The sequence below is a fragment of the Osmerus mordax genome, chromosome 5, assembly GCF_038355195.1.
Source record: "Osmerus mordax isolate fOsmMor3 chromosome 5, fOsmMor3.pri, whole genome shotgun sequence".
NCBI lineage: Eukaryota > Metazoa > Chordata > Actinopteri > Osmeriformes > Osmeridae > Osmerus > Osmerus mordax.
In genome coordinates this window covers 18501676-18573189 of record NC_090054.1, presented here as the reverse complement: position 1 = coordinate 18573189, position 71514 = coordinate 18501676, and the positions used below count along the sequence as shown (strand labels likewise).

The following is a 71514-nucleotide window of genomic DNA, read 5'->3' as shown; positions in this document are numbered from 1 at the left end:
GCCATCCCTCCCTCCCCACTTCCCGCTCTACCTCTCTCTTTAGCCCTTTTCTTCCATCCTTCCCTCTCCTCCACTCTCTCCTTCCTTTGCTCTCTCCCTCTTGGAAGGGAGGAAGGAAATCAAAGGAAGAAAGTCAAGTGAAAAGAGGTACCTCCTTGCCCTCTCTCCATCCCCTGAAATGAAGACAAAGAAACATGTTAGGAGGAGACATGGAATAAATGTAAAACATGTTCTAGTGGCTCTTTAGTAAATATGGTTCATATCCTCACAAAAATGTGTGAAGACGTGACAAGAAAAACAACTCAAGTATCGTGTCACACGTTTGTTAGCAGATCAGATCTTTTCCCTCAAAGCACCAGCCTTCCCTGATACTTTGCGGCACTAGCTTCACACCGTCCCTGCAGATTTAAAAACCTATTTTCTCTCTCTGCTTTTCTTATTCAAGAGGGAAACAAGGTTGTGTCTGTCTCTCATTAATCTATCTGGCGTGACATTCAGTGACATATTCAGTCCAGGGCTGAGGCCCAGGTACCTGTCATCATCACCATCATCGTTACACCTTAAATGTCATGGGTATCAGTTCCGGAGATGGGCAGCACAGAGTGTGTGTGAGTGTGTCTGTATGTCTGTGTGTGTGTCTGTGTGTATGTCTGTGTGTGTGTGTCTGTGTGTAAGTGTGTGTATGTCTGTGTGTGTGTCTGTGTGTGAGTGTGTGTGTGGGTGTGTCTGTGTGTGAGTTTGTGTGTCTATATGTGTGTGTGTGAGTGTGTGTGTGTGTGTGTGTGTGTGTGTGAGTGTGTGTATGTGTGTGATAGAGCAAGAGAGAGAGAGTACAACAGTTTGTCCCAGTTCTCTATTATTTTCATGCTCTCAAGTGTACTATATAATGATTAATACATAGAATATAGTCAAATGAAACAAAATTAGAATAGAGGAAATAATTTAGTTGTGGAACAGTAGCAGAGTATTTGTGAGGTATCAGTGTATCTTCATAAAATATATGTATAATGTGTTGAATGTAAATATTGCTGCTACCCATGTTTCGTGTCATTGACCTGAAACATCTTGTGGCATATAGCTTACTTTCCAAGGGCTATTTTGGCGGTTCCTGCCAAATACTTGTCAGGTTGTTAGTGTGTGTGTACATTATGTAAATTGATAACTGGTGTGTGTGTGTCTCTATGGACATGTTTACCATCTGTTTTAGAAGGTGTGTTTTGAATACATGTATGTGGGAGGGAGGGAGGGAGGGAGGGAGGGAGGGAGGGAGGGAGGGAGGGAGGGAGGGAGGGAGGGAGGGAGGGAGGGAGGGAGGGAGGGAGGGAGGGAGGGTGTGTGTGAGGGAGGGAGGGAGGGAGGGAGGGAGGGAGGGAGGGAGGGAGGGAGGGAGGGAGGGAGGGAGGGAGGGAGGGAGGGAGGGAGGGAGGGAGGGAGGGAGGGTGTGTTTGAGGGAGGGTGTGTGTGAGGGAGGGAGGGTGTGTTTGAGGGAGGGTGTGTGTGAGGGAGGGAGGGAGGGAGGGTGTGTTTGCGGGAGGGTGTGTGTGTGTGAGGGAGGGAGGGTGTGTTTGAGGGAGGGAGTGTGTGTGTGAGGGAGGGAGGGAGGGAGGGAGGAGGGTGTGTGTGTGTGAGGGAGGGTGTGTGTGAGGGAGCCACCACACAGCTAGCGTGGCATTGACAGTAACGGGCCTGCGGCTTCACTCCCATGCATTATTCATACGAACCAATCATCATAATTACTGTTTAGTAGCCTCTCCTCCAGCTCCTCTCCTCCAGCTCCCCTCCCCTACCCGGCTGTCATGGGGCTCTCCGTGAGAGAGAAGTGACCACCCTCTTGGCTCCTTCCTTCACAAACAACGAGTGAGAAAAAACAAACAAAAAACAGCATTTTCACAATGAACTTGCCTGCTCACTGAAAATAGCAGCCAACAAATGACCCAGAAGGATTTAGATTGGGCGTCGAAGTGCCAAGAGCACTTCAAGGTGTTTATGTGAGTCACATAGATTGCCAGCACCTCCAGGTGAGTGGGCAGTGTGGTAAGAAGACAGGCTCTGTAATTGATCTGGCTAACTGAAGCATGATAATAGCAACTCTAAAATGCCCATTTTGTCAAATGTGATTGCTTTATTTGAGGAGCAGAGCTGTTATTTCAGAGTGCAAAACTTTCATGGCGTGACAAAATTGTGACGGCACATGACACTGTAGCAACAATCTACGCTATTACAGCTTTAGGCTGTTTGTTACTGAACCTTACCTCGTGTTCTATCCCACCAGTATTACAAACTCATTGCAGTCTGCCAGAAAGTGCAATCAGTTTGGGAGCACGTAGAACAGACCCAAACAGTACAGTTCATTGCTCTCCATTCCAGTGTAAATTTTATAAATAATTTGGCTTTGTCAATGTGAAGATAAGATTTGTATTGACAGACTCTCTCATGCCAGAAGAGCAGTGCTGGGCACGTCGTTAGCAATCAATACCTCTCAGCCGCATGTTCAGCAACAGCTGAACGGCCATAACTTTCAGAGTAACCCATGTACATTCAGTGTGTGTGTGTGTGTGTGTGTGTGTGTGTGTGTGTGTGTGTGTGTGTGTGTGTGTGTGTGAGTGAGTGTGTGTGTTTGCTCAGCACTGTGCCCATATCAACAGTGAAAGGGTAGTGAAGCCTTTGATGCCTCTAAATCATCGAGACAACTTGATTCTCAATAATCATACGACATCCCCGAAGCTTTACTACGACCTCAATCTTCTGAGCCTGTTGGTCCCTGGGGGCTGAGCTGGATCTCTGTTCTCCCTCTGGGTGTCATAGGCTTGTTACAGCCTCTGTAAATTCGTTTTTCATGGTTGACGCTGTAGAAACATCCCTAAGAGAGCTCTCCTTCTTATGGATGACATGGAGGTCTGTATGTTACTCCCTAACAACCTTCCTTTAAGGACTATGACAACGTCAAAAACATTCATATGGTTGAAAAACTTCATATAGACTCTTAACACATGCAGAGGCTATTCACATGAGAGAAGTATTGGCATGCCATGCAAAGTTTTTTACATTTTTTTTACATTTTGTCATTTTTAGCAGTTGCTCTTATCCAGAGTGACTTACAGTAAGTACAGGGACATTCCCCCGAAGCAAGTAGGGTGAAGTGCCTTGCCCAAGGACACAAGGTCATTCTGCACAGCCGTTAATCAAACCGGCAACCTTCTGATTACTAGCCCGATTCCCTAACCTGACTCCCAAAATGTGGACTTGACACTTCAACGGACATGAGGTGTTTACCATGCCTCTTTAACTTAGTAGAAAAGCACTCTCCTGAACGGGATGTAATATCTTCACAGACCTGCCCAGCCTGAAGCCACAACATAAAACAAGCACCAGTGAAAGATGATGCTTTGCAGTTGGGTCCTAGGTGTCTGTTTGCCCTAAATTCCCTCTCCTTCCAACATCTCGTTTTAAAGGGAGAAACCCAATCTCAGCTAACCCTACCTGCGTCCATTAATTTCACTTTAGGTACTAGTGTGGCTTGGGCAGGAGCACTGCCCAAGCTAGACTGGGATTTATGGGGGGATGGCGAGTGCCTCAAGGTGAGAAGCCCTGTGATGCGGGTACCTTTCTCTCTCCTTCTCTCTATCTATCTTACCCCTCTCTCTCTCTTTCTCTCTCTCTCTCTCTCTCTCTCTCTCTCTCTCTCTCTCTCTCTCTCTCTCTCTCTCTCTCTCTCTCTCTGTCCATCTATCATTCAATATATCTATCTAACTATATATCCATTTTTTCTATCTACCCTTCTCTCTCCCTATCTGTTTATCTGCTTCTCTCTCTCTCCCCCACTTTCTCTCTCTCTAACTCTACCGATCTACCTCTCCATCTCTCCCCTCTCTCATTCTCTGTCTAGCTCACCGTTTTCCTCGCTCTCTCGTACAGCATAAAGCATCACACACCCAGGACCAAGGATGAGCGACTGCCTCACTCACTCAGTCGTATTTCCAAGTGGTGTTGGCCATTTGAACGATCTTGTTCTCTACTATCTCTTCGTAGAACCCCCCGGTGCATTGATCTGCTCTCGTCCCAAATGTGTTTAAATCATTGAGAGTGAACTTGAGTGCGGCCACTTGCAGAGCGCGAAACGTCTTCTTTAGAACCAGACGATAAAAAGATGCTGCTTTAAGTGCATCGAATGTGTTACAACAAGGAGTTACTCAACTCAAGAGCAAAAATCTATTCATGGATGTGCGAAAGATGAAAGAGGTAAGGAGAGATGAAGACATGAGAGAACAGGAGGACAGAAAAGTACATGCCATGTTCTGCTAAATCGGAACGCAATAAAAATATTGCACACGGACCTGTTATTAGTGTGTGTGTCTGTGTGCCTGTGTGTGTATCTGGGTCTGTGTGTGTGTCTATGTGTGTGAGTGTATAGCATCCTACTGGGCACCGTCAAATCAAATACATTATTAAAACTGTCAGAAAGGAACTTAATGCGTTTGTTGAAAGGCACCAAGCTAATCCTCTTACAGGAGCACTTATTGGAGCAATGAAAACAAATCAAACATACAGAATGAGGAGTCATTCAGACCAGGAACAAAGTCCCCCAAATCATCCAAAGGACATAATTGACTCCAAGTCTCTCTCTCTCTATCTCTCTCTCTCTCTCTCTCTCTCTCTGTCTCTGTCTCACTCCCTCTCTCTGTCTCTCTCTCTCTCTCTCTCTCTGTCTCTCTCTCTCTGTCTCTCTCTCTCTGTCTCTCTCTCTCTCTCTCTCTTTCGTTCAGCTACAGAGCAGCTCTGTTCTGTTGGGCTGCTCTGCTTGGCTTTAGAGCTAAAAGATTTAGGCTGAAGGATCAATGTGATGTTTACTAGTCTTGAAGCCCATCCTTGAGCCTACTTAAACAAAGTGGCTGTGTTGCCTGAGGAAGTCTCAGATTGTCCCTTTAAAAGCGGTTAAGCCGTATTCTGCAGCATGGGTGGAAAGATGGTGGTGTGTGTGTGTGTATGTGGGGGGGGGGGGGGACAGTAGAAGAGCAATGACAGAGCACTATACTGTAAATGGCCTTTTATTTGCCCAGCCTCTTTACTGCTCACATAAAGTCTGCGTTTGATTGCGACTCGCAAGTGCATAAGGCCACTGCTGCCAAGAGGAAAACATAAAAATTTGTGAGTGCCTTGATAAAAACAAGATAGCAGAATGTAATGAGAAAAGAATTTCATTAAATAACAGCAATTTTTCACCTGAACAGAAAACAATTCCCCCCCCCCCTCTCTCTCTTATCAACAAATTACATCAAATAGAGGCTTTTTGTGCACTTCTCATTTTACCGTGTGCTTTCCCCCTCCTCCTCCTCCTCTCGTCCTAAACACTGTTGACATTGCTGTGGCTCCACTCGCTCTCTGACAACGGCGATAAGAGACAGACAATTACATAGCCTTCACTTCCCTCCCCCTCTGTCCTGCTGGGGAGTCATTCGGGGACCTCAATTGTGACAATGTACCCTGAATTATGAGGTGGGGCCCGCTGCTGGAAAACAACATTTGGGAGAAGATTTGTGTTTTCAAAGTCATTATTTTGGAAACAGCAGCGTGTGTGCGTGTTGTAACGGTGTGTGTGCATGTGCGTGTGTCGGTGTGTGCGGATGTGTATGTGTTTTTTTTTTGTGTGTGTGTGTGTGTGTCTATGTTTGTGCGTGTGTGTGTGTCTATGTTTGTGTGTGTCTATGTTTGTGTGTGTGTGTGTCTATGTTTGTGTGTGTCTATGTTTGTGCGTGTGTGTGTCTATGTTTGTGTGTGTCTATGTTTGTGTGTGTGTGCGCAGACCGGGGCTGTAGCGGGGGAAAGTGGCAATGAAGGGGGAGAGAAGAGACATGATTGAGAGGAGTATTCTGTCAGCGGCCAAAGACGTGAGCTGAACTTCCAATGGTGTGTGTATGTGTTTGTTTGAAGTGTGAGAATGTGGGACTGTGTGGGAGTGTGCGTGTGTGTGTGTGCATGCACGTGTGTTTATGTGAGTCATCCTCAAACTGCTATGACTTCTATATTTGTATTCAGACGCAGTGGGTGAGCCACTAAGCAGGCCAGCTACAGTAACATGTCAGGGAATCAGTCAGTGAGTGAGTCCTACATAATGGATGTGGGTCTAAGGTTCTGCTCACGGTTACAAACTGACAGAGACCAGACAAAACCAACCCTGTCTGAATGCTGTGTGTTCTGACTGAACAAACCTCCTGCATCCACCGCCTGCTTGGAGGTAGACAAGACAATGCCCTGAATGTGAAGTCATGGTGGTCAGTGCCCTCTCTGTTATTGGCATCATGTGGGCATGATGTTATGTTAGAGTTTCCTATCCAGAGAGAAGGAATTGGTATTTGAGACCCCTTGGCTGAATGCTGTAAACAGCATTAGCAAGGAACTGGAAGAGTTGTGTGTGTAACCGACAGCGGTGGTTAACAAACGCACACACACACACCCACCAGAGTGAGTTCGTATTTTTCTTTCATTTTGGAGAAGGATGAGCAGTTTCTTTCTCCTGGTGAGGGATTTCACTGATCACAAAGTCAGAGAGGACGTTGGTAACAAGGGCTAAGTTCTCATACATTTCTCCTCCTCAGACACAAACCGAGGGAAGGAAAGAGAGAGAGACAAGATGAAGAGAGAGAGAAGGAGCGAGGGAAGGAGGGAGGGAGGAAAATTGTTGCTTTTGGTTGGCCTGCACCCAACATCAGGCTTCATGCCAATATGCACACTGTACAAACCCACAGCACAGCACCATGGAAACAAAAGATATTTCTGAAATATACGGTTGTTTTTTGCCACAATGCCCTTAGAGACAATGCACAGAAACTGCATGGAAGGAACTGGTATTGCTGTCATTTCAAGTACTCACATGATTCCAAATGGTTTTAATTTAAATGTATCCATGATGTATTTATTCATACTTCATCATCTTAATGTATTATTCATATAAAAAAACAAGGAATCACAAGGAATGGTTCTGTCTATGGGGAAATAACTTTTGGTAAATGTTCCTTTTTAATCCAACCGTCACGGAAGGTGACACTTCAGACAGACAGCACGGGTCTCATTGCTTTGTTCTGTTTATTCTTCTGTTCTTTGTTCAGTCAGAGAGAACAGCATCAGCCTCCAGCCTCATGTCAGACTCTCTCGAAATGTACCACCACAGGTAGATCGCCCTGCCCCCCCCCCCCCCCCCCCCCCTCCTGCAGCCTAGGCACTGGCCGGGGCCTTAATCTCTGATTGATCACCGGCTCCCGTCAGCAGATGAGCTACAGCTGTTTGTGAGCGTGTCGGAGCCTGCGAGCAGACGTTGGAGGGGTGTGTGTGAGTGCGTGGGGGCAGGGGTGGGGTGGCTGCAGCCTCCTCTACTTCCTGTGTCCTGCCTTCAGCTTCAGAGTCCCTGTAGGTGAAGTTTTCTTCTCGCTGGACACCAGCAGAACCTGCAGTATTAGTATCTCTCCAGGATCTCTGGTCTCCACCAGCTGGAGGTTCCTCAGAAAGCAAGCCTGAGACAGAGTGATAGGACCCTGCTCCAACTGTCTGCCTCCACCACCAGGCCTGAGACAGAGTGATAGGACCCTGCTCCAACTGTCTGCCTCCACCACCAGGCCTGAGACAGAGTGATAGGACCCTGCTCCAACTGTCTGCCTCCACCACCAGGCCTGAGACAGAGTGATAGGACCCTGCTCCAACTGTCTGCCTCCACCACCAGGCCTGAGACAGAGTGATAGGACCCTGCTCCAACCGTCTGCCTCCACCACCAGGCCTGAGACAGAGTGATAGGACCCTGCTCCAACTGTCTGCCTCCACCACCAGGCCTGAGACAGAGTGATAGGACCCTGCTCCAACTGTCTGCCTCCACCACCAGGCCTGAGACAGAGTGATAGGACCCTGCTCCAACCGTCTGCCTCCACCACCAGGCCTGAGACAGAGTGATAGGACCCTGCTCCAACTGTCTGCCTCCACCACCAGGCCTGAGACGGCCAGGTTGTTCTGAGAACAACTAACTGTATATGTGTAGCTGTTGTTCCAAATGAGCAGCTGTTTTGCCGGAGAAACTTAATCGGTTAAATTTGAATTCCGAATTCATCTTACGTGTAAGATTGCATTAGGGATAATTTCGCTGGGGAATAATTAAATAGAATTGTGATGAACTTTCACCAGAGATGTTTATCACACGACTGTTATCATAGAGACGATTTGGAAGGGGAGAACATAAATGAAATAATGTGGGGAATTCTTCAAAGGAGATAGCCGGGAACAGCGAGAGCAGATGAACAGTGACCGATCTCCAGGTCATTAGAATACCTCCCACGTGTTATGTGAGCACCGCAAGCCCTTCAGTCGCCCAGACAATGTGGGTAGGCGAGCTCGTGTTTGTCTGATTGAGCAGAAGGCCTTAAAGACAACCATCTCAATCAGACGGGCTCTCCATCTCTGATAACACAGGCTGACTGCTCAATCAACATCCCCCCGCCTCTCTCTCTCTCTCTCTTTCTCTCTCTCTCTCTGTCTCTCTCTCTCTCTCAAACACACACACTCGTACACACAGCCGCACACTCAGCAGTTTGTCCACTTCGACTGCATAAATACATTAATGAGCAGGTGTTGTGAAACATGCTAAACCACTAGTTTGTTCTATTCTCCACTTTGCAGTTGGACTGTAGATGAACAGAGCAGTGAACACGTGGCTGGAAGCCTTTGTTTTCACAACACGTTTAAACACGCTGTGTGCTTAGCTCACAAAACATCTCATTTATCCCTGAAATAATTGCTTATCATTCAGAAGAGAAATTATTTGCATTGTGCTGTCGACACATTTGGTGCACAAAAACTAAAGAATAAAATGGAAATAAAGAAAAACATTTAAACCACGTACGCACTGTATGACATGGCCACCACATAGGCTGTGATTGCAGTGCTCTGATCCCATGTTCTATATATGTTGACTGCGGGCAGCTGTTTGCAGATAAAGCCTATAATCTCTGTGATTGGACATCACTGCGCAACTGGGTTGAACACAACCTCCCAATCTGATGAGCCGGTATTGATCTAGCTGTCCAGATTCTGGGGTTGTTGTGAGAGAGTGGCGAGATTCGCTATTTTGGGACTTTGGTCAGGCTTCTGTGATTGGTCATCACCTGAAGCACTACCTGAGGGTCATCTTGACTGCCATGGCAACCTTGCCGGTTGGGATGTACATAACCGTGTGTGTGTGTGAGTGTGTGAGTGTGTGTGTGTGTGCATATGTATGGAGGTCTGGGGGGTAGCTAGAACAGCGGACCAAGGCCGCAGATTCAGATGAGGGGAGAGGGATGGTGGACTGGAACCTGTCATTGCAGATATAAATCTGTCCGTGTGACCTCTATATCAGCAGGTCATCTCTGCCCTTCTCAGCTCATCATTGGAAGCCACCTCACACCCTCTCCTGCTGTCTGTCACTGCTTGTTTAACAGAGAGTGCAGTGATTGTAGCGTTGCTGGGAGATGGGAGGCTAATTAGGCTAAATGTCGCTCTGTTTTGCAGTAATCAAGACCTGCAGGGACAGGAGCCTGGAGCCTGGGGGACTCATGTCTGACCACTGGCCTGGCTAATCTGACTGATGGTGGACTGCAAGAGGGGCACACAAGCACATTAGGAGATTTGATGCCTGCATGCACGCAAAGGCACACACACGCACACACACAAACACGGGACACGTGCACATCCTAAAAGCATGTTCTCCTCAAACACGGTGCGCTGTCCACAGAGCTGACGTGTGTGTTAGCGCTGCGTGGTTCCGGCGTCACACACACCCCTGTGGGGGGGGGGCGCCTGGTCAATGTGACAAGGACAGACAGCTGGAAGCACGTAGGGTTGGGAGATCCTGCCATCGATTCCAGTAACCAGCCTGGGTCATGGTCGGAGCGACCTCACGGTCACGGTCGAAGAAACCTCATCCAACAGTAACTGATAGACGCCTGTTTTAATGTCGGCTTCCTCCTCCAGGCTGGCTAGTAAAGATGACAAAAGCCCGAGGCTCAGAGGGCTAATCCACATGATGAAGGGATGAAGGGGGAGAGGGCCTGCTCTCGCACTCTGGAGGGCCTTGATAAGACACCCATGTACACACACTCATGCATACACTCACTCACACGCTACCCTAACCCACACCGGCGACACACCGAGGTGGAGCCTCAAGAGACAAGCCAACAACTTAATAACCTAGACGCCGTCTCAAGGAAAGCCTATATTTCTCCAGGATGGTTCTCTGGCTGGAAAAGGTCAGGTAAAGTGGAGTGTACTATCCGTCACTTCCCCGGGCTCTGTCGCGCTCCTCCTTCACGCCGCGATGGCTCGCCTCCAAGATCTGGAGAGCCCAGGCTGAACACACGGCACGCGGCGCCATTACTAAAGCAGAGTGTCTACACGTGATCGTCAGCCCGTGGGCAATTGAATGCATCTTATCTCCGTGCGGTGTGCATAGAGCAACCTGGAGAATAGTCGCCGGGAGCGATTGGAGAGGAGGGCTTTGATGCGAGCTCACACTCGGTGAGGTAACCTGGAGCCTGTTAGCCGCGCGTGAGCCGCTGGGAGTCCCTTGGAGTCCCTGTGTCTGCACCGTCAGGTCTGGGCGTAGCGAGGTGTGGGAGATGCGTCTCCTCTTCCACCCCCACACCCTATCCTCTGCTACTCCCACGGCTACACCCTGATGTAGCTGGACCGCTGGAAACAACCCTTACGCAACCTCCCCCCCCAAGGACACACACTTTCCTATCTCGAACGGAGGCACGACGTGAGCCTGCGTTCACGTGTGTGTCATGGGCTTGTCTATTTTGTACAAGAAAAGAAAAGTGTGTGTGTGTGTGTGGAAGTGGGCCAATGTAAAGGTTACTAATGAGTGTTGTTCAAGGATTTCCTGGAGTGTTGCTTCTCCGCTGTGTGTGGGTGCGAGCTTATGTGACTGTGTATGCATGTGTGTGTTTGTACATATGTCTGTGTGTGTGTTAGAGAGGGAAATAGAGAGAGACTTTGCTAGATGAGTGTTTAGCGTTTATCCAGGGGGTGCATTCTGATGATGTAATTGAGATACAAACCCCTCTTCACCCAACGCAAAGGCCCTGGTCTCCACCCCTCCCCAGCACCCCCACCCTCCCACATCAAGCTTCCCCTAAGCCCCTCAGGCAGCTCTGTTACGGGGGGTGCTAATGTCTGGGTGGCAGGTGGCTGGGGAGATGAATGTGTGTTAGTCAGGTCTTTGAAAGACTGGCAGTATGTAATTAGTGACAGAATGCCAGCTATCCAGGGATGTGACAGAGAGACTCTGAACACACCCCGTTTGTCTCCGTATACACAGGACGCAACCTCAGACAGGGTGTGCAAATGGGAGATAACCACACACACGCTGGCGCGCACACACACGCTGGCGCGCACACACACGCGCACGCTGGCAGACGCACACCGACATATTGATATGTAGTCGTGAAGCTGCACACAACACTGGTGCTCCTGAGCGCACGCTGACACGTGTGTGTGTGTGTGTGTGTGTGTGTGTGCTTTCGTACACACACACAGATGGAGATGCCGCAGAGAGGAGGTGGAAATAGAACGTCAGGTGTTGATGAGGACGCTCTGTCAGAAAAGTTTGCAGCCAGTGAAAATCTGTTTTGGTAAAGGTTGAATGATGCTTGTCTGCTTGAAAAACTATTATGTTTAATTAAATTTTGCACCGAGATAAGGAGATCTTAAATAAACATAGACTGTGCTTACTGGGAAATACCTTTACTTAATTGTATATTTGTTAAATATTCTATTAATTTCTCTCTCATCTCTTGCATGTAACTCCCTCTACTCACTTTTACTCTCTCTTCCTTCATCTCCAATGGTTTGTCTGCTGCCAAAGTACTCTCACAGACCTGTTTAACTGAACAGATGGTGTGTGATAGAAGATACTTATAATTCCTACTTGATTTATTCAAATATTGATCTCCTTCATAGCACTGAAGGACAGAGGAGGCAATTACCACACAGGAAAAACTCTCTCTGACAGCAACCATGGTGTTGCACAGCACTGTTTGGGGGAAGAGAACAAAAAGAACAGTTGGAATCACACACAAGATGGGAGATGTGGCCAAGATATATGTAGTATTTAAGTATTTAAGATGCTTCTTGACAAATCAACACATTTCTCACTGTTTATCTCAGTCAGGTGGAGACCAAATCAAGTGGGTCTCCAGAGGCAGCCAAACCAACCCTGATGACTGTCATCCCATCCCTCATAATGGGGCCACAAAACCAATTTGAAAGCCCAGAATGGCACTGTGATTTATCAGGTTAATTTGACGTAACCGATTTAGGGTGTCGGAGACCCGGGGTGATTTATATGACCATCCTGACAAGCCCGGGAAACGGTGACATGCACAGCTCGTTCATCTCAGGGCGGGTTGACAAGCGGCTCCTCCGCCCTGCTCCTCGCTCCTGCTCCAACCTCTGGCCATGTCAGCAAGGGATGAAGGAGGGATGGCACACAGGTAGGAGGGACAGAGAACGCTGGAGGGACAGGCTCCAGGCACACGGCGGGTTGGAAGGAGGATGGAGGAACGGGGCTGGGTTTGAGAAGGAGAGAGGCTTCCGGAAAAGAGAGGAAAGCTAGGCTGTGTGTTTGGAGAGGAGGGAAACTGTGACAGGGAAGCTGTACTACACTGTAGTTTGTAATAAAAAAAAAAAGAAAATCGAAGAAAAAAATGATAGAAAAACCTACAGATGCTCCCATGAGGGAAGGTGGTTGGAGAGACCGGAGAGAGAGGCGCTACCCTTGTTTGCCATGCTGACCAGACCTGGAATGGATCCCCAAACAGCAGCTTGCGTTCGGACTTCTGCGGTGTTGGAATGGCTCTGAAATGGCCCATCGCAGTGTTGTCTGTCAATTTGGCAAAGCTGGACACCACCGCTACCTAATTAATGTCAAATCAGCAGACGGAGCACATCTGTGCACCACACGCCCCCTCCCCCAGAGTGGAACAGCAGGGAAACAGCCCAACACCTTAGCAGTCGCACCATTTACAGATCTACCAACGAGAGGTTTATAAAACCTGTTTTTCAAAGTTTCCTCTAACATCCTTTCTTTCACTCCCTCACACACAAAGCACACACTTTTAGACATGTTCAGCTGCTGTTTAGCACTTTGCCTGAGCTTTTATATTAGCTGTTAGCCAATGTATACAGTACACTGTGTGTGTGTGGAGGGGGGGTTTTGTGTGTCGGATATACCTAACTCTTTACAATTATTCAACACTAGTCCTTCAAATGGCACCTCTGCATATTTAATAGTGAGGCAGCGCTAACTCCACTTCCTGACCCTGTGAGGCCCATCAACGAGGTGCTGATATTTACACACCAACCTGGAGGCCTGCACACCTGCCAACGCTGGCACACAAGCAAACCTCTTCAAACGGCTTAAGACAGGAAAGGCTATTAATTAAGGCAATTAAGTGAATAACAGATTCAATTAGGGCAGGTTATGAGCAGGGCGCTGAGAGGGTGGAGGGCTGGGAGGGTGGGGGGGCTGAAGTTAAGTTAGAGAGGGAGAGAGAGGCAATGAGGTAAACAGAAAGACTTCTGGGCACTGGTCTTGTAAGCTAGAGTGAGAGAGAGAGAGAGTTAGACAAAGAAAGCGAGACAGAGATAAAGAGAGGAATTAATTAACTCTCTGTTCATCTGTTACCTTGTCCCTGCAGCTGCTTTTGTGATTATTCCTACAGTCAGATTTATTCCACCTATTAAAGAAACCCCCCCCCCCCCCCTCTCTCTCTCTCTCTCTCTCTCTCTCTCTCTCTCTCTCTCTCTCTCTCTCTCTCTCTCTCTCTCTCTCTCTCTCTCTCTCTCTCCACTTCTGAACACGCTACTGTGCCAGCCATGGAATTATTGATTGCTTTGTCTTTCTCCAGGAAATGTGTGTGTGTGCGCCTGTGTGACCGTGTGGGGGGGGTTGGGGGGTGTGGCAGAGAGAAGGTAGAAGATGGGAGACAGGGGTTGCTGGCGCTGGGTGTTCGACAGCCAAATCCGTCCCACCTCATGATGGATGGGGAGTTTAACGTCTTAAAATACCCTCCAATTCTGTGACTGCAGGGACAGTTGGCAGAGTTATTAGCGCTGTCTTTGACTCGACTGAGAAATAGAGGAATTATAATACTGTTGCAGCAGCTGGCAAGCTTCCCTCGCCAGACTTTTTAAATATGGCTCCCCAGAGTGGCACACATGCTCACGCGCACACGCACCCCACACACACGCTTACATGTGCACGTGCACACCGCACACACACACGTACATCACATACACACACTCAGACGCAACGTGGCGTACACTGCAGACTTTCTAGGCATTCTTCTCTATTGGTACCCTCTCTCCTTATCTCGCTCGCTATCTCTCTCTTTCTCTTGTTCTTTATTTTCCTCTCTCTCTATATATCTCTCTCCCTCTCTCTGTCCATATCTCTCTCACTGTTGTTCGTTCTCTCTCCATCTCTCTCTCTCTCTCTCTCTCTCTCTCTGTCTCTGTCTCACTCCCTCTCTCTGTCTCTCTATCTCTCTCTCTCTCTCTCCCTCTCTCTCTCTCTCTCTCTCTGTCTCTCTCTCACTCCCTCTCTCTGTCTCTCACTCACTCCCTCTCTCTCTCTCTCTCTCTCTCTCTCTCTCTATATATATATATATATATATATATCTCAGTCTCTCTCTCTCTCCAGGGGCGCTCCAGTCACTCTCCGTTCTGGTTTTGTGACAGACTCGGCTCTCTTTTCCCCAGAAAATCTCCTTGGTGGCGACATCACATGCTAATAGGCGGTGAGGAATGGACTCATTACAGAGGAACGCAGAGGGAAGCATAACACCAATTAAAGGTGAAGAGTGACTTTGTTCTCAAATGAAACATGAGGGGAAGGGAGGGAGATGAAGGGCCAGACTAGGGCACTCGTTAAATACAGGAAGACGTTACAAGGCCCTGGGCATGTTGGCGATTACATCAAACCATACAAGAATTGGGTATGGAATAGCTACATGTAATGACCTCAAACAGCTGGTGTTTGAGACGCGGAAGCATCTGCAACAAGTGCCAGTCCTGTCCAACGTGACGTGTCGTCCATTCATCGTAGATTGTCAACATTTCACACACAAATCCAGATTTGTGTCACAAATCACAAACCTCTTTTGTTTCAGCGAGTCTGAGATGGAACGGGATTCATCCGGTTTGGACTAGCTCATCGGTAACAGTTAACGGTTCTGATACCTTCCTAAACAACATCGGAGAAGGACACTTTCTAGCCCTCCAGACGCCCTCCAGCAGGTGGACAGCCTGACCCTGGGTGGGTTATACGAAGCAGACCCCCGGAGCTGTTCTGGGGTCTGCTTGTAGCTTGAGGGAGCACTATGCATACTTACCTTTACATGCTAGCAGAGCACTTGCCTTTGGGCCGTTCTGCTTCAGTAGAAGTGCTCCACTTCCAGAGACCCCAGGGGGGATCAGAGTCTATTCAGCCCGCCTGGCTGCTGTTCTCCCTGGGGAGACTGCTCTCCACCTGGGGCCTGTCTGGAGGTCTGTCTGTGAAGGGTTTCCAGGACAGCTCTGAACATTCCTTTGAATAACTGACAGATGGGAGGTGGTGGTAATTTACTTTTGTCTCCTGTCAGCAAGAACATTTCACAGTGTGCATTAGAGCACCTCACAATATCACCACAAGAGCATGAAAAGGTCTTTTTCCTTCCCTAATCTGCGACGAGACAGGGTTCAAATAGACTCCTTCGGAGAAAAAAAAGACCTTTTCAATGTCTGAGACTGACAATTTTACCCCTTTCAGAACGGTAAGTGTTTTGTGACTTCACCCACTTTTCAAAACTAAGCTTTGTGAAATGTACACTTACCTGTCAAATATGTGGTCAATATCAGTTTGGCTGACACACTGGCTTGCTGCTAGGATGACAAACACTCAAAAGCAGTGCCATGTAGAAAAGGGAGTGTGCAGTGGATCTTTTGAGTGTGTCTGTTTACTGTAACGCAGGAATGGAGGTGGACGTGTCTTCTGACGAGTGCGTCAGCTCACACTTGAGGAGGAGGCATTGAACATCTACAGAGCCACGTGATCACAACCAAAGACCACACACACACACACACTTGTCTTTCTATCTGTTTCTCTATATTTCACTCTCTCCCACCACATTGGCTTCTTTCTCTGCCTCTCCCTCTCTCTCCTCCCTCTCTCCCTCTGTCTGTCTGTCTGTCTCTCTCTCTCCCTCCCTCTCTCCCTCTGTCTGTCTGTCTGTCTCTCTCTCTCTCTCCCTCTCTCCCTCTGTGTCTCTCTCCCTCTCTCTCTCCCTCCCTGCCACCTTGATCTGGGAGCTATTTTAAGCTCAGTTCAGAGGAGCTTTGTTGTTGGAGGGTAGATAGAAGGCAAGTCTAGTCCACATCTGGATGGATGGAGGTGATTGATTGTGTGACTGTGTGGGTGAGTGTGTGCATCTGATTGTAGGTGTGTGTATGTGTGTGTGTGTGTGTGTGTGAGAGAGAGAGAGAGAGAGAGAGAGAGAGAGAGAGAGAGAGAGAGAGAGAGAGAGAGAGAGAGAGAGAGAGAGAGAGAGAGAGAGAGAGAGAGAGAGAGAGAGAGAGAGGGGAGGGTGGGGGTTAAAGGTGCGTGATAGGGAACCATCAAAAGCAGCTATTACAGTATGTAGGATAGTGAGTGTGGAGAGTGTGTGTGTGTGTGTCTATGGTAGTCTACACAATAGTTGGAAGATAAAGAAGAACTAATTATATTCAGGAAATCAAACCTACCAATCCTCAAAACACTATTACCGGTAGTTAAGTTTGAATAGTCAACAGAAATATATGTATCTGAGGACACATAAATATAATTCAAAACTAATAATGAACCAAGAGCTACAATCACCTCTCATCCAGGCTCATACCATCATGGAGCTACATGGTAGCGATCACATTCATAATGACAGTAAGTGTTCGCTTTCAACAACTCGATTCACCCGACAGCTGTCAACAGAAGCTTAGGAGATGACAGTCACTGTGCTCCTACCATAAATGTCAAACAACCGCTTTTCCCCTCTATCTTTAACTTTTCTAATCATGACCTAGCAGGTTACGCTTGCGATGGAGGATTGAGTGGATCTGACAGGTTGGTCAGAGGTCTGTGTCAGGAGGCAGGCTGGAGAGAGGGTGTGATGGGAGATTGTGAATGCCATTGACTGGAATCACAGAGGCTTGATTGTTGATTCATCCGAACCCCGCTTTGACCATCCCACTCGTCTGTGTATTGCAGAGGTACTGTTTCCATGCTGTTATTTCCTGTCTTTGATAACTGAATTACATCCTTGAATCCCTAAACGCAGCCTGCAAGCATTTAACGGCAGAAACGGCGGCATAAATTAAAAGCCAGAAATGCTTAGAAGTTCCTACTGTGTAAAGGGTAAAGTGTAACATGTTGATCTCCTCATTGGAATTTGATGAGTGTGTGTGTGTGTGTGTGCTCATGTGTGACTGCGTGTGGCCGTGGGAGTGTGGGTGTGTGCATTAGAACAAGGCAATTAGTCACGGTAGCCAAATCTGTCTGTCTGACCTTTAGATGCCAGCATCATCTCTGATTGATATCATGGCTGGAAAAATACTTCAGAGTGTCTCTCTGTCCGTCTCTCTCTCTCTCTCTCTCTCTCTCTCTCTCTCTCTCTCTCTCTCTCTCTCTCTGTTTTCTTTCCTTCCACTCCTTTCCTTTTGTTCCTCTCCTCATTCCTCGTCTCTTCTCTACTTCCCACTTCCATCGCTTCTCCATTCCATCTTCCAGTTCCATTCTATCCATTCTAATAGGGAGTCAGTTGGCTGAGCGGTGAGGGAGTCGGGCTAGTAATCCGAAGGTTGCCAGTTCGATTCCCGGTCATGCCAACTGACGTTGTGTCCTTGGGCAAGGCACTTCACCCTACTTGCCTCGGGGGAATGTCCCTGTACTTACTGTAAGTCGCTCTGGATAAGAGCGTCTGCTAAATGACTAAATGTAAATGTAAATCGTATTGCTATTTCCACCCCCTCTCCCTCCCCCTCCCTCCCTCTCTCCACCCCTCTGACCCTCCTCTCTTTATAGCGTACTTTACCCCCATCCTCTCTTCTTGTGCTCCTGTGTCCACCATCCAGCTCTCTCTATCCACCGCCCAGCTCTCTCTATCCACCACCCAGCTCTCTCTATCCACCACCCAGCTCTCTCTATCCACCACCCAGCTCTCTCTATCCACCATCCAGCTCTCTCTATCCACCACCCAGCTCTCTCTATCCACCACCCAGCTCTCTCTATCCACCACCCAGCTCTCTCTATCCACCATCCAGCTCTCTCTATCCACCATCCAGCTCTCTCTATCCACCACCCAGCTCTCTCTATTCACCATCCAGCTCTCTCTATCCACCATCCAGCTCTCTCTATCCACCACCCAGCTCTCTCTATCCACCACCCAGCTCTGTCTGTCCACCATCCAGCTCACTGTGTCCACCAGGCAGCTCTGACTGACACAACTGAGGTAAATTGGGATGTTGTAGAGGCAATGACAGGCCTTCAATATTGATTTGCTCCTCTCCTCCATCCATCACTTTATCCACATGGGACACTGTCTCCCCCCCCCTGCACACACTCACACACACACATACACTCTCTCACACACACATACACACTCACACACAGTGAAGGAGACCCCTCCTCAGACACAACCCACTGTCTCAGGGACATGCAGCAGTAACGACAGGCTGGCAGACTAGCACAAGGCTACGGTGCTTGTCTGCAGACCTTGTGTGTAGTTTGGTACTCTGCTCTTACTGTAAACCATTCGAAAAAGGATTCACCTAACACGTGTTTTTCCTTCGCTTATTCCTTTTTACATTTATGCATTTAGCAGACGCTTTTATCCAAAGCCAGTTTTAAATGACATTCAGTAGCTGCCAAAGAACTTATACATTTAGTCATTTAGCAGACGCTCTTATCCAGAGCGACTTACAGTAAGTACAGGGACATTCCCACCGAGGCAAGTAGGGTGAAGTACCTTGCCCAAGGACCCCACGTCATTTGGCACGGCCGGGAATTGAATTGGCAACCTTCAGATTACTTGCCCGCTTCCCTAACCGCTCAGCCACCTGACTCCCATAAGAAACCAAATAAAGAATAAAGAAACCAATAACCTTTTCTCTGCAACTACAACTACTTCTTTTTAACTGGGACACATTTTCCATTGATCAAAAGGGCCTGTTCTGAGAATCCTTGACAACTTTTATAGCCACAGGAAGTGGGAGTTCAATTCAAAACCTCAAGGTATTTTGTACAGGGCACACAAGTTTGATAGACATAGATAAACAACAAGGTTGCTAGATATTAGTCAGTTGATGAGTCAGGAGCTGCCTGAAAAATCAGACACAATCATCTTTACTATATACTGGTCTCAAAGAAGATGAAATGAAAGAATGAAAGAAACATTAAAAAGAGTATGGGCTTTTGCTGTAGCCTTGAGGGCATCTCTCTCCAGTGGAATCGTCCACCAAACAGAGTTCATAACACAACATGGCAGCATAAAGATTTCCTAAACCATAAGTGGAGCAGTACATCTATATTAATTGTTGTGGTTCAGGTGAAGGAACACAGGCAGGGAGACAACTACAGAAATAGAGTGAAACACAGGCCTGAAGCAGGGAAGTCTTCAAATCAGAAATAGTTCCGGGACTCCCTGGCTGAAAAGCGGCAGGGGGGAGGCTCTGAGTGCAAGTGACAGACACGTCCGGGGGCTACAAGTCTCAGGTGGGGGGGGCCGTCAGGATCTGGAAGAGAAGTGGTCATCACCTCCCTCCCAACAGGCAGAGGCATCACCCCCTCTCACACATGGGACTACACACCAGACCCAGTCTTGGCACACACTCGATGTGGTATCCATGGTCATGTAGATACAAAATGCAAAATATGCACCCACACGAACAAGTCAAGTCAAAGGTAAACACACAGATAAACACTTTTATTTCGGTTTGGCTTATACAGTGTGTTGCTGCTCTATAAAAATCCAATATCCTCATCTCACTCCCATGCTGAAATGTAAAGCACATGCAAGGAGCTCTCCAGGGTTCTTCATGCAGATAACCCTCTCCAAATGGGTTAATAACCTTTCATATATCTGACATCTCACACAAACACTATACAAGACATACAGAGGAACAGTACGCTCACCCTTCCACACACCCTTCCACACAAACACACCCTTACACCGGATCACACTCTTACACACCCTTACGCATGAACACATCCTTACACACCAGCGTGCCGCACGAGCACACGTACAGACAAGCAAAGGCAATCAATCACTCTGCTGGGAGTCGGAGAAGAGTGGAGGGTTTGCAGATGTTCCGTGGTCTGGGGACTCGCAGCGGTTCAGCTTGTGATTGCTTCATTGAGTATGCAGCTCCCCCATTGGCTGTGCAGGCCGGAGATAAGGCTTGAAGAGGTAGGCCTGGGCAGGCACATGTCTGAGGCAGGGATGGAGAGATGGAGGGATGGAGAGGACAGGTACGTGTCTGGGGAAGGGATGGAGGGGTGGAGGGGACAGACATGTGTCTGGGGTAGGGATGGAGGGGTGGAGGGGACAGACATGTGTCTGGGGAAGGGATGGAGGGATGGAGGGGACAGACATGTGTCTGGGGAAGGGATGGAGGGGTGGAGGGGACAGACATGTGTCTGGGGAAGGGATGGAGGGATGGAGGGGACAGACATGTGTCTGGGGAAGGGATGGAGGGGTGGAGGGGACAGACATGTGTCTGGGGAAGGGGTGGAGGGGTGGAGGGGACAGACATGTGTCTGGGGAAGGGATGGAGGGGTGGAGGGGACAGACATGTGTCTGGGGAAGGGATGGAGGGATGGAGGGGACAGACATGTGTCTGGGGAAGGGGTGGAGGGGTGGAGGGGACAGACATGTGTCAGGTGGCTGAGCGGTTAGGGAATCGGGCCAGTAATCCGAAGGTTGCGAGTTCGATTCCCGGTCATGCCAACTGACGTTGTGTCCTTGGGCAAGGCACTTCACCCTACTTGCCTCGGGGGAATGTCCCTGTACTTACTGTAAGTCGCTCTGGATAAGAGCGTCTGCTAAATGACTAAATGTAAATGTGTCTGGGGAAGGGATGGAGGGGTGGAGGATGGGTTGATGAGGAGCTTCTTCCCAGCACCCTCCAGCTAACTACACCGGACATGCTCCTCATTCTAACCCTTTTTACTGGAACTTGGTACGGTTGGTAAGAATGTTTCACCTTGTGTGTGTGTGTGTGTGTGTGTGTATGCTTCGGTCATTCATACAGGTTTAGCTTTACACCCAATAAAACCTACACACTTCAGTAAAGTATGAATAGTGTTTTTAGAGGACAATGGTTGAGTACTTGTGTGTGTATGTGTGTGTGTGTCATATCGCTTGTGTATGACTCAGACAGTTTGCCAGAGTTTGTGCGTGAAGCACGTGAGCATCGCATGTGAGCGCTTATCCGTGTGGGCACTAGTGTGTGGAAGCAGTGCTATTGATGCAGACTGCCAACGCTACAACGTCACTGGGCTCCCAGCAACATTCCCTCTCTGCCTTCGCTGACCTCCCATCACTTCCTCCCTGCCTCCCTCCCTGCCTTTCCTCCCCCCTGCCCTCCCTCCCCTATCCTCCAGCCTCCCCTCCCCCCGTCCCTCCCTCCCCCCCCTACCTCCCCCTCCCCTATCCTCCAGCCTCCCCTCCCCCCGTCCCTCCCTCCCCCCTGCCCTCCCTCCCCTATCCTCCAGCCTCCCCTCCCCCCGTCCCTCCCTCCCCCTCCCCCCTCACGCTGACCTATTAGAGAACAGAACGCCCTCGCTGTGTAGGAGGCCACTTTCACCAAGCACAAACCGGTCACACCATCACCACTCCAAACAAGTTAATATGGCAGCAAAGCAGGTTGGTCAGGTAGGCCCCTGCATGGCGTCCAGCTAAACTATGTGTTGTCCTTAGAAACGTATCAGCCTGTGTTCTGCTCCTCTCTTTCACGAACCGTCTCTGGAGGACGGGATCCCTCACTGAATTGCTCCTCCCAAGGTTTCTTCAATTTTGTTCTCCTCTTGTGAGTTTTTCTGGGAGTTTTTCCTTGTCTTCCTTGAGGGTTTAGGTTGGTTGAGGGGCAGTTGTATGGGCGTATTTGAAGCCCTCTGTGACATTGCTTGTAGAAAGGGCTATACAAATACATTTGGATTTGATCCCGGATCACAGTGTGTACTATTCTAGATAATGTTGCTACTTATAAGCATTTAATAATTATAATAACAGAAACAGTCCTGGGGTCCTGTGCTGTCCTTAAGAACACAGCCCATTAAAAAGAGTTCTTGTGCATTGAGATAATGACACATGATGCTGTTACGTTGGCATAGCTGATAGGGTCGTACCTGACTTAAAACAAGAGAGCTTGGATTAATCGCGTGTCACTTTGGGAGTGTCTTAATTGATTGTGTTTGCTGTGCTGGGATAGAGCTGTTTGTTGCAGGTAATTTGGCAGGTCATCCTTAACGTTGTGATAATATGATGATCTATGGTGTCGTGTACAGCGACTGAGGTGCCTTCCTCAAAGAGACAAGATAAAAAACACTGCAGTACACAAAACCTAAAACCATCTTTCCCCCCCACATTTACCAGACTGAAATAAAACCTAAGACTCTTTACAGATTCCAAACAAACTGAGTCATGGGAATCTCCTCTGCATTGTAAGCTGGACCGGAATAGATTTCCTTTGGAGAGTAAGTAGCCATTTGCCCTTCAACGTCGCATTTTAAGTATGTAATCAAGTCGGGAGTAATTGAATACGTGGCAGGCATGAGGAGGTGAGGTGTGGAGGGGGAGGGAGGGGAGGGAGGGAGATGGAGGTGATAAGCCATACAGTATCCCTGCCTAAGGAATAATGCAGAGAAGCAGGTGGTGGAATTGAATCTGTCAGGATCCACACGATTTGAGGGCGTGCCACTGCCGACTGCAGGATGAGGGGATTGTGAAACGCACACACCAACTCCTCCACGCATTCTCATCCTCACTCTCTTCCTGTTTCACACAAACGCATGCACACAGACTAACAAACGCATACACACAGATTATCAAACGCATACACACAGACTAACAAACGCATACACACAATCAAACGCATGCACACAGACTAACAAACGCATACACACAATCAAACGCATGCACACAGACTAACAAACGCATACACACAATCAAACGCATGCACACAGACTAACAAACGCATACACACAGACTAACAAACACATACACACAGACTAACAAACGCATACACACAGATTCGTAAACACATACACACAGACTGATCGACACCCAAAGACTCTCATTCTTCCAGGCTCTTTCTAACCCCACCGACACTATCCCCACTCTCTACCTTTTTTTACTCAAAGTCGAAAACCAAAGAAAGAGTGGGCTCACAATACAGTTCAGTTGTACTATTTTGCACGTCTTAGAAGTACAAAAGCCCCTGCACGTGCACAGTGTTGTGCGGTATGTGAACCCGTAGTCCTGCCCAGAGATCTATCATCATCAGGGCATCCGTAGTGACGGGTTTGGAGGTGTGCCGGGTGTGCCTCAGAAGACGCAGGCAGGGGACAGAAGCCCAGGTAATCACCCACCACACTGCTCTCTTTGTCAGCTCTGCACCAAGCAGAGGAACGCTGATTTGGGTCGAGTCAATTCTCTGTATGTACTCAGATACCGTTCTCTGTCTCGAAAGACCGTGTGGGTGTGTGTGGACAGAGCTGTGTGTATCTGTGTGTATGTCATTTACATTTTACATTTAGTCATTTAGCAGACGCTCTTATCCAGAGCGACTTACAGTAAGTACAGGGACATTCCCCCCGAGGCAAGTAGGGTGAAGTGCCTTGCCCAAGGACACAACGTCATTTGGCACAGCCAGGAATCGAACTGGCAACCTTCAGATTACTAGCCCGATTCCTTAACCGCTCAACCACCTGACTCCCCGTATGTCAGCTGTTGCAACCCTTTCGAGCACGTTCAGTCATCGGTCAGGCTGTTCAGGATATAACAGCCATGAAAAACCACATGCCCCCCACAATGACTTACGCACAAACTCTCTAAAGCACCAATAGGGCCATTATCTTCAATGACAGATATTACTAAGACTTTCAGTGATCAATTTCCCTCTGATCTCTCAAAGGCTTTAGGTAAACAGCCAGGTCTTGTTGGAGAGCAGCGAGAGAGAGAGATAGAGAGAAAGAGAGAGAGATAGAGAGAGGGCAAAGGACTGGGACCCTGTCTGTACCACACTGCCATCTGCTGGTCACACCGTGCACTGCAGGCAAGAACAATGAAAAGATGGTGCTTGCATAACCGAGCTGAAAACAAACGAAGGAGGGGGAGAGAGATACAAAGATATGTAGAGATAGATCAACACACAGAAAGAGGGGGAGAGAGAGTGAAAAAGAGACAGAGAGGGGGAGAGAGAGACAGAGAAAGTGAGAAAGAGAGAGAGATGAGAGAGATAGCAAGAAAGACAGAAAGGGGGGGAGAGACAGAGAGAGACAGACGGAGAAAGAGAGAGACAGATAGATGGAGAGAGAGAGACAGAGAGCGATAGAGAGAGACAGACGGAGAGAGAGACAGAGAGAGGGTGTTTTACGGCTGCTGTGCTTCTTGCTGTGTTGCTCCCCGAGTCCCCCACTGGGAGATCAGAGGCTGGTCCACCTCGTGGTGAGATTTACATGTGACCCAGATCGATGCTCCAATTCTCTGTCTCCGAGAGCTCCCTATTTTAGGCTGCCATTCTCCTGCAACACACAGGCACGCAAGCACACACAGACACACACGTGCATGCACACGCACACACACACACCATAGCCCCCACGTCCTCGCCCATAAAAGGAGGCTACAGTACATTTCTGAGATTTTCGGGCAGAGGGAGCATATAACTGACGCTAAGATGTATTTTCCGGAAGGAACTTCCTCCATCTGAGCCTCCAATTCAATCTCTCTCTCTTCGCCATCTCTTTTTTCTTTTACCCAGTCATTCGTTGATGGCTTGGTCGATACACACTAATGAAAGCTGCTTTTATGAATGTGTCAGCTGTTTCCTTTGGCCGAGCGGACAGCTTTAATTCGAAGTAATAGCTATTGGCTGAGGGATAGATGTATTGACGAGGTGATTAGTGCTCCAGATCAGCTGGGTGGAGGAATGAAGGAATGAAGGAATGGAGGAATGGAGGAATGGAGGGAGGGAGGGAGGGAGGGAGGGAAAGGAGGAGAGCAGTGTTTAAAACAAACTTTCATCTTTTTCTAAGACCTACTGTACTCCCTATAGCTTAGGCTTGGCTCCGGAACCAATTGGATGGGCGAGCATTTGGTTTCCACAACGATCATGTTTTATTTAGCTCTCATTGCTAAAGAAATTCCCCCCGCCAAATGGAATGCTGTGCTCCCCCATTATTTAAGCAATAACCCTTGGAGCCGACCTTGCCATAGCAACACACTGGCATCCAGTGTCACTTACTTTTAGGCATCACACCGTCATCGTCATGGTGACGACAGAAAGGGATGAGGGCATGGCTGATTCGGTGCCAACCATCCCTCCACGCCATGTCGCTACATCTCCTTGTCACCCTGTCTCCTTGGCACCAGCGCTGGACAGTGGGCTCCGGACCAGTGTGGTAGCCTAGCCAGCTGTGGCCATATGCTGTGTGTGTCAGGGAGTGTATGTGTCCCTCTGACTGTGTGTGTGTGTGTGTGTGTGTGTGTGCACGCGTGACCATATGCTGCCAGTGTCACCTCTCATCAGCACCTTGTGCCCAGCCTTCCAGACTCATCCAGTCAAATGCAAATGGACAGACTCGTTTAGACGTAGTGGCCAGCACAGGGGAGGAGCTGGCTGCAGCCCTCTCTGACCCAGGGAGGAGGCAAACTGAAATCTGGCCTGGCTGACCCATGTCATGCGCTGCCTGACTACCACCGGGAGGTAGTCACAGACAGACTAGTGGCGTTACTGCAGTCAGACAGACAGGATGCATGATACTGTCGTTCAGCTAGCATTATCTCATCCTCTCTATGAAGATTCTGCCTTGGATCCAGGCCCAAACAGCCAGTGGAGGAGGAAGAAGTGTTTTGGCTCATTAACTTACTGAGTGCAAAGTGCCTTGTGTGTGTGTGTGTGTGTGTGTGTGTGTGTGTGTGTGTGTGTGTGTGTGTGTGTGTGTGTGTGTGTGTGTGTGTGAGGGATAGTGGCTAATGACACAGCTAAGGAATCAGGACAGAAGAAACCCAGAGTTAAGAACCATTATGTTCTCGGTTAGGGAAACAAACGTCAATGGTGTGCCAGTGAAAATGTTGGGTTGCAGTCAAAGTTACAAGCGGAACTGATGTGTTATTGATGCAAGAACATTCCATGGCTAAAGATGATTTTAATTCAAATAGATAGCGTGTTGTATTCGTCTGATTCAACACTGTGGTGCCTCAACCATTTTCATGTGATGTTTTAAGAACTTTATAGTTTGTATGTTTGTGTGCGTGTTTTAAACAATGTAGACCTCTCTGAAGCCAAGCCCTGTCAGATCATCTTTGAAGGTGGTCTGACAATGGGGTTATTGATGTCCGCTTTTTGGTTCGCTTAACTGATGCAATACTAACTCAAAGCATTCTTGGTTGTCTTTGTTATTGCAACTGCTTTTCACATGAACTTCTTGGCCTTGCTATAAGCTGATCCGGACCAGAAATATATCTAAGTCCTCTTTCAGGAAAAGGGGCCTTGACAATGCGATGAGAACTGATTTCTTTTTGAGTCTGTCAACTTTCGATTAACTAAAAAGCTGTTCCGAGTTTGTTTTTTGAGATCGATATGGAAAAAAACCATCTTACATGCAAGTACAGTTCCATCACTCCAGGATAATGACGTGAGGCCAATCCTCCCTTAACACCAACGTTATATAGTACCAAACTTTTCACGTCCGTATCCTGAAATGGACCAAATCAAAGGTTTTCTCATTTTACCCAATGGCAGCATCTGAGAAGATACGAGAAAAAGCAGAGATGAGATAGTTAGAAATGGTCTGTTCTTCCACTGTGTTTCCCTCTGTCGCTATCTCCGGTAGTGAGACGGTAGATAGCCAGGGCTGATGAGGTCATCGCTCCATTAGGAGGCTGTAATCAGGAAGGCCAGACAGACAGTGCAGTTAGGGAGAGTTGGGGACACTCTCTTTAAGGAGTTGATTAGAAAGTTGTAAAGGGGAAATGACTCAAGGCTGTGGAAAAGGAAGCTCAATGACGGTCTGAAAGGAGAGCAAAGTTGACTCTCTGAAGAGTCCCAGGCCTGCATCTCACTACCTGGGGCTGTGCCTCGTGTTTGACGGGTTAGCCCGCAAAACAAGCTTTCAGTTCTGCTTTCAGACACACTTTCTGTAGAAAATCCCTTATTGGGAATTTGTTTTTAGTCAAGGTGAGGCTCAGATGCAGTTCAGGCAGTTCAACAGGGGAATGCATTCTCTTCACCTGTAATCAAACGTACGTTGACATTTCATCACTAAAACAACATGCAGCTAATATCATCACGCATAATTGAAAGGCAAATTGTCAAGAAATTACATTTTTACAATAGCAATCACATGCATCGTTCCAAAACGACAGCTGTAAATTATTCTGTTCTGTTTCAAAGGGGCCCCCACTGAGCACTTAATTGACACAGGAAACATAATTTTACAAGATAACAGCACAGTGTGCATTGGCGTCCATGGGCACTTGGCAAAGGATACTCACTGGAGCAATCCTATGAGACTGAACCCCTCACACATACAAGCATACACACAGTGCACATGAATAGGATGTCTCTGTTTGACCTCTCAGTAATGGAGGGAGAGAGAGAGAGAGAGAGAGAGAGAGAGACAGAGAGAGAGAAAAAGAGAGAGAGAGAGAGAGAGAGAGAGAGAGAGAGAGAGAGAGAGAGAGAGAGAGAGAGAGAGAGAGAGAGAGAGAGAGAGAGAGAGAGAGAGAGAGAGAGAGAGCGATCCTGCCTTTCAAAAAGCATGTATTGAGGCTGTGGCATTTCTGGTGGACATGGTTGGGGGCTGTAAAAACAGCAAGGGACAATAGTGACATTTAAAATACTGAACGCCACTCTGAGCGTGCTTAACCAAGCATCTGGCGAGGTACTCTGGTGTTAAACAGCCAGCAGGTCTTCTCCCTCTCCCTAACCTCTCTCTATCTCTCTGTCCCTCTCTTTCTACCCTCTGTCCATCTCTCCATTTCTCTCCTTTTCCATCTCGGTCTCACTCTCTCTGTCTCTCTAAAACCACATTCAGGCCTCACCCCCCACCTCCCCTTCAGGTTTGAGCTCAACAAAATCTGACACATAACTCAGTGGTATTCACCCGCTTTGCACATTTTCACAGAGAGTAAATGTTGAACCTGGGGTCAGGCCTGTAGTATTTTGAGTCATATGTTCATGTTTTGCTGCCTGTATGTGACTGAAGCTTTGAGGGCAGAACGAGAGTAAAAATAGCAGCCAACCGACCAAACCAGTCACTTCATGGCATCATTAAGACAGAGACAACGCTGTGAAAGTCAATTAAGAACCGGAGAAGTCGCTCTGAGGCTGAGATGTGAAGTTCTTTTCTGTCAGCATCTATCTGTCGACGAGTTCAACTTGACATGGCAAACTGAGCTTCCGAGCTGGATATTACATTGTGAGTCAGGCTCTGGCAGCTTGATGCTTTTGATTGTGTCCACAAACATACATATTAGTATTTTTTTACTGAAGAATTTACAATGTGATCCACAGAATAAAAAACATTAACATGTTAAGTATATTTTGATCCGTCACATATGTTAAGTGTGTTTGTGTGTCTGTGAGAGAGGGAGTGTGTGTCTTTTAATATGAGCAATAGGATTGGAGCAGGCGATGTGGCCCTCAGCTCATATAAGGAGACATCAGAGAGTTCCCCCTGCTGAGTTCGATGCTGGGCAGATTATCAGCCGGAACCCCTTTTAAAGATGCCAGGCCAGCCCCCTCCACCTCGGCACTACTTGCCCAACACCACTTCCCTAAAGCCCAACGCTCAACTCTCTCTTTCAGACAAATCCCCCACCCTATCTCCCCATATCTTTTCTCGTTCTTTCACTTTATCCCATCGGTTTTTCCTCTTCCCTCCACTCCACTCCTCTGTTCTTCTTCTCTCTCTCTCTCTCTCTCTCTCTCTCTCTCTCTCTCTCTCTCTCTCTCTCTCTCTCTCTCTCTCTCTCTCTTCTTCTGTCTCTGATGCTTCCCACACATGAAAGAAAATGAAAAACTCTGACTCGATACTAATGACTGGTTTCATAGACTGGTGTTTGTCAGCCTTACCCCCCTCTGTGTGAGACTCTCGCTCGCCCCTCTCTCTATTTTACCTTCGTCCTTCAATAACGTCTTTTCAATTACAGAAAGTGCATCTGTTGAAGCAAAATCCATATGGCCTTCTTTTTATGTTTGCCCTGCTCTTTTCATCAATGCACAGCACTGTTACATCTTAAATCGTGCAAGATTCTTGGGCATTAACATCAGGTGTGTTGCTTTCAGCTTAGATGTGCCACACTTGGAAAAGTAGCTATTGTAGCAGGGCTCTAAAGCACCCACGCACACACATCTACACACACACACATACACAGTACACACACACAGTATGTCTATGCGACTTGCTCTGTGTGTTGCTGCTGGTTTGCTGCCCAGCCCAGTTTCTCTCACCTGGTAGTTCACCCCATTACCCAAATAAAATTATCTACATGCAAGTAACACACCATCTCTCTCCTGACATCAGCGTATTCATTCACTTCCATTGTGTGAAGGACTATTACGACCCATGAAGAATAATGCAGGTCATTAAGCCTCTGATTAGTTATGTAGTGTAACTAGCCAAGGGCCAACTGGAACATCTACGTCATCAACAGCAGGACTGAATCACCTCTGAGAAAATCATGGGGGGCTTATGCTATGCAAGTCAAATCTTCCTAGTGTTTTCATGGGGGACAGTCTTGTTCAAGAGGAATGCAGCCATGGTCATTATCTCAAATCAGCAACACACTGTCTAGAATGCTGCTTTCATCGGCCATCAAAGTCTTTATTCCTAGAAAAATACATCTACAATATCTTTAATAATGTATGCATACATGTAGATCTTGTTGAAAGCAAAGAAGTGTGAATGGAAGGGTGTATATGCAAAATAATGGTTTTTATGATTTTCAAACATACATTGCCCTCATGCATTCAATGTTGGATTTTGATGCTCTCAACAAAGATATATTAAAACTCTCAGGATGAATCTTGAAAAGGGATCCCTACTAAGATATTTTATTTACTTTGCTTCAAACTTCTGACAAATATATTGACGTTACCAATCCTGTATACTTACCCTCCTTTCTAAATATAACATCTGACAAACTGGATATTATTCATGTCACACAGTCATATAATTCTAAAGTAAAATACTCAGTGTGGATACATAATATACGATCCAGTGTATCCTGACAGCTATCTACTCTGAGGTCAAAAATATCCCAGAAATGAGGTTTGCCCGAGAGAAGAAGGAAAAGCTTGCTGTCTCCTGTCTCCTGCTCTCTGTATGCCAATGTGGATCACTCAGGTTACTTCATCTTCACTCATAAAGCAGGCCCGGGAATCTAATAGAGACGACATCTTAACAAGATCCTCCATCTCCAGCCTGCCACGTTTATGGCTCCTTGTGGTTTATTCAAATGGGCTCATTTACAACTGCATAAAGATTGGAATTAAAGCGATCACTCACGCACTCCTCTGAGGTAAAAAAGGAGGGACAGCCGGGGTGTTTGTTTCATCAGCCGGCCCACAGATGGCCCTGCACTGAACTGGCCGTCCAAGAAACACAAAACTATGAGACTGTGAGATCCTCTGGTTCCTTTATTAGCCAGCCGATCGACTACAGTTGTCGTCTTCAACCCTGGTCCTCAGGGCCCACTGTCCTGTATGTTTGAGATGTTTCCCTGCTCCAACATACCTGATCCAAAGGAATGGCCCTCATTAAGATGACATCTAAAACATACAGGACGGTGGCCCCTGAGGACCATGGTTGATGACATTTGTATTACAATAATAGTACATAAGGGGTCATATCTTAAAAGTAGCATCCACCACAACTGTAGTTTACTTTTCCTACTTTGTTTTGTTTGTCTTTCAGACATTATAGTTTTTAGCCAACTATTTGGACTTGTGATATCATGCAGTCCAGCTGCAGGGAGGGGCCACTCTAAATCTAAGCTCCTTGAGGAATATTAATCTAAAAAGCTTTTTGGTCCACCATTAGCGTCAACATTCTTGGTGCCATATTAAAGAGTGAAACCCCTGCATCCCGGAGCCGACAGAGCCGTCGGGGAGTTCAGGCTTTGGACTCTTGGCACCAATACTTGAGGAGTGCTTGATTTAGGCCTTGCTACAGCACCCAGTCACATTGAGTTATGAGAACTGCAGCCAGCGGAACAGATTCACACTGAATTATACACAAGCCCCATCCTTTTATCTGCTCTGCCATGGTATCCTGAAGAGATGGGTTTGGTTTACAGGACCCCAAAGGACGGGCACCATGGACAGCATTTTTTATTCTGATTTACATCTTATAAATATTTGAGAAATTAATGGTTGTTTCCTTAGCTTGCGCCATTTAAGTGCACGAACATTAGTAAGTGCATGGTGTTTTTTCATTGGTCTCTCTCTTTCAGAAGAGTTGACTAATCAGAATGTGTGTGTGTTCACAACCCACGCTGCTTGCTGTAGGGAAGGCTGAGAGCGGAGAGTCAAGGCAGCCCTCTACAGAATGAGTTCTTTCCCCCTCACCTTAAGTGGTTTCTCTGATGATTCGTTAATTTGTGTACAAGGAATACAAGATGGATGAGCACCACTGAAAGTCCCTCCCCCACTGGGCTTTAGACGTTTAATAATGCACAGCTGTGCTCATAAAGTCGCCTTTGAAAAGATCTCAGGGAAAATATTCATCTGAAACATGGTCGCACTTTGGCACTTGTAGTGAAAGGGTAATCAATTTGTCAAACATGACAGACAGACAAAAGAATAAGACAATATTCAAAGTCGACAGCAATGACACACCAAGGTATATTTAGAGACTTGCGGAATTAATTAACCTTGAAATAAAACAAATTAGCAATCATATTGAAAAGAAAAACGGGATGTTGCATACTTAGCTATTTATTTGTTGCTGCGCTCAAATAAGATCCCCTAGGACGTGTGCATCTCTACCTAGACGACCTAGCCTAAATTCTGAGGCACAGGTAGCAGCAGGTTGAATAGTAATCAGCTGTGGAGCTAGGATTCATCCATATGTGAGTCATTTGACAACTGAGCAGCGTTTATTCGCGGCTGGGTAAGTCAGCACAATGGAAGCGAAGGAGGCGGCAGGAGTGGAGAATCCTGAGAGAATGTTCCTGGTATTTGAGAAAGGTTAGACAGAAAAAGAGAACCCCTATCTCTAACCATTCATCATGACAAAGACACAGGTCACAGGAGGGGGGGGGGGGGGGGGGTCTGTGCAGAGTTGTGTGTGTGTGTGTGTTTGTTTGTACCATCTCAGAGTGAGCAGCATTTGAATTTGTCTATCCCTCCAGTCTGCACTCATCTGCTTTCTCTTTCAATGTCCTCCAATAATGATAATATAGGGACCAGGATTTGAATCTGCCAAATGAAACACTACACCATTAAAAGTAAGTCTTGACCTGTAGGCATGGCTCATCGTTCTCATCATGATAACAAGATGGGGACAGCGTAAACCATTAGACTGATTCTGCTTTTCCTCGTTTCAACCACACTGAGTATATGAGCTCAATGTCCTTCCCAAAAACCCTTAATAATTAATGTCCCCCTGATCATAGCCCATTCATTATGAATAACATCCATATTTAATTATTCAGAAAAGTCCAGGCATTGTGACACAACAGCTCTCCTCAGCTTGTGCATGAGGAGAAGATGGCCACATAATATTTCAGGAGGGTGAATACCCGGTCACTTATTTATGGAGACTGGGGTGACAGCTGGTATTGCCAAACTGGATTGAGAGAAACTTCAGGGACATGAAGGTTCAGACACCAGTTTTAGGTACAATCCAGTGGTACGGCAGGAACAAAAACCTGCGGTGTTGTAAATATACATGCAGTGTCAGCACCCCCAAGAGTGCATGTTGGGAATTAAGTCCATTTTAATAGAGGTAGGGATATTATTCAGTTTGCTCTGACATTTGACAGGGAGGAAAAACATACCCAGTTGTTATGCATAGTTTAGTATCAACAAGTTGCAGTGTGTACACAGGTTTCCCGAAACATGACCACTACTGTTTGCAGTGTTTATTTTGCTATCAATGTTTTATAGCAATTGCTAAATCTGTGACAGGAAAAACATACCCAGTTGTTATGCATAGTTTAGTATCAACAAGTTGCAGTGTGTACACAGGTTTCCCGAAACATGACCACTACTGATTGCAGTGTTTCTTCTGTTAGCAATGAGTCAATAAAAGCCACTACTCTAATCTTTGCACTCATCCCAATGTTCAGTGAGTTGTTCTAATACCTTCGGTGGCTATTCTTCAGAGCAGAGATAAACAGAACATTTAACCAGAATGGTATCAGCACGAACAACCAAAGCTCTGATCTGTTTGTGCTTAGTAACAGGTACGTTAAGATATCATCAAGATGTTGACTGATGTGAATTAATTAATTAATGAACGTGCTTTTCATGACAGAAAGTTGATTGTTTGCTCGTTTTCTCTGTGTGTGAAAGGTATCCTGATCTGCAAATCTGACCAGTCTAAGAATCCATGCTCCTCCACTGATCAGGACATTAAAACTTTCATCGCTCAGTTACAGGTATGGATATCAACTCCAAATGTAAATCCCTTAAATCACTTAAAACTGCTACAAAACACAACATACAAATAGCATGTCTGTCTCATACCAGTGGTCAATTGGAAAATGTTTGCAGTTATACACCTCAACTGAGAAAAGAGTGGCATTTCTCCAATATCCAGTCAGAGTGCCATGTCTCCTTTCTATGTCTGCAGGACGCAGCCCTGTGTGCAGGCAATGTGACGAGGCCCTGGACAGACAACCAGACCGCTGGTCTGCTGGACTCGGTCCGAACACTCGCACACATCCTGGAGAAACACCAGACAAAATGTACGCGTGCACTCGCAAACCCTAACCCCAAAACACACACATGCACACAGAGAAAAACGCCTACTGACTAACTCTAAAGTCTGCAACGTCTCAGAGAGTGAGATTCAGATGTATTTTTTCAGTATGTATCTTTACAATTTAAAAACGTCTTAGTGATCTAAAAAAATCTTAACATTGAGTATTTCTTGATTTTTTGGCTTATAAACAATGCTAGGAAGGCCAGTCAGAGAACCTACACATAATAAAATAGTTGTACATAGTGTACGAAGCGCTGTCTGTAAATAGAAATATATAAGTTTGTTGTGTGTATCTTGTTCTCTTCTGCTGTAGTTTGTAAGTTTGACTTTCCAAACGAAAATCCTGAAGATGTCACCCCGAGAAAGAGCTGCCCTGTCCCTAGTGTCCACAAGAACGGGGGACTTGTGTGTGTGACGCTCAAACAAACACACTACTGCAAACCCATGTGTAACGAGGTAAACAACACCATGCGCTGAACTATTTCAGACCAAACACTCACTTAGGAGGTGTCATGGAGCAACAGTCTGAAAAAGTGAACCTGCCATCAAGGTAATTGATTCTGTACTTAATAGAAACGGGAGAATAGGCATTCCACTTCCTCCTTCAGGGGTACGACTTCTCGTTCCTGAGGAGGAGTCGTCCTTATGAGAAGTGCAGTAAGGACACTGGATATACGTGGACAACCCAATACATAGGAGGGAACAAGCTGGCAGACTGCATAGGTAAGCAGCCTTTCCAGGCTGTCAAGTCTGTTCTCACACTCCCTGTCTTGCACACACACACACACAATGTCCATCCTCACAATTCTCTGCTCTTTCTATTTATAGAGTCTCCTATTCCAGTCTCGGGAAGTGCTAGAGCCTACTTCCCCAAAAACCAGGACTGTCTGAAGACAGGCAAAACTGACAAAAATGGTGTCATCGATCAGCTTGTCAGAGAGCTGGAGACAGACCAAACTGAGACTGAGAATGCCTGCCTCATCTGTGGATAACCACACATTAGCATTTTGGATCTGAAGGTCAGATGTAGCAGACCACTTAGTCAAATGGTCTGAACTAAACTAATCCAGGCCAGGCACTTGGGTTAAGGTCAAAGAAGCAGTGGTCAATCGTGGAATTTAAGCTTATTGGGTATTGAACATTCTAAATCAATCTAGTAGCATTCAGACAAATCCAGACAGCGGGCATATCACCCAGAGAGCGGGCATATCACCCAGAGAGCGGGCATATCACCCAGAGTAAGAAAGGCCCCGATCCTCATCATTATAATTTATGGAATTGGTTAAAGCAAGATATGTTTACTTCCACAAAACACCACTAGGGGGAATTATATCATAGAAGATATTACAGTAAGAATTGAAAACAATAAATAATCATGTATGCATGTACAACAAAAAGCACATTACTGAATGTCTGTTCCTTGATAAATGATAAACAGATTACATCATGGGTTATATGTTCCTCAATAATATAGTGGACAGTTTAATTTTCTTTGTTATTATATTAAAATAATACAATGCTGCTTTGGTAATAGTTACCTTGCATCAGACTGAAATGCCTGCTTTAAGATCAAAACTGCTAATGTCCCTGCAAACTAAAATAGCTACCATTGACATACCGGTGTTATGGTACACAGAAGACTTGAGACTGTATATTTGTGACAATACTCTCTATGCTGCAATTCATTTTTAATGACAAAATAAATGAATAAATAAAAGCAATGAATAAAATCTGTGTGCATAAAGATTATTGTAATTTTGGATTCATCGAAAACAATCATCTGCAACTTCTATCAAATCCACTAGAGGTCAGCTTGCCCTCATTTACAGCTGGTTGCATTTACAGCACTTTGTGATTGGAAAGGTTTGCAGGGGTCATAGTCTACCCAAGTAGTTACACAAAACGGCTTTTTGACTTGCCTTTAAAGCCTTTGTGAGCCAGCAGGCTATGTAAAACTTCTGGACTGCTCCTCTGAGACAGTTTCTACAGGGAGGAAACAGAAAGCAGAAAATCAGGCCTAGCGAGGTCAATGGTGTCTAATGAGTGTCAACGAGAGCGGGATGAGAGTCATTACCGACTGCAGGAACTGCCTCTCGGAGATGAGCGCCTCTCTGAGCAGCTCCAACTCGTCCTCCTTAAACACTTCCAGCTGCTTCTTCAGTCTGCGAGGACAAACGTGTGACTTGGACTGAACCATCGATAGACACCGATAAAAGCAGCATCGTCAACGTGATAACAAGAGCCAAGAAACGAGGCAGGAACCGAAAGACTGACAGGCCCAGCACAGCACCAGCCTGCACAGACATCCCCTTGGATCGCACACTCTATAAAACGCAGCACTCATTCAAATTGACATGTACTCAATTTCCAACAATCAATAGGGGGAGGTAAAACTGTTTAAGAGGAAGGAGCTATACCGAGCGTGATTGAAGCTGTGATTGACGACGGGACGGGCACACTCAGGGAGAATGATCATATCCGTGATAGGCTGGGCCCCAACCCCACCACCTCCACCCCACAGCAGCGGCTCCACTCAGCATATCCTGTAGGCTCATTAGCCCTGGGGTAATGAAGGAAAGAGATTTGCGACCGGGAAGATGGAAGGACCTAACATGCTTCCTTCACTTATGATTTAGGAGCAGTTGGGGGTAAGTAGGGACGAAGAAGAGAAGGAAGTGGAGGAGGAAGAAGAGGTAGCGGTATAGGACATCCTTCCTGCGACAGATTCCTGTATTGATCTACGCAGAGCTTTTCATCAAGCTCCTCACATGCCCATCGGAGGCAATTCTCTCTCTTTTTTTGTTTGATGAGCAGATAAAACAGGCCACCGATCAAAGTCTTAATTAAAGTGATTGGCTCTAATGCTGTTATTTACACGTTCTGGTCCGGAGAATGGGGGAGACAAGAGGCCAGGCGGATCTTGCTGGGCACTTCAGCACTTCTCAGACCACAGCGTAGAGAACGCAGCCAAAGTGGTTCTGACAGATTGGCCTTCTCTGGGAAAAGCACGGCTGAATATCATCATTAAGCCCAACTCATATCCTTCGATTAAACTGGGGTTCGGACGATGAAGTGTACAGCAAAGAGGAGAGCATGGTTACCTCAAGCAGGTGTTGTCCGAGAGAGGCTTCTGGCTGACCGCCACACTCTCTGCTCTCAGCGCCTCGGTCACTGCTCTTGCCTCGCAGAGTTGGCCATCAAGGTCTGAAATGGACATGATTGGACAACGTACCACAATCGCTATAACGCTCACGTGCTGTTTGAATCCGGGAAACCTAACTACGTGCAGTTTGACAGCTTTAAGATTTAAAAGTTCAAGGTTTGCACTTGGTCTTTCAGGCAAAACACCCTGGGTCTAATCCCTGTGTTTATTAAATAAGCACCTGTAAGAACTCGCTGCATCTCCTGGAGCTCTGTATAGAGGGCTCTCTTTTCCTCTTGCATGGACTTGACACGGCTGTCACTCTGGGTCATGTACTCCATCTCTGAAACAGAGCAGCACCAGGAGTAGATCAGACCTAAAGGTTGCAGTCAGGGTAAACTCCTAAGTTCAGACTCACCAATAAAGTGATTCAACCAGCTCCAGGTCTTGGAGATGGCTTTTAATTGTTACATGGGACTCGCGTAGAAGAACGATCTCAAAGGGCTCTTTAGGGAGTCAGGTGGCTGAGCGGTTAGGGAATCGGGCTAGTAATCTGAAGGTTGCCAGTTCGATTCCCGGCCATGCAAATGATGTTGTGTCCTTGGGCAAGGCACTTCAACCTACTTGCCTTGGGGGAATGTCCCTGTACTTTCTGTAAGTCACTCTAGATAAGAGCGTCTGCTAAATGACTAAAATGTAGTACCTTGGTTAAGAGTGCTGATGTCCTTCTCCAGCTCTTGTATTTCAGACTCGGTTTGGCTCTTCAACAAGCTCTTCCTGTTACTCAAGAGGTTAAAGTCATTGTTGAAAGCCTGTATCTCTCGAATGAAGTTCTCCTTTTCTTCTCTTGACTGCCTCTTTATCTCATCCTTCAAACACATTGACACGGTTAACATTACCCCCATATGAAGACATATTTATTTTCGATTACTATAAGGAAATTATGGATTCCAGCATAAGTTTGCTTTAACTTGAATATTGAGGGTGCAGCCTAGGTATGAATTCAGTCTTAGTCACACCACAGCAATGTTACAAGTTACGTTATACTGTAAGTTGTACTGTACCTCTCTGCTAAATGAATACATTACATAATTATAAGTTATGTTCCTTTTCTTGTCTGAGTGTGACTGCAGCCATTTCAGAAGCATCTCAGTCCAGAAGCCAGTCTACTCACCAAGCGTGCTTTGAGATGGTTCTGCTGTTGTAGAAGATCGTTGTTCTGTTTCTCCATCTGATCCTGACTTTTCTTCATGAGCTCATACTGGAACTGGATATGAGTCAGCTGCTGAGCCTGTCATGACACAAGCATGCCATACAAAGAATATTTCATAGAAATAGAAACAACATACTTATACACAGAATTAATAATGTCTTGGTCTCCAGCTTGAGAGGGCCAAGGAGGGGCCATTAGACCAAGAGGTGATCCTTGAGACATGGTTCAAAACCACAGACCTCCATGCAAAGGTTAAGAAACCACAATTCAGCATACACAGATAACCACACCATTACCAGCAATAACACAGCTCTTAAGCTATGAATAAAATGTATCTTTCAGGTAATTACATGCTGCCTTGCCTCAAAGAAAATAAGCAAATCATAAAGGATAATTGTGAACATGGGGTGCTTGGAAAATTACTGCCTCAGGTAAGCAATTCAGAACAACCCCCGTCTATCTGAGACTCAACACAGTGTTTCTAAAAAAGAAACTGCATTGTCTCCTAACTGTAATAGATCGTGTTACAGTCATAAACCACTTTGTCTGAAGGTCATGACAATGTATCATGTAGCACAATATGGAAACTCCTTCATGTTGGCGAGTTTGTAAGTAATATCCTAAGCATGTGTATCAATACTGCTGAACCACAACGGTTCAGGGGGAAATAAACTATTTATGAAACTGTTATTAATTGGCAATCACTGACCATTGCAGTCATTCTCTTTCTTATTATGTTCGTATAATGTGACAACTACAAGACGAGCATAACAATAATTTTAAGAGAAGTCAATTGGTCTATATTTAACATAACTTATAGGCCTACATGGTTAAAGATTACTTCCAATAATATGAATGTGATCCGGTGGAAATTAAGTGATTGATTTAGTAATGGCCCTTCAAATCGATCCACCACATCACTGAAGCTTTCTGTTTTATGAACAGTTTTAGACATGAAACAAATTACTGCTTTACTATGCCAATAGATATTGACAACGTTTCTCATCTTTCAACATGTCTGGTTCAGTTTGCTGTCAAGTTTTTCTCACTTAGTATTTCTGCTGAAACCCAGTACTACCATCCTTGTTAATTAGGTTTAAAATACTTGAAAGTGAAACTATTGTTTTAACAAAAGCTTAGGAGTTCACTAAGATAACAACACAAGTTGTAGTCTACAACTCACCTTTTCTTCAAGATTCTTGTTATCACGTTTATTATTTTCAGCCCTGGACTTTATCATGTCTTCACATCTGGTGATGGCAACTTTGACTGAAAAGTAAAAATGTTGCCCTTCGGTTTGTGTGTCCATAATTGTGTAGGTAGATGTTAGTTTCAATGGATGAACCTTATTACTAAACACTATCTTTTTTCACGTTAATTGTGATGATGTAGCCTGCAAAAGAAACTTGTGGAGAGACTCAACATTGAGACTACTGTCAACTCCTCAAATAACTGTATTCTGCCGAAATAGTGCTAGCAAAAATAGAATCTCGTTAGCTGAAGCATCGTAGCATAGGCTACTCTTTGCATGATAAAATGATCTTACCCTCCTGCAATTGCCTTGATTTCTCAGATATTTGTTGTTCGGTTAAAATAATCTGTTGAAAGAGAGTATCCAAACTCATTTTGGAAAGATGAAGGTAATAATGTCCACTTCATAAAACCTGTAATTTATCAGTCCTGAACGCGCATCCGTTTAAAATGCTTCCCGCGCAAACATTAATACTACTTGCGCATGCTTTAGAATGTATTGTAATTTCGCACATGTTGTAGCCTAATCTGCTACACCTGTGGACTATGTTGATTCCCCCACCTGTAACTTTTGTTGCAGCCTGCCTAAATGATCCCTTTTGGATATGTAAGTCTAGGCCTACATTTGCAGAAGACCTACTGTCTCTGAAATAGTAGTTGGATAGTTTATAATGCTCTTTGGGAACAAACCCTATTGAGATATTACATTCACTCCCTTGTCATTCAGAATCATCACTGTTTCTCCTATTGCCGGTAACAGACCGACTGCTATTGTTGGACGTTTGTAAGCCCACTCAGCAATCAATAACTTGAATTCAGTGCAATGAGTTTCCTTCTAGATTTGTCACATATTTCGCGACTGACAATTTCCCACGCACATCGAGAAGAATGGTTTTTGAGCCGATGCCATAAAGCACATTAGCCTATAGTGTGAACGCTCGCTCGTTTATATGACCGGAGACTACATCAAACTGACATTCATTTGGGAAATTAATAGTAAATATTGATTGAGGCTTTACATAAATCCCATAGTAGATGTGGGTGACCTTCTTGAAGTTGGCAATTTTCCATTTGAGTTTAAAATTACGGGAGTCATCCTATAGCCTTTAGGCTAAAATATACAGGTGTAGGCTACTGTATAGGCAGACAGTGAAAGTAGCCTAGCCTATGTATATAGGCTATTTATTATGTTTCCCTGTCAACATGATCATATTTCAACGACTTAAATGTATGAGTTTTCACAAAGAAAAAAATTAACGTTTACATTTGAGAAGCTTTGGCCATGTTAATAACATATCAAAATGATTTTTGTTTCAGTGAAGGCTATGTTGAGGTTTGTGGCTATCCCTTTCTCACCATATAAGAATCATTTCCCAGACTCCCATTTGTGTATTAAAGGTCTGGGAAAGGTTGATTTAATGTCGTGGTTGAGGGCAGTAGTGCAGATTGATTCAGTCAACAGTCAATGAGTAGAAAAACCTTTCTCATTGCCCTCGTGCGTTAGCCTAATATAGGGAAGGGGCCCCCAATAGACAATCAATATTTTCCATAGCTTACATCTCACGTCAAGTGATGTATCACCGGGTTATTATGATCATACTTAAAACTTGATTTGCCAACTATGTTGTATTAACCTAATAAATAATAGCCTAGCCCAATACATTCATTATAATTCACTTATTCATTCATTTGTGATAGATCGAGCCATACATTTGTAGAATCGTCAGGCTTAACGGCAACAATTTGTTCACTTTACCAAGCGGTGAGTTAGACAATGCAAATCTGTCCTGAAACATAATGCAGGAAAGTCTTGAAATAAAGAACGCAAGAGAATTGTCTATTAGCCTATCATTGGCAGGTTTTCCTACGATATGAAATACGCTTATAAATCCAACAGATGGCGATATTCACCAATGCTCTGGTGACTGAGTTTTGCGCGACTGTTCACTGACTGGCAGCACAGCAGGCAACCTTCATTTTCAAAACCTTTGTAGCTTTCGTTTCTGTTCTTTTTCGAATCCCTCCAAAAAATGACCCAAAGTGCATCCAGGGCATAAGCCCATTTTTACGCCGCATTGCTGTGCAACAGTGTTGAGGTTTTTGACAAATGCACGGAGAGTGGTGGGGCACAGTCATGGGGGGATTTTGCGTTTACGTCTAGGGGCGCTAATCAATATAGGCTATGCGGGTTTGTTGAAGGGTCTAACACACTAAAATTAGAGTGTGTGGACCATTTAGCCCAAATTGTGTGCATTAGGCCTGTCTTTACTTCTTAAATAATTTATACTTTTTAACTAGAGATCTCCATATGATATAATATATAATCCACTTAGCTAGCTTATCAAAAAGTAGTCAAATACAAACTAAAATAGGCAAAATATGTTGACAATTTCACATCAAAATAAAATACTCGCTCTCCAAGTCAAATATGCTACATTGGCTAAACTGTGGACAGCGATAATTCGTCTAACTTAAAGGAGTAAATTGTAGCCTATAGAGGCTATAGGCTATATCTGAGTGTCACCTGCCATAATAGTAGGTTGATTGTCATTACTATAGGTAACATATTAGCTTCATTACTTTGTAAGATTGGAATTTGAACTATTAATCGAAGAAAGGTTCAATTCGTAAGGGAGAGATTCTCTCGACTAACCGATGCTGCGTGGATGTGGTTAGAGCGCTATTGAGCAGAGGCAACAGCATCAGCGTGCGCTCAGACAGACGCTGGCATCTCACGAGCCGGAGTTCCGAGAGCAGTCATCCGTGTGTTTTGTCGCTTTTGGGACCATTGTTGTCCTCTATTGTCCCCTCTTTTCGTTTGATCTAGACACGAAAAGGAAACCATTCGGTATATGATGATAGACTAATATGCTTTTTTTGAAATTGGAGTACTTTTGGTGTGGAATGTTATACGCATGAAGCCAGGGTCTCTTCTCTACGTTGGAGCGCATGTCATGTTTTCAATGGATTTGAATAGAGTGGAAATACCTTGGAAATAAAATTAAGTTTTGTTCAAATCAAATTGCAGTTGAATATGCTTCACGTGGACAGATACACAATGATTCTTACCACTCTTTACGTCGTTTTGTCTCTTTTAGGTAAGTTTTCTAGTATTTGTGTTATATCTTCATATTCATCCTGATTTCATGTGTAAATCAGCAATGATCAGCAATCGCAAGTCCTTGTGACTATGTGGTCATTATTATTAGAGGGATTGTGGACTATCAAAAGCATGTCTTTACCAAATAAGGATAAGGGTAAATGTGACAGTGGAAATACAAAAGTTCAAGTAGCCCATTTTTATCTTCCCCACCATGGTTTATAATCGTGCGTATGTTTGTTTAACAAAGGCCTACAGTGAAATATGCCAACTAAAACCAACAAAGCATTTGGTAAGACGTGTTTGTGATGTTATTTTCGCGTTTTCCACGTTGCGCACAGCTCTCCGCCTTAATATCTTAATCCCCAAAGCAGCTTTCAGTTTTGCCTATAATCTCACTTTATTTATTGTGAAGTGTAAAATCATGGTATAGGCTACATGTTAACAATGCCGGTTAACCGAAACTTTGTTATTATTTTAAATGTCAACTCAATGTTATTTGTTTCATAAACAAAGTAGTAGCAGGTGAATTTATTTTTTGTTATAATTTATTTTACACAGATGTATTGTCGTTTGCCCAAGAAAACGTCTTATCTGGAGCGAACCGTCTCGATTGTGTCAAAGCGAGCGAGCAGTGTCTGAAGGAGCCGGGCTGCAGCTCCAAGTACCGGACAATGAGACAGTGCATAGCCGGGAAGGAGAGCAACTTTAGCATGGTGTCCGGACTGGAGGCGAAGGACGAATGTAGGAGTGCCATGGATGCGCTCAAACAGAGTCCCCTGTACAACTGCAGGTGTAAAAGAGGGATGAAGAAGGAGAAGAACTGCCTGCGTATATACTGGGGAATCTATCAGACATTGCAAGGTACATGCAAGCCCCCTGGCTCCCATCACAGATGACAGACCTGAGAGGTTACCTAATCCCCTCTATTAGGCTACATGTAATACACGTAGGCTTCTAGTATGAAAGTATGGAGCAAAGAGGGAGAACGCATTATCACAATGGCTAAGGACACCAAATGTGCTCCGTTTCGTGCGTAAATCCCTTAACGTGCAATCACTGACTCCTTCCTCTCATCTCGACAACTAGGCCTACATAAGCGAGGATATGAACGGATTTTATTTCACTTAGAACCAATTGAGCCTTGGCACTGCGCATCTCAAGAGTTACCCATAGGCCTGCCCCGAAACTACATCCATATATTCCAAGTGGGGCAGTTGAGGTCCCTAGTTGTGCAACTGACCAACATGCCCAATCAACCGTACTGTACCAATCGACTGACCCAGATATAGACTACCCATGATATGTGCACTATGCGAATGTGAGAGGCGTGAACGCTCACAGACATCAACAAAAACAAAAATATGGATATCACTATTTATTTATCTAGCCATCCATATTTATTGAGTCTCTTTGTCTATGTCTGAACTCAATGCCCGAACGCCTTTGAGTAAATGAACCGCCATTTGTGACTTTAATTTCCTTACAGGGAACGATTTCCTCGAGGACTCTCCGTACGAAACGGTGAACAGCCGTCTGTCTGACATATTCCGGTTGGCTCCAATTATTTCAGGTAAGCGAATGGATTTGTGCTCATAACGGACGTCCAAATGTGCTGGAGGCAAAGTCGTTATTACGCAGACAATATTAAACTGAATGCAGGCTGTGCATGGTTTACCTTATTGTTATTTGATTGAATGTTTTTTCCTTTTCAAACCTCGCTCTTTTCCCCCTGTTTGCACTACTTACATGCATGCCAACTGTGGTCAGTGAACTTGCATGGGAAGGTATAGTTCTGAAGACCCTACGAAAGAGTTGAGCACACATTGCGCAGTTGCAGAAACATGGAAACACGTGAAAGGAGTGGCAATCCTACACTGGATTCTGTTTGAAGGGCACATTGTTTTCGATGTCAGTTCGATCTGATTCCCTATGCTGTCGGTTTCTAATCGAATGTACGTAAGGGAGTCCGGGAAGAAATTACACGCGTCAGTGGTTTTGAGTTGCCTCTAGATGGCGATGTTCCTCACAATCACAGGTTCACGACATTGAAACCTTTTCCGATATTTCCTCGTTACCCTATAAGGAACTATGGAACAAGTATGTAAGATTTAATGTTAGGGTTGCTATTTCTTCTCAAATTTGGAAGAAGAAAGGGTACTTGTTCAGCCTCTTGAGCCGCTTCTTTTGTTTTTCTTAAATCAATTTTTAATTTGGAATAGGGCGCTGCGTGTCTGAAGGTGCTCCTTATACCCTCTTGAAAAGCTCTTCAAGTTGATTGAGGGTTTCACATTTCTCTCGGGGGTGACAGAACCACACGTTAGCCTGCCCTCCTCGTCATAGAGATGTTATGGGAACAGGCAACGTGGGTCTGGGTAGAAGGATAGTAAGGCCACTGTATGGGTGAGGGCAAAACGGGAAGGGTAACGAGTGAGTGAAAACAGGGGTGAGGGCAGGTGGGGTGTCAGTCTGAGAGAGAGTGGAGCAGTTTACTAATCCAGACTGTAGGGTGATGAGTGTCTGACAGGGGCCATACTGTAGACTGGAGTCAAACCTACCACCATCTCCTGATCCCATTGTAATGATACATCTGGTCCAGTCACAAATACTCTAGACTATATTCTATACCAACACACAGAGACACTCACACACACACAATTGCACACACACACACACACACACGATGGAACATCGCTGATCCAAATCACTGTAAACCCCTAAGGACAGACCACAGTGGCAAATGAAAACCTTTTTGTGTTGACCTTTCCTACATCCATCCATCCCCTTGTCTCCCCCGTGTCACCTCCCCCTTGCTATAAACCTCTGATGGACTATAGCAGATTTGAGGGAAGAGTACCTTTGATTCATGTAGAATGTGCACAGCTCTGCCTAAAACCAGCCTGAGTGTCCTTTATTGAGTCACAGCAGGAGAAATTAGCAATACAACTGGACCTCCAGTGTGGGACTTGAATGCGGAGGGCCCTGGCAGGATTGTGCACACACACACACACACACACACTATTGTTCTATGTATTATACCTGTACATCTTCTTTCTCTCTTTGTCACATGAACAAACAGACACACGCATACAAGCACAATCACACACACTCCAAAGTTGATTGAATTATTTTCATGTACTCTCTCCAGGCAGACGGGAAGGCTTTTAGCCCTAAGTTGAGTCAGGTTGACTCACTGTGAAGTATGAGTAAGTCAGTTTCCCAGCACAGTGGAGCAAGGAGAAATTTCAGTAACGCAACTACTCTCTAGACGACTGAAATTCGGGTTGTATTCTTTATTCTTTTAGATATGATTGGCCTTTTAGGTGTTTGGCCTTATTGGACTGACGCAGTTCGAGAATAGACAGGAACTGTATGGGGAGAGAGAGAGAGAGACAGAGAGGAAGACATGCAGAAATGTCCCCACGCCAGAATCGAACCGTGGCGGCTGTGCCCTCAGCCCATATGGTAGGCGCCCTACCCATGTGAGCCCCCCTTGCGCCCCTCATATTCATCTGTGAGTTATCTTTCAATTTCATTCAAATTGACACTGTCATCTTGCTAGCGGACGATAACAACTCCAAGCCAGGGGAAATGAACGAGCGCAGCAGAGACCAAATGGCGGCTCCTGTTTGATGCAACTCTCATTTATCACATCAGTGGCCTCACCAGGGTGCGATGTTCCACTGTGTGTGTATGTGTGTGCACTTGAAAATGTTAGCGTTTGTTTATATGATCTCTTTTTAGCACAAGGTGCAGCTTGCTTCTTTCCCCTTCATTTCCTCCCGGAAGCCCCTAAGTCTGTCTCCCTGAGAACTACCCGTATTGATGTCTGTGTCTCCACTCGATTAAATGGCTCATTGAATGCTTCTGGTCTTCCTCCGTCTACACATCTCCCTGCTTCTCATTAGCAGGACATGGCATATTTGTGTCTGTGTGCTGGGCTGATAAAGGAACAGGTTCCACCACCAGGGGCAAAAACTCTGACTAGCCTGGCCTCTCTAAAGACACCTTTTGGGATTGAGATTGCTATTAGTACTGTAATATAGGTTGTGGTATTTGTATATTTGGGATAGTATTGCTTGGAGCAGCAGTATGTATCTGTGGTGGTTGTGGTCATAGTACGGTAATGGTGTCTGTGGTGGTACTGGGATTGATGATCGGCAAAGGCACTGGTGTTGCTACTGAAACAGCTTTTGGGATTGTATATTAGCCAATGTCTCAAATTAGGGTGTTGTCTCTAGAATAATTGCCTTGGTATTGTATCTAATATTGCTAGGGAGTCAGGTGGCTGAGCGGTTCGATTCCCCGCCGTGCCAAAATGACGTTGTGTCCTTGGGCAAGGCACTTCTACCTACTTGCCTCGGGGGAATGTCCCTGTACTTACTGTAAGTCGCTCTGAATAAGAGTGTCTGCTAAATGACTAAATGTAGATTGCTGCTGTTGTTGTCATTTGTAATGATAGTGGGAGGGGGAGGCTATTGAGCCAACCGCTTAAATTTTCATTTCTGTTTTCACAAAACTGTAAATAAGTGAAACTGCATTATGTATGGATGCATGCAATATGCCTTAGTGCCTGACGAAGAAGATGAGATTTAACCTTTGACCTTTCTCTCTGCAACCATTGCTGTATACCAACCAAGCGAGAAGCCGACCACTCAGTGAGAAACAATGGGTACCTAACTGACCAGGGACAATGTTTTCCAACACAGCACTTCCTGCCGATATGCCACCATGCCTGAGTGAGTGTGAGGTAAGAGGAAGGACCAGAAAGGACTTCAGATGAAACGGTTCCCTTTCCCTTTCTTTATTACCAGTTGGCCATCTTGTGAGTCAGTGACCCATTCAGGAAGCAGGAAGAGGCTATTCCTCTTTGATTCAACTGGACTCAACATTACTACTACACCATTTGGCTCTGCCCAAGGGGGATAGCACTGTAGGAGATGGATGAATACACACACACAAGGCCCAGTTTCATATTACTGTATTCATGAGTGCCCGCTGCACTGCTGCACCCCACACTGACCGATTTCAATACTTGGTTTTTCTTGGCTCCATCTTGGCAGCGCGAGGACTAGGAAACATATTTGCCCGGCCGCAGAGCAAAGATCGAAGTTGATGTTGTTCTACCAAAGGTGGGAAGAGGAAGGGAGAGAGAAGTTATATTATGATGTGCTGTACAGTACCTTTAAACCAAGGGAGTTTTACAAAGTCACAAAACTGTCTGTCAGGTCGCAGTGGAGACGGTACCTTTCTGATTGCTGGGTTTGGAGATAAAGACACAGTTTAGTGTCAGCCAATCGTTACTGACTGTTCCTTAGTGCACCAATGAGAAATGAGCCAGGGAAGAAAATGTGACACAGAAGTAATTGGGATCTGGTAATCTAAATGATCTGACTCGCCGTCAGGGACAGACGGATGGGCCCAGTCTAAATGATGCAGGTAGAAGTCAGAGAAGGATAAGGACTCGATATTCAAATATAAAGTATAACTACAAATAAAAAGGAGGAGTCTCTTGTTGGTACCTGAGCATGTTCCGAACACCAAACCTTGCGTTGTTGGTTCAGGCTGCATGGGTTTCCAGGAAAGTGCCAAGGGTTCAGCTCTGAAATCGACAGGGCTGTTTCTTTTAGTGGTCTGCAGTTCTGGATAAAAGCTCATTCAGACTCTGTCTGAAAGTACTTTTATCATTATGTTGTTTTGACTACCCTTCCTTTTTTCCCCTCTCCCATACACCCTCTGAACTGAACTGGAGAATTTAGAACATGCTAGTAGTGCTGTTGGTTCGCAGGTCCATTAACACAAACCCTAATATTTTTTCTCCTTTCGTCAAACCTCACACTGATCCCGACCTTCTTTCTGTCTGAATTCCACCTCGTGAAGGCCCCTCTGTTCCTGTGTGAATAAAGTGGGAACAGTGCAGTGAAATGTGTGAAAGTATTTGTGTGTGGAGCGAGCCTTGCTGACAGAGGAGCATAGTGTAAATCCCTGTCCTGACAAGAGGACTGAGAGCCTGTCAGCACCACTCACCACTGGTAAGAGCGCCAATTTCATAATGAACTCTCACACCAATTTTGTGTGTGAGTGTCTGAGAGAAGAGAAAGAAAGAGATTTTTTTAAGAAATGAACCAAATAAGGTAATGCCTCTCTACAGGGCTTTTAGGTTCTGCTTCTGCCAAGCCATAAAGCCAGTTCTACCATGTAAACACATGCCAATTGGGAACCTTTTCACTTGTCCTTGACAGCTCAAGTGTTTCCCCTGATTTACCTCTCTGTCTGTGTCAGGGTTTGTCAGTCAAAGGCCCAAAAGGGTTATTTGAAGTCAAGCTATTTCAGCCGTCTGTGAAACAGTGTCCTCCACCTAACTGTCTTCAGCCCCCTCGACGAGCACTGACGCAAAAAGGAAACCAACGTCCCCCTGCTCCCTCGATCCCTCTATTCTTTCACACCTCAATCCCTCCAGCTCTCCATCACGCTGGGTTTTGTTCCGCTAAAGACTCCCAAATCCTCCAAGACTGGGCTGTCCTAGAGAGACGTCTCATCTGAAAGCTAATCAATAGAGACCCATGTTAAAATAGAAACTTGAGGCTGTGCCTACAAGAAACTATTGATTTCTCCGGGTGTTTTTCTCCCCCGCCCCCGGCTGTTCCTTTGGACTGGATCAAAGGACAAGCCCAGGGTCCCGGCGGTTAAGGTGTACAGTTCCTGGAGGACTGTGTTGTGGAGGGGTAGGAAGGACGCAGTCAGAAGGCTTTGTTTACCCTGACCTTGTCTGGGGATCCCTTACTCAGGCACTGATGTGTAATAGGACAATATCAAATTTGGATGTATTAATCATTAACCATCTTTTTGTATTAACGGTCCTATTTCTAATGTGACCTGGAGGGTGGTTTGAAAAGCAATATCTCAGTTTCCCAATCCTGAGCCTACTGCCCTTGACAAAGGCACTTTTTGTTTGTGTGTGACAGTACTGTCGTTCAGGGTCATTCTGCCTCAAATTACTGAATTAGCCACAGGTCAGTATGCTATTTCATTTTATTTTCTGTTCAAACTGTTATACAAATGACTGTCACAGCTGCAGACTAATGGTGGAATAATACAGCCATGGCTTCGACATCATTCACGGTTCCCCGCCCGCTCGGCACGGCCCAAAAAAAGAATCATTTAGTTAAAGGTGACCAGATTTGAGTCCTCCTGAGAGGTTTTTGATTGGATATAAAGTGGGAGAGTGATTTATCATAGTTAATCGACAGGCTGACAGCTAGAATCAGCAGGGCGCCATTTGTGCCAGCTAGCTAGCTGGCTCTACTACTCTCCTGCATGCTAATCCACGTCCCTCGCTAAAACACAGGCTGAGGTGTCAGTCTAAAGTCAGATCGATGTGGCAAACAGTCGTATGGGAATAAACGTCTCTGGTGTCAAACAAATACAAGCAAAATGTGTGCCCTTAAAGGGACATTGCACATATTTACTCGACTGAGACACTACGTGCTGCGGCGGGGGTTTCGGATCCGTTGGGTGATCATGTGAGGTCGTATGCACCTGATCCTGTACCAGTGGGTGTTTATATTGAGTGGGCCTTGTATTTGACTGACCGATGGCAGGTGCCAAGGCAGGCTATGCTGTGTTGGCCTTGGGTGTGTCATGCTGTTTAAGCCCTGGAACCTGGGATACTAGAGAGCTGATCCTGTTAAGACGACAGCTGTTTCACTGTCGCTTTGTCTCATTGTGTCTGAAGCTTTTCCAATCAAGGCTGGGAATTTTAGAATGACAATCTCGACGAGGTTAACACGCAGTAACGTCAACATTGAATACGTGAGGATGATTGCGTGGAGCGGTATTTCTCCAGAGCGACTATTACGTCTGTTGTTCCTTGTGTTGCCGGTTTGAGGAGCAGCGTGTGTGTGTGTGTGTTGATGTTAACACTCATTTTGATGATGGGGATGCTAAAACTGTGATTGTGCCCGACGTGTGTTCTCGCCTCTCCTTCTCCAGAGAACAGCCCCCTACTTTCATCCCACACTTTTAATCACCGTCTCAATACACAACGTTTCCCTGAAAAGCAAACAAACGACTATTAAAGGAAGCTCTCCCCTGTCTCTCTCTCCTTTCTCTCTCTCCTTTCTCTCTCTCTCTCTCTCTCTCTCTTTCTCTCTACCCCCTCCTCCTGCCCACCTTCTTTCTGTACAGAATCCAGCTGTGTTTGGCTCAGCTTCTCATGTTAAATGATGGCATTGATACATACATTTGCATGTATGCATCATCATAGCTCAAATCCGAACCACGTGTTACACATTCAAACCCCCTCAGATCTTGACTTTGGTCCTGGTTTATATTAATCGGTCGGACGTGAACAAAAAGTCTTCACACGCACACCAGAGGGTTGCATTGGAACCGTTAGATGGTCATTTGGTTCAAATTAAAATTCTGTTTTGTTAACAATTTGGCAGATCTTCTTTCCGATATGACGTGTAAACTATAACCCCACTTTTTGTCTGCATTCTCACAAACATTGCATTGTAATTTTACACTCAGTTGAAGAAATGTAGTCATGAAATCATTTCAAGTCGTGGTGAGTCACAGTTGATTAAAGCCAAATCCTTCACAGATGAACAAGCGGGTTGACAAACAGCAGCAGTAACAGGAGTCATGTGAGCTACCCTAGCTCAGCTAGATACCTGGTCACTTGTGCTTGATATGAGCTACCCAAGGGTGTGTGTGTGTGTGTTTGTGTACATGTGTGTTGGCAACCAGATGTCTCAGCGAACTATACGACCTCCCTGCTTTAACATGATGCCCTTTGCAAGACTCCTACTCCTCTGTCCTCCCTCTGTCCTGTGCCAAACCTAACAGTAACCCACTAACCATCCTCCACACCTGCGCCCCCTCTGCCCAGCTGGAGAATGCCCCACCTGGGATCCTGCCTTACCTTCTGAGTGTGCCGTGTTGGACTGACCTTTGACCCCCCCCTAACCCCTGTCCCCATTCACTCCCTGCCCTCTGCCCCTCTTGTGCACTGTGACCTCTCGTGTGACCTCCTGCGGGCCTGAACCGAGCACGTCTCTTACAGAGGGAGGGGTTGGTGCAGAGCCCTGGAGCAGTCCGGCCAGCTCGGCCCCAGGGAGGGGCCCTCAGGGCGGGGGAGCCCAGGGCAGAGCCCCCCTGGACAGGGACCGGGGAGTGGATCTCCAGGACCCCAGTAGAAACAGAAGGGCTCATCCAAATTGGGCTCTACTCGGTAATTAAGCATACAGACACGCAGTGCTGCGAGGGAGGTAGTATGCATGTGTGTAAGCAAATGTGGTTGTGTGTGTGTGTGAGAAGGAGAAAGAGAGATATTTGTGTTTTTCAATTTGTTTGTTTTTCCTTTTTGTATGTTCCATATTGCACATTGCGGAGTGTGATTCTGTCAGAGCCCAGCCTGCCAATCTCTCTGAGGCTGCGTGGGGAGACCAGTCCTTTCCACACGAGTCTTTGTTTTCTCTACAGTACATTGATTGTGCAAATATATATTTCCCATGGAGAATAACAGATACACACACCCAAACAATACTGGCCTTCATCATGGTCCTCGTGTGAATACTATACTATCTGGATCTAGCTACGCGTAGATAGAAGATCCAGACATGGACTATGGTTACAGGTGATGGTTCTTTCCGAATGTGTTGAGAGTGGCAAATCATCAGGGACATGGACCTTGTGAATGTCTCTCAGACAGAGATGGCAAAAGTACACACATCCTTGACTCAAGTAGAAGTACAGACTACACTTTCTCACTCAAGTCAAAGTATGGGCTCTGACATACTTAAGTAAAAAGTAGTCATTACCCCTACTTGTTTTAAAACCAAAATTGTGAAGTACTGATAGCAGAAAAATCTACTGAGGTAACCTCCAGTAACAAAGTATTTGTACTTTGTTACTTCCCATCTCTGCTATCAGAATCAGATCCTGCACAAGCTGTAGGAGATAAGAGAGAATGTCAACTTCTCCGTGCTTAATTTTTTTGTGAGCCTAAACAAAATTCTATGGTCATGAGTTATCACCCCAAGCACACACGCACAAACACACACACACACACACTGTTTGCTTTGAGTGCTGCTGTAGGGTTGATCACATCAGTGCAGCTGAGAGGCTGAATCGGACTGAGGGCTCGTTCAGGGAAACCTGGAGGCCATAATTCACTTTCACTCCCCGCATGCAAATGGCTAAACACAGCCTTTTTCACAGAATGGAAAATCACATCAACTCTGAAAACACGGAAGGGAAAATCATTAACAAATTCAACTTAACATCCCAACCAAAGCAGGCCATTAGTATTATTCTGTACACATTGGAAAATGCTAGCTGGACGTTGCCCTCTGCTTGGATGACAAGAGTGAAGTATCATATTAATGCTTCTAAAACTCTCTTCAATAGACCAGGTTGCTTTTCCACGGTTGTGCCTGTGTACCACATTAGCAAGTGGTAACTTGTAAATCATCGCAGCTCCACTGAACGTGCCACTGTCACATAGAGTTCTGATGGGTCCCCCTTTCAGCTGTAGATTATGGCAATTTTTTCGTGTCTTTCTGCAACTCAGCGCTGCATCTAAAAACCTCTGCCAACACTTTAAGTGCCCCGCGGGGAAACACATTCAGATTAATTAAAAACTCTGAATCCCCTCCCGAAACCATGTTAGTCATTGTTCAAGTTAATATGAATGGGACTGCGGGCCAACTGTAAAGAGTGGTTTTCAAAATATTAATCCCATTATTACAGTGAAGCTGATTTATTGTTTGGGGTAATCAGCCTTTTAAAAGCAGCCCGTCCTGAGTTGGCTAGTGAGTAATGGACTGCATAAGCATTCAGAAGGGAAATCTAAATTGATAAGTGTGCTATGGATAGTTTTAAACCGTAACTCTAGATTACCCTAGAACCATAGACTGTGCAACTGCAACTGCGCTCCTCCTTTCTAACAGTCTTTGTTTCTCAAGTATTCTTCTAAAACATTTCTAAAAGTATTTAGATTTAAAGTTTTACATTTGCATGTTTAACTTTAAAAATAGACCTTCACGCGGGAGCCAGACTAAGTAAATATAGCTCAGTGACAATATTAATATTTGTACATTTGGAGAGTACATATTGTTTTTGGGATGGGAAATTAAATTCACCTTATTACCATAACAGAGAGCCACAGTACTAACGTCACAGCGAGAAATAGAGCACGTGAAGGGAAGAGAGAGATGGAGGGATCTAAATGAATATGTGGAACAGTTTGTTTGCTGCAGGACCATTCTATTCTCTCCCACACATTCTCTCATGTTATGTTCATTTCATTTAGTCATTTAGCAGACACTCTTATCCAGAGCGACTTACAGTAAATACCAGGACATTCCCCCAAGGCAAGTATGGTGAAGTGCCTTGCCCAAGGACACAATGTCATTTGTCACAGCCGTGAATCAAACCGGCAACCTTCTGATAATAGCCCGATTCCCTAATCGCTCAGCCATTTTGTACAATATAAGCTGATATTATTAAGGAAGTACATCTACTTTCGGAAACAGTAGTCTACTATTTCACTGAAGTATTAGCATCATGACATTAGCCTGTGTTGCCCGGGCAACACATACTACAGTGGTCTATGATGTAGCGTTATCTGTTTTCAATCGTTAAAATAAACATTCCTCACATATACATTTTCGTTGTAGGATTTATTCTGACATTATTAAACGATTTGTTGGTGAAATTACCATTACCTGTGGTTTCAAACCAGTGTACTGTAGCTCACTGCAACGCTGTAGCCTACGCGAGACACTACAAAAACATCTACACAGCTGTTTAGGAAGTCACACGGCGACAGAACATGTTCGGCACTCCCCTTACTTAAATCAAAAGTCTATCTAACTACTAACCTGAACTTCATTGCCACAGCCTAAACGTTGTCAATCTGTTCATGAAAATAATTAATTTCAGCCTAAACCGTACAACGGAACGTTAAATCCAATTCAACCAACGCAATCGCTACCAAGACGAACACAGCAGTAGTCTAGTACTGTACCGTAGTAGTACAATTTACCGGGGCAGCTTTTCCACACAGGGCTATATCGCATTTTGCGTTGTTACTGACAATGATCGCTACCAGTGAGCTTTTTATGAATGAGTGATTTTCCACTAAATAAATGTCAACCTTATTTACGTTTTGGGGGGCATATTTTCAGTTAGCAGATGGTACTGTTTGAATCGCGATTCCATCTTCTACTGCCGGGTAACGTCGTAGAATAATCTTCAAAGGGGGTTCTTTATTAATGAATGAATGCAATGAGTAGGCTAAATGCCTGAAAATATCACAAGAAGGGAAAAACTTAAAATGACGTTTAAATCATAGAGATTAGGTCAATTTTTACACCGGTCTGCCAAATGTATTCGTTTTGATTCAACGATGAGGCAGCCTCTTGCAGGGGAAATGAGAACACACCTATTTCATTCTACACTTAACTCGTATTTTCAGTTGTAAATGAGCAGCAAAAAAAAAATGCTTTTAAATCTATGTAATCTTTATAAATAATAAGTATGCATTTTTATATAAAATATACAGAAATATCAGTTGTAAAAATGTCATTTAAAAACGGACCCCTGTGCAACCGACGCAAGCAAGCACACCCTACAATTTCCCCTGCAATTGTACCCTCTCTAGTTTGTTATATTATGGCTCTCTAATCTCGATTAAAACGAGATTAGAAAGCCTCCTAAAGGCCTGGAGGACACACTGCTAAACCCCCTACCTGTTTCCACAGGTCAATTTGGGGACAACAACAGGTCACTTTAGGGAAAACATGTCACTTCATTCCACAATAAATGTTGTGGAATGAACCCCATCTCTAATAGATGTTTCTAGTGTTTCCAACCAAGCATCAGTGTCTGATAGTGAGAGAGAACTGTTTATCTGGCAGGGTGGTTGCTGGCCAGGTCCTCATCTTGTAGCTCATCCATTATTCACTTTCTCTGATTCACCCAGGAGTGAGAGAGGGGCCGGCAGTCCAGACAAGGGGGGGGGGGGGGGGGGGGGGGGTGGAACAGTCGGGGAGGGAGAATGAGTGTGTTAGTGTATGTCCATGGGGGTGTCCCTGTGTCTGGGTGAGCATGTTTCCATGGCAGTGTGTCCCTGTGTCTGGGTGAGCATGTTTCCATGGCAGTGTGTCCCTGTGTCTGGGTGAGCATGTTTCCATGACAGTGTGTCCCTGTGTCTGGGTGAGCATGTTTCCATGGCAGTGTGTCCCTGTGTCTGGGTGAGCATGTTTCCATGGCAGTGTGTCCCTGTGTCTGGGTGAGCATGTTTCCATGGCAGTGTGTCCCTGTGTCTGGGTGAGCATGTTTCCATGGCAGTGTGTCCCTGTGTCTGGGTGAGCATGTTTCCATGGCAGTGTGTCCCTGTGTCTGGGTGAGCATGTTTCCATGGCAATGTGTCCCTGTGTCTGGGTGAGCATGTTTCCATGGCAGTGTGTCCCTGTGTCTGGGTGAGCATGTTTCCATGGCAGTGTGTCCCTGTGTCTGGGTGAGCATGTTTCCATGGCAGTGTGTCCCTGTGTCTGGGTGAGCATGTTTCCATGGCAGTGTGTCCCTGTGTCTGGGTGAGCATGTTTCCATGGCAGTGTGTCCCTGTGTCTGGGTGAGCATGTTTCCATGGCAGTGTGTCCCTGTGTCTGGGTGAGCATGTGTCCTTGTGTAAGTGACAGGCCCTGATGGCTTCGTCCAGTGTGGCAGAGCGCTCTATTCTGCCCCTGTCTGCCAGCCTGTGGAGTGGCTCTACTTAAACCATCGATGGCGGTGAAGACACACACACACGTTAAATAGAAGCTGTGCCATTCTGCTGAATGAATGACGGGCAAAGCAGTCTTCCCTCACTGTCCCTCCTCCTGTGCGCAGTATTTGTAGTATCAGGGTGGAGCGTTGTTTTTCAGCCTGTCAACACCCCCCCCCCTCCTCTACCCCCACCACCACCACCACCCCTCATATGTGCCAATTAGGATGAAGAAGAAGACACCTTTATTCATCATGTGATGTAACAGACATGCGTCCACCAAGGACACTTTTCCTCTGCGCTTCCCCATCCTGTTGTCCTCTCTGAGGGCAGCCAGGAGCAGTGGTCAGCCACATCCAGGCCCAACTACAAGTGCTCTCCCCGTACCTGGGGAGGGACATGTGCAGGAGAGCCATCTGTTCTGTACTGCATGTTTTTACATAGGGGTTATTTGTGGAGGACACCCATGTGAGCATGGGGAGAACATGCAGACTCCATACAGAGCCAACTGAGAACCACACAGTGCCTGAAATCTAAGGAATCTGGACTTTCCTGCTGTGAGCCCCTCACAGCAGCTGTGAGCCCCTCACAGCAGCTGTGAGGGGCTCACAGCTGCGTGGCACATCCTCCATTAGAGGCTGATGTCAAGCAGGCTGCCATAGATGGTCCTGTTGAGAAGGCATGGAAAAGAAATGGATGGTGGGACTCACCTATACATAACCACAATGCTTGCTTAGTCATTCTTTAGGTGCTGCAGAGAATAAAGGAAGTGAGTCATTTCACAAGAGTAATGTAGAAGGAAATGCAGAGAGGGTGGGGAGGCGGATTTGGATTTGGCCTCTGTGCCTTTGCGAAATGTGTATTTGTGTGTGTCTGTGTGCATGTTTGTGTGTGTGTGGGCTGAATCCTTAACTTTTTAGATTTACATGCAAAGCAGAGTGGCTGCTACGTCTTAACTGAAGTGAAGTTTGAAATGTACTCTGCAAATGCGCTTAGGAGCTCTGGGTAGCAAGGAAACCAATTTCATTACCGTTGGAAACTGGTCTGGTATACCTCCATAATCACCACCACCATGTTCTCGCTCCAGGTTTTTTTCACATTTCAAGAATGTATTTAATAACTGAATATGAAAAGTAGAGATGTTCAAAGTGTATAGTTGAATTATTCAAATATGAAGTAAAAGAGTAAGGATAATTTGAATTTCAATGGACTGTATATTTTTTGGAGACCGGAATAGTCCATTTCCGTTCACAGTTTACAAAATAAATGGTTGTGACAGTGTGAATCTGGATTGGACATTTCATCAGGAATTAAAGGGGCACATGACATACTAAGTGTGTATGAGGGTGTGTGTGCAAGCATACACACACAGCTTGTTTGGTTCTTGGTCTGTGTGTGAGTGTGTATCTACGTGTGTGTGTTTGTATATACTATATGGGGTTTATTAGTGTGTGTGTGTGTGTGTGTGTGTATGTCAAAAAGAGAAAGCGAGAGAGAGATTGAGGAGGAGTGTATGGAGGATATACTTGAGGATCAACACCGATGGGAGTCAGTCAGTCAGTCAGTCCGTCAGCTCCACTAGCTAGCGTGTAATGGTATCCCATGTCCCCCGGCTGTTTCTCTCCAACCCAATCTCCACGAGTAGCGCCACAAATCAGGCCTGAGGCCTGCGCTGATGAAGCCTGCCTCTGTGCACACCTACTCTACAGCACTGGGGGTTGGAATGTGTTTACCATGGCTGTCTGCATCCCTGCAGAGTGTACGTACACAAAACCACCCACACACATGCGCAGGCACACACACACACACACAGGCACATACACACACACAGGTACACCCACACAGAGATACACACAGAGGCACACACACACACCAGGCCTGAGGGAGGACAATGAGGAAGTCGGGAAGGAAATTGGCTTTTTGATTGTGGTCAAGCAGAATTTCATCTGGATTGATTGTTGCTAGTGTAACCATATAGCGATTTATGACTCACCTCACAAGTAAAACTATTCATGTATTCTGTCTTTTGAATGTAAATGTCAAAATGTTATGTCAGTTCAGAAAAAGATGTAATTTCAACTTGTGGAACGCCTAAGCATTGAGTTTCCAAAAACCCATGAGTTCAACTTCACATTCCAATCTGTAAATCACTCTCCAAGCCAAGTTTGATTTGGCGAGACAAGACCAGCTACTAATTGCATTGGCTCCACTCAGGCTCCCTGCAGTCTCCGAACGTAGGTGAGGCTAATTGGAAAAGTCTGCCATGGAGACTGTCAACAGCAGAAGACATAGGAGAGAGAGAAAGGGAGGGGAAAAGAGAGAGAGAGAGAGAGAGAGAGAGAGAGAGAGAGAGAGAGAGAGAGAGAGAGAGAGAGAGGAGAAACAAGACACAAGACACAAGCCTCTGGTTAGGTTTCACTTAGGGAAATCAGCTTGTCATGGCCACGACCACACACCTGCTACTGCTGTCACCCCCTAGCCTGTTGGAAGCACCTGTCAGCACTCTCTCACTCAAGCTTGACTGGACAAGGCTGGTCGTCCTATCTGGGAAAGCATATGTTGCTAGACCGACCTCTATACACGGTTAGCCTTAATCACAGATGCACAAACCAACACAACTGGTTTCAATAGGCCCCTGAAGCAAATCTAATATCATCCTCTGAAAAATCCCATGAAAGATGTATAAATCAATTGCGGAAGGCAAATGTATAACAGATCATTTCAGAACCTTCTGGGAGACTCCAACACTAGTACAGGAAGAAAAGTGCTTTGGTTCAATGCAAAAGAGAGTAGGATAAGAGGCCAAACGCTGTCCGTCTGTTGCGTTCTCAGGAGTGCAGAGGGAGAGGCGCTCGCTGTGGTGGACACGCTGGAGATCTGCTGTGGCGTTTCACCACAGTGAGCAGCAAACAATCAGACATGGCCAGGGATCGAAGAGCTGCAGCACCTAGCCTAGCGGAACTGACAGCCTGAGCACATAATCCTCCTGGAGGAGAGGAGAGAACAGGAGAGGAGAGAAGAGAGGAGGGGAGAAGAGAAGAGATGACAGGAGAGGAGAGGAGAGAACAGGAGAGGAGAAGAGAGGAGGGGAGAAGAGATGACAGGAGAGGAGAGAACAGGAGAGGAGAAGAGAGGAGGGGAGAAGAGAACAGGAGAGGAGAAGAGAGGAGGGGAGAAGAGAAGACAGGAGAGGAGAGGAGAGAACAGGAGAGGAGAAGAGAGGAGGGGAGAAGAGAACAGGAGAGGAGAAGAGAGGAGGGGAGAAGAGAGGACAGGAGAGGAGAGGTGGATGGAAGGAGAGAACAGGAGAGGAGAAGAAAGGAGGGGAGAAGAGAACAGATGAAAGGACAGGAGAGGAGAGGTGGATGGAAGGAGAGAAGTGGAGAACAAAACACAGAGGGAGAGTGGAGAGCAGCAGAGCACTGAGGGCAGTTTCAGGGAGGAATCATGCTGCTGCAGAGACCAAATGAAGTAAGCACGCAGGTATCCCCCAAGACCTCTCTTTCTGTATTGACTGTTCTGATTGGTCCTGGGGAGAAAACAAACTATTAGACTCCCTCGAACAGAATCGACATGATCACTGTTTCAGTCTCCTTTTTTCTGTAGCTGTAAGAGGCTGTTGAAACTAAGATTGTATGAAATTGTATGCAGGCGTTTGAGAAACCATTAAAATGCCATGGTTATTATGTAAAAGGGATTCTTTTGGAAGTAGAAAACTATGAAACAGTGGGAGGAAGTTGGTGGAAGGGCAATTTGTCCACTGAACGCAATTGGCTTGTAATAAGTTCTGAAGCTAATACAGATATTGAAAGTGAGGGGAGTCCGTTGGAGAATGAAGTTAACCACAGGCTCGGTGAGTCAGTTATTGCTTTGTTGCTGCCAGAGTAATCTGTTTAGACTGACATGGGATCTAATCATGAAGTAGATGAAGGCACAGCAGAGATATGCTTCTGTGGGCAGGTGTGAGGAACAATGAAACATTGACACAATGCCAGACAAACAGTATACTGCATAGTGCATGTATGTTTACACACACACACACACACACACACAAACACAAGTCATAGTGATAGAGGCTCCCTCGTCTAGCTTTGTGACAGAGACTACAAAACTGCAGGTATGGTGGTGGGAATGAAGCCCCTCATTTTGTTCCTTTCTGTCATTAGAAATCCTTCAGAGTGCTTCAGAAGTCTGCAGTGACTCACTCTACTCTGAGAACAGGAGGACACGTACATCTGGAGGATGTTTACCTGTAACACCGCTAAACCCTCCGTTTCATTAGCATGACATTAGCATATATGAAGTCATATGGAGAGAATATAATGAAAGTGTGCCACCCAATATGCTGGGGGTTGGAGGGGTATGTGGGTGTGTGTGTGTGTGTGTGTGGAGAGGGCTGAGTGGGGCCTGGGGGTGTGTGTGGAGGGGGGGGGGGGTGGAGAGATTGGGGGCGCAGGAGGGATGCGTGGGGCAGGAGGGATGCGGGGGGCAGGAGGGATGCGTGGGGCAGGAGGGATGCGGGGGGCAGGAGGGATGCGGGGGGCAGGAGGGATGCGTGGGGCAGGAGGGATGCGGGGGCAGGAGGGATGGGGGGGCAGGAGGCATGCGGGGGGCAGGAGGGATGCGGGGGCAGGAGGGATGCGGGGGGTAGGAGGGATGGGGGGGCAGGAGGGATGCGTGGGGCAGGAGGGATGCGTGGGGCAGGAGGGATGCGGGGGGCAGGAGGGATGCGGGGGGCCGGAGGGATGCGTGGGGCAGGAGGGATGCGGGGGGCAGGAGGGATGCGTGGGGCAGGAGGGATGCGTGGGGCAGGAGGGATGCGGGGGGCAGGAGGGATGCGTGGGGCAGGAGGGATGCGGGGGGCAGGAGGGATGCGGGGGCAGGAGGGATGCGGGGGGCAGGAGGGATGCGTGGGGCAGGAGGGATGCGGGGGGCAGGAGGGATGCGGGGGCAGGAGGGATGCGGGGGGCAGGAGGGATGCGTGGGGCAGGAGGGATGCGGGGGGCAGGAGGGATGCGGGGGGCAGGAGGGATGCGGGGGCAGGAGGGATGCGGGGGGTAGGAGGGATGGGGGGGCAGGAGGGATGTGTGGGGCAGGAGGGATGCGGGGGGCAGGAGGGATGCGGGGGGCAGGAGGGATGCGGGGGGTAGGAGGGATGCGGGGGGCAGGAGGGATGCGGGGGGCAGGAGGGATGCGGGGGGCAGGAGGGATGCGGGGGGCAGGAGGGATGGGCTGGAGTGGTCCTTTGGGGTGGGAAGATTTACACCAGATGAGGTTAGATGTTGCTCTCTCTCACACATCCAGCTGAGCAAACATTTAGGGTTAGAATGACATACAATGTTGTCTTTCTACTGATATAACTACTTTCTTAATTATAGTTATTATTAAATGTGGTTACTCACTCCCCACTATTACAAATGTGTTTTTTTTTTTTTTTTTTAGTTAATTGTAGCATTAAATACATAAAGAATGGATGAGTTATGAGTCTGTGATAATGTAACCTTGTGATAACTGATATGACTGAAAGTGATTAATTGCTAATTGTTAATTAATGACAGATAGTTCCTATATATAAAAACTCTATCCATACCTTATTCCAAGATAACAAACTGGGTGATTAATCATTCATGTATGCTACAAAGGATATCTTCCGGAATTTTCTTCATGGAGGTTTTCTATCTTTTCTCATATCTTAAAGACAAAGGTCACTGTCAGATTCGTCTTCATTTTTAAGGATATTGTTCTCTGGTGAAAGGGTGATCCCATTCTACGATTGTTATTAACTTCCTATGTATCCATCTCCTAAAGTTTAACTACAGCGTTTATATGGACTGTAACTCAATATTTTACTCTCGTATAGGAAAGAAATGTCTATAACTGCTTTGCTCTTTGTAAGGTTAAATTTCGACCCAACCAATATGTCACTTTAGTCAGTCTAAAGTGCCATGAATCTTCAGATGTAGCTCTACAGAATCATTGTTTCCTTTGGTCTTTAGTTTGTTTCACATCGATACAAAGGACATGGATGTGTTGTAGTAGTTTGTGCTTGTGCTGCAAGATGGTTGTGTGCGACCAACATTCAGAGGAGGTAGCACTGTACTATTTGAGAAGCATGTGTCATCTGATTTAACTGTGGGGAATTTTGGTCCATCGATGACCTGAATCACAAACCTTTTGCCCCGTTGTTGTAATCACTGGTGTTTAAGCAATGATACCTCTAAAGGGTCAACCTGAGGTCACCATGGGGTCACTCTAGATAACAAATCAATTGGACTTCCTGGTGTGGTGTTGAGAACGTTTTTTGGTGTTCTTCCTCCTCATGTGTAAATTAATGGCTTTGGCCGCATTTCTGTGTGAACAGACATGCGCTCGTACTCAAGTGAGGCACAGACGTGGAAATCAAATGCTCTCAAAATATCCCCCTATATGCCTCTCCGCAGATAAAGAGAGCGAGAGAGTGAATGGGGCTGAGGCAGGCTCAAACTCACAACAACAACAAATTTTATCCGCATACCCCCCACGCCACCCCCCATGGCCCCCCTCCTCAGCCAGAGCCCCCCCCCCTCCCCCCCACCTCTCCTCTCGAATCCGTCCAGATCCGAGCATTGATTTTCTGAAGTGCTATCTAAGTTGTCAAGGCCACAGAAGAGAAGTGCTCTCGCCGGCCAGAAGTTATGTACGTTATTAAGGAAACCAGTGGAAAGGAGGCTTCTGAGAATAGGAGAGGATCATACTTTATTTTTTTCAGCAGAGGGGGGGGGGGGGGTTGGGAGGGGGGAGGGGGGAGGGGTGGGGGCTGCTGCTGCTGATGGATTTAATATCACGGCTGGTAGAGATCAGCAGACTGGTTGGGGGAACTTACTGTATATGTACATTTATGAGCACTGGCTGATAATAGTTGCCTGTGTCTGGTGGGAGGCGAAGAGAGAGGGTGGGGGAGGAGGCTGGGGGGGGCTGGGGAGGAGGCTGGGGAGGAGGCTGGGGAGGAGGCTGGGGAGGAGGCTGGGGAAGAGGCTGGGAGGAGGCTGAGGCTGGTGTGTGTGCTCTGTTCAGGGGGTTGCTGGAGACTCTTAAGCTCTGGATGCATTCATCCCTGGACCTCTTAAGCTCCAGCATTCATCCAGAGGTGTTTACACCCCAGCAGGTCGAGCCTGCAGCAGTGTTCACCAGCAGGGCTTAAGGCAGACAGACTGACTGACTGACTGACTGACTGACTGACTGACTGACAAACAGACAGACAGACAGACAGACAGACAGGCTGACTCATCCCTCAAGTAGGGTAAGAGTAGAGAATGACAGTTTTATGGTGGAATGGCATGGAGATTATTTTAAGGTCTGTGCAGTTTTCTCAATCTTTTTTCTACTCAACCTGGAGTGAAGCAAGTAGGGGTTGCTACGGTGCCCGGATACTCCAGGACATTATACACACGGATACTCTACACGCACGTACAGTATAGACTGTCCCAATGAAGCTGCCTTCACATATGGCCTCGCAGCACGAGCACCTTCAGATTGCATACAATCAGTCATTTGTTCTTAATCTGGGTTTTTTATTTCACCACTCCAGTATTTCACTTCTCTACTCCCTCCCTTTATCCACAAGTCCATTGTTCCCTCCCCCCCCCCCCCCCCTCCCCCTTGCTTTCTTTGCCCCCCAGAGGTCAGACGGACGATTCGCCAGACTCTCCTCATACTTCTATGAGAGGCAGATTTTTTTCTTCTTCTTCTGCTAATGCAGCCATATTTAAAGCCCAAGCCCCCAGGGTACCAGAAGAGGCCTCTGGCGATGCTAAAACCGCAAATGTACATTTTCATAGGTTATTAAGCATTGATTTTCTCTGGATTAAGAGGCGTCGTAACACTAAGCACCTTGAATTTAAAATGCGCTCCGAAATGCTGCTATCAGCTCAACGGGGAGGTCTGATGCCTGTGTGGCTGAACACCGACTGGCTGACTGGCTCACTGCACCCAGCACGTACAAGTGCTCGAGCAGACTGGGAAGATTTTCCCTACAAAGTCCCACACGCAGCAGTAGCTGAAAGCTCTCCCGCTGATGCTCTTTTGGATGTACCCAAAGACTTGAGCACACACAGGGCAAATCCTCCCACACGTCGGGTGCAACGCAGACCGACACAAAATACTCACAAACACACACGGATGGACGTGGAAGTACATGGCTGCACACACAAGGGCACTCACTCGCACACACACACACACACGCACACACACACTCTACACACACACTGTAAGAAACAAATAATCAGCATGTGAACAGCTTCTCCCCAATTAGCCCACCTTATTATTCCACTCAGTCAAATAGAACTACACAGAGAGAAATCAAATATCCTGAGGGGGAATACATTTAACATATCCATTCTGGTAGGCGGGGGCCCGGGTGCTGGGGCTGAGGTAGTCTGGGAAATTACCCAGGAAGATATCCACAGAGAATCCTTGCCTCTCCCTGTGTCATGAAGACACCTCCGAAATGCATCTCAAATGTAACTTTTGAGAAACCTGGGGGTGCCCTTGATTTATACTACGCAGCAAATTGCTGTATGTTTACTCTTTTGGGGGAGCGGGGGGGTGGGTGGGTGGGGGCGGGGGGGTGGAGCATATCCCATTGATTCTGTTGTATCTGACTGGTTTGAACAAACGTACTGTACCTTGTGTGTATTCAGATATCGGAGATATGTGCTTGACCAAGGCCTGGAGGGCAAGCTGTTCAAGGTCAGGCATGCCAGTAGCATGTCAGTCTGTCAATACAATGTGTGAGCCAATGTGATGTAATCACTCTGCCCTGCGGTGATGGAACACTGGCAGTGAATATAAACAACCATGTACCATGAGACAACTGTCGGTGAAACGCATTCTGCAAATATTATATTATTATAATAATATTTACAATGAACAGCATCTCAAAGGTACATATTTTTGGGGAAGGGTTGCATCCATAATATCTGCTGAATAATAAATTATATTTTCTATGCCTCAGGTTAACAGAGACCAGAATAAATAAATTAGATTTCCACACCAAGTTACTGACAGAACTCACAGATTTTAATGATTTTTTTTTAGGCCAACAATGAAAGAATTCTATTGTGTGCTCAAATTGCGGTTCTGTGTGTTGTTGCTTTGAATCTAATGAATGCACAAGGGCTTTTAATATTTATGTCCATGGAGCAATAATGTGTTGGCAGCAGTTAAAAGTGAATTCATTCTCATTTCCGACACTGTCTCTTTCAATTGAATAAATAAAACGGTGCTCGCTCAAATAGGCTTATCTAAAAAAATATATTTTCAGACCCAACCTAGATGATAAAAGAGCACAATGCGCCAAAGGAGATACTTGATATAAACTGTAATGAAATTATAGCATATATTAGCTATTGAAATATGTGTTATAGATGAAACGTTGATCAGAAAAAAATATATAATTATGAAACGTTGGATTATCCACGTGTCTGTGTGTGTGCTTGTGTTCAAGGATTCTTATGACTGTGTATGACCGCAGGGTCATGCAATCACGTGTGTGTCCATAAACAATATGCACTGTACCATTCTTGCCTTCCTGCCAGAAATGATGAATAGCAAGGTCACTAGAATCTCCATTTTATCATGGTGCCTACCTGTTCAGGTTGGGCTCAGAGCTCCGTTCTTCTCTTCCAAACATCTTCCACACAGAGCCTCAACTACTTCAAAGACCCAGCAGGCAACTCAGAACAGAGAGAGGTGTGGACTTTCTTTCACCTTCGACGGCTAACATGGCTGTCTAAAGTGGAGAGAGGGAAGAGGAGGGAGGGAGAATATAGAGAGAGAAAGACAAAGACAAAGACAAAGAGAGAGAACTTTATTTTCCTTTCCCCATAAAGTCGTGAGGGGAGAGGGGGGGGGTGTGTGCAGGAAATGTGACAGTTGTGTGATGGCAGGAGACTACAGGTTATGTTTCACAGCCAGAAGCTAACCTAGGAAACACATTTTCTGAGAAACATGAAATGGTCCACTTTTATAGTGCTTTGAGAGACTCGTTTTGTGCTGTTCAGTGCCGTAAAAGTGGACCAATAAGTCACAGATGGACGTGAGGGACAGTGAAAGCAATGCTTTTCTTTTCAAGTGCTTTTCGCTGGTTTAGTTTGATGACAGGGTGAGTCAGAGGTCACAGTATGCATCAGTAGACCTTCACACCATGCAAGATAAATTAACTGACTCCCTTAACTGAGCGGTTAGGGAATTGGGCTAGTAATCCGAAGGTTGCTAGTTCGATTCCCGGCTGTTCCAAATGACGTTGTGTCGTTGGGCAAGGCACTTCACCCTACTTGCCTCGGGGAGAATGTCCCTGTACTTACTGTAAGTCGCTCTGGATAAGAGCATCTGCTAAATGACTAAATGTAAATGTAAGTGCGCCCAAAGCCATTGACAGATATCCTTGTCTGCTGTGCCTGCTAAGTCTTCAATACCAGAAGGTTATAACACGCAAAGCAGCAGGATTCAAACCAGTGCCCTGCTGTCAAGTCATGCGTCACGTCCTTATCTACTATCTTTACATTGGAATGTGTGAACCTGTAAACGTCCACACCTTCTACCCTGGCTGACGAACGAGTCACATCTGGAGAGGAGATCAAGAGGTCCCTAATCAGCCATCTCTGATCAGTTCCCCTGTTTTAGTCCACTCTACCTCAGCCTGGACACTGCGTGGGGGCCGCTGATCCCAGACCAGCCTTCCCAGGGCCATCCAGCAGCCTGCACAGTCTCCTGATGAACCCCCCCCCCTCCACTTCTCCACCCTCTCGCTTCGCTCCAAGGGGTCACTGGGTCAACTAGGGGTCGCAGCAGGGAGACTTCCTGAAGCGCTCCATCATGAAGGCACCCCATGGTCTTCGCCTGTTTCCAGGACAGTGTTATTTAAACACAGTGTCAGGGGCCGAGGCAGGAGGGAGATGAATGGTCCAGGGATTTTGTACTGAAGCCCAGTCCCTCGGTCTGTGTGTTTCCCTTCGTTTCAAACAGATAAGGATCTATGGTGAGAAACCAGGCCATTATACCTACAACAACGACGTCTGTGGAATATCACTAGCCACTCCAGGACCACAGTGGTCAAAACAACCGCTCCTGACAAGAAGACGTATTTACTCTTATCAGAACCTCTGAAAGTAGACATGGTGTAAGAATTAGATCAGCAACAATAGTTTGCCAACCTAACTTTACTTTTTCTGCTGTGGGACTTTCACGGGTTGTTAGATTTGAGTATAAACCCTGAAGCAGGATCTCCCTGCATGGTCTCTGATAAAAAGAGACCTCTACTTCACGATATGAGTTTAGAACCCTCTCAGCTTGGGGTGGAGTCTCACGAAATAGGCTGCAAACTTCTAAGGCAAACATACGAAGGGGCTAAACATCTTGAGCGGAATATTTTCCCCGGGTCAGTTCGCTAGGGTTTTTGGTTTGGAGATAACATCCCTGCTCACGTTCGGTGTCGCTTCTAATCAGTGTGGGTGTTACAGCTGATTGAAGCCTTTATACTCTGCTAGGAGTCAACACGCTCTACAGGCTTTTATGGTTGTAACATCAGCATCCAGCCCCCCTGGTAAGTGGGGGAAGCTTAGAACTTGGCTCAGAGGTTTAGGATCGTACCCGGTGGTAATACCCACCATTTCAAATCCGGTTTGCTGTTGCTCTGTGGTGGGCGATCCCCCCCCCCCCCCCCCTCAGGGAGCTCGCTAGCTCACGCTGTCGCAGGAACAGGAAGCGTGGAAGGGTGATTTTGACTGATCTCCGAGCGAAGTAGCATGTCGACCCTCACCTCTTCGGGGAGGGAGGGAGAGAGGGTGGGGGGGGGTGAAACCACAGCAGGCACCGTAAAACACAGGCCAACGACTTTGTCATTCGGAGCCGTTCTGGAGCAGTCACCCGGCCCAGTCGCTCAGACAGTCAGCCAGAGTCAGTCATGCAGACCCCTGGGTCATTTCCTCTGAGCCAGATATGAGTCTCTTCATCATTGCGGCTGTAGATACAGGCACGGCAGCAACTCTCAATCTGGACACGGCGAAGACGAATGTGGCCACGCTGACCCACACACTGGCACACTTCTCGTACACACGGACATGACCACACAGATGCGCTCACCAACACAGACACACACACACACACCACAACACGCATCCTGGCCCTTACGACCACTTTATCTCAGATCTGGCCCAGTGACAGCTCATTCCCAGATCGATAATTGTGAGACAGGGCAGGGCCAAGCACACTCCTCTCCAATCCAGCCCAGAACAGGGAGTGAATCAATTATTAATCTGCCCCGTAATGGGACTACAGAACAGCTCCTAAAACACGTTGAGATTTCCCTGGTCTCACAGGCACTCCAGGAAGACATCCCTCATGAACTCTGGGTAGTGCAGTTCAGCCACTAGAGCCTGCTGGTGGATTTCAAGGACTCATTTGGCGAATGAAGTGGGTGATACGTTAAGCTGCATTTAATAATCTCCTGTGCTTCTTAGACAGCCGTGATTGCTGGATGGGGGTGGGCGGGGGGGAATGCTGCGTCCATGAATACAAATATGTGTTGTGTTCTCGGGCCGCAGTCACCATGGTGAGTACAGATATTGACCAGGTTGCTTTCTTGGGTTCAGTGCACAGCATAATACCTGTTCTCAGGATAGTCTCTCTCAGGGTTCAATTAGCAATTGATTGCGCGTGCACATGCTTACAAAAAAACACACCACTATACACACACACACACACACACAGACACACACGTACAAACACACAAGAGAGAGAGACAGAGAGAGAGAGAGAGAGAGAGAGAGAGAGAGAGAGAGAGAGAGAGAGAGAGAGCGGGGGGAAGATTAAAGGATGATGGCTTATTTAAACTTTTCATCCAGTGTTATTGAATCGCAGTAAGATGTTTAAATATACATCAGAGGGCCTAGTCACTTAGCTCTAAGTACAAATCAAAGCCCAGTCTCCCTGCCTCTTCAACAGGAATCTGCATCGATGGGCTCCATAAAAAAGAGTGTGTCCTTGATTGATCTCACGTTCTCCCTCATCACCTCTTCCACCATCCCTCCTGAGCAAGGCTAGTCTCTAGAGAGAGTCGTCTCTCCTTTAGCTTTCCATCTTCAGGCGAGACAGTGTGCTTGTTTGTGCTAGCAACTGCGAGGTTTGAAACCGAGACACTCCAACAAGCAAAGTCACTTCCAGTGAGAGTCTGGACGTGTCATCCTCCCACAGCCTGAGGTCTTGTGGTTACTCCTCCTGTAGATGAAGTCATTGTGATCCAACACCATTGTCCTACTGAGGATGAAATCTCAACAAGTCGAGGTTGAGTTTCCTTTGTGGGAAGTGTTAAGTCGTTGGATTGGATTCTAGGGGGAGAACAGTGTGAGAGGACAGTTGTAGAGTGTAATTATGTGGACCTTAGTGTTATAACATAATGATCACTCCCATTAAACACCTTCAGTTTCAACCCCAGGAGAAGAGCTGAGAGGAGGGGTGAGGGAACTGGGTCTCCAAGAAAATCCACCCTGGGAAAGTGGAACTTGAGAAAAGCAACAGAGAGCGGTGTTAACTCAACTGAGAAGACACCAAATAGTGTGAAGGGCTAACAGCTTCTCACTTTCTGGCCGGAGATTGAAATCATAGCTGTGAAAGTTCCAGTAAGTCATGGACTTATTTCACAAACAGAACAAATAAAAAAAGCTCAATTATACTTTATTATACCATGACCAATACAACAACCCAACCATGGTCTTTCATTTAAAATATTTTCTCCAGCTCTTTAAACCCAGACTGTGACATTGTCTTGTTGGGTGCAAGTCTTTGACAGTGTTATCATCAGAGCACGTAATCAGTAACTCAAATCAATGACAATGATTTGCTGGGGAACATTGGATCAATTCACCCTATCCCAAGAAACAAATGTTTTACAATCCATTAGCCCGATGTGATTTACTACCTCAATATGACCTCTGTCAATTCAACTCAACTGTTATGACAATTACTAATATTGATTCACCTGCTCATTAATGCTGCTCAAGTAGAATCCAATCCCTGTGTAAAACCACCTACCTCTGAAGCAATGTTTGATTTCTCAGTAATTAGTTTATAACTTCTGCTGCGTTGGATCTCTTGAATGTTTCAGGTGTTTTGCTGGAAAAGTCAAGTGCACATTCACTGGATATGAATACAAAAACCTTACATTAACACAGCGCAAGCAGGTCTTAATGGATTCTGGGCCCTAGACTAACACTGATTGATTCAAATCAAGAGAATGTGCATGTTTTGTCAGACAGCATTTTTTACACATATATACTTATTTGACTCATTTAACTGGGAAATAAGGACATTGGAGTAAACTTTTGAAAGACTACAAAACCAACCAATGTTGTGGCCAGACGGGTGGTTCTTTAGCTACAGCTCACAGATAAAGGACTACAAACATGGACTTCAAAGTGTTGATGTTCTCCAGGCATGGCTAACTCTCTCCATATCCTCCTCTAAGCATCTACAGTTGCTGTAGACATGGTTCCAGCTGGTCACCAGCTCAGGGTGGTGAACACTGTGGTTCAGGGACCGGCAGAGGGACGTGATGCGGCACGGTAGCTGGAGGATAGAGCGTCCTGTGTAACCTCTGCTGTAATGGCCTGTAATGAATACCCATGAAGCCCGTCGCACCCATATCCCCACCCTCAGGCCCCGCAGAAAACACATCTCCCCCCAAGCCTTGCCTTGCCTCCCATACAATCACCGTCCACATATTTTACGACATTGATTTTAGGTGTCGTTGAAATCACAT

The 71514-nt window shown here is 46.1% G+C and overlaps 3 protein-coding genes across 3 annotated transcripts; 2 read left to right on the top strand and 1 right to left on the bottom strand.

Moving 5' to 3' along the window:
• Positions 1–33667: 33667 nt before the first annotated feature.
• si:ch1073-126c3.2 (uncharacterized protein LOC555816 homolog) lies at positions 33668–35640 on the top strand. Its single transcript, XM_067236954.1, has 6 exons — positions 33668–33719; positions 33829–33914; positions 34109–34223; positions 34554–34696; positions 34849–34963; positions 35069–35640. Exons 1-6 carry the CDS (start codon positions 33668–33670, stop codon positions 35230–35232), a joined length of 675 nt encoding a protein of 224 aa, XP_067093055.1. The 3' UTR covers positions 35233–35640.
• A 493-nt stretch (positions 35641–36133) lies between these two features.
• On the bottom strand, positions 36134–40220 carry ccdc172 (coiled-coil domain containing 172). Its single transcript, XM_067235723.1, has 8 exons — positions 40142–40220; positions 39779–39864; positions 38557–38673; positions 38086–38251; positions 37624–37725; positions 37342–37444; positions 36315–36402; positions 36134–36223 (listed from the first exon to the last, which is right to left on the bottom strand). Exons 1-8 carry the CDS (start codon positions 40218–40220, stop codon positions 36134–36136), a joined length of 831 nt encoding a protein of 276 aa, XP_067091824.1.
• Positions 40221–42624: 2404 nt separating this feature from the next.
• LOC136942751 (GDNF family receptor alpha-1-like) lies at positions 42625–56750 on the top strand. The gene is made up of 5 exons (XM_067235722.1): positions 42625–42944; positions 43508–43810; positions 44436–44519; positions 52014–52142; positions 56650–56750. The coding sequence occupies exons 1-5, from the start codon at positions 42881–42883 to the stop codon at positions 56748–56750; spliced, it is 681 nt and encodes a 226-aa protein (XP_067091823.1). The 5' UTR covers positions 42625–42880.
• The last annotated feature ends 14764 nt before the right edge of the window (positions 56751–71514 follow it).

Excerpts from the sequence above, each read along its gene's own strand:
- ccdc172 (XM_067235723.1), bottom strand. The coding sequence starts at position 40,220 with ATGAGTTTGGATACTCTCTTTCAACAGATTATTTTAACCGAACAACAA. Across the intron at positions 37,726-38,085 it reads CATCAGCACTCTTAACCAAG|AGATGGAGTACATGACCCAG; the intron begins GTACTACATTTT and ends GCTCTGTTTCAG. Across the intron at positions 37,445-37,623 it reads GATGCAGCGAGTTCTTACAG|ACCTTGATGGCCAACTCTGC; the intron begins GTGCTTATTTAA and ends TGTCCATTTCAG.
- si:ch1073-126c3.2 (XM_067236954.1), top strand. The coding sequence starts at position 33,668 with ATGGTATCAGCACGAACAACCAAAGCTCTGATCTGTTTGTGCTTAGTA. Across the intron at positions 34,697-34,848 it reads GCAAACCCATGTGTAACGAG|GGGTACGACTTCTCGTTCCT; the intron begins GTAAACAACACC and ends TTCCTCCTTCAG. Across the intron at positions 34,964-35,068 it reads CAAGCTGGCAGACTGCATAG|AGTCTCCTATTCCAGTCTCG; the intron begins GTAAGCAGCCTT and ends TTCTATTTATAG.
- LOC136942751 (XM_067235722.1), top strand. The coding sequence starts at position 42,881 with ATGCTTCACGTGGACAGATACACAATGATTCTTACCACTCTTTACGTC. Across the intron at positions 42,945-43,507 it reads CGTCGTTTTGTCTCTTTTAG|ATGTATTGTCGTTTGCCCAA; the intron begins GTAAGTTTTCTA and ends TATTTTACACAG. Across the intron at positions 52,143-56,649 it reads AGTGGATCTCCAGGACCCCA|TGACAGGCCCTGATGGCTTC; the intron begins GTAGAAACAGAA and ends TCCTTGTGTAAG.